The sequence below is a fragment of the Muscardinus avellanarius genome (assembly GCF_963383645.1).
Source record: "Muscardinus avellanarius genome assembly, chromosome: 9".
Classification (NCBI taxonomy): Eukaryota; Metazoa; Chordata; class Mammalia; order Rodentia; family Gliridae; genus Muscardinus; species Muscardinus avellanarius.
The window spans coordinates 73,309,803-73,381,891 of record NC_137795.1 but is presented as its reverse complement, the minus strand read 5'-3'; the positions used below and the strand labels follow the sequence as shown (position 1 = coordinate 73,381,891).

The following is a 72,089-nucleotide window of genomic DNA, read 5'->3' as shown; positions in this document are numbered from 1 at the left end:
CTAAGATAAAGTTCCACAATAATTTTTTAATACACTATGTTATGGGTTTCTACATAATAGGCACTTATCTATGCAGACTTCTTATTAGAAATTTAATCATTTTTCCATTTTATGCACAGATCAGTGCTTTGCTTACTATGGGAGAAAGAGAGCCACTTTGATATATGTTTTTTTTAAAGTGTGACTTTAGGAAAACTTCATAGTATGCATAATATTCCACAATCCTGCCTTAGTTTTTTGCATGGTAGAGTGAAAATATTATAAAGATATTCATGTGAACCAGCAATTTCATCTCACCTCTCTACAAAATCTTGCAACTAGAAAAGCCCTGTGGGCATGTTACATAATTCAGTTTAGCTTGTCCAAATAGAAAAGAAAGTAATACACAAGCCAACAGGCTGTAAAATAAGTTTCAGCCTTTGTAAGAATTAATAAATATTACAATAATAAAAACTTAGACAGGTGTGGTGGCACACACCTGTGATCTCAGTACTTTGGAAGCTGAGATAAGATGATCCAAGGTTTGAGACTGTTTTCAGCAACTTAAAGAGACTCTTAGCAACCTAGTGAGACCCTGTTTCAAAATAATTGTGTGTGTGTGTGTGTGTGTGTGTGTGTGTGTGTGTGTGTGTGTGTTACTGGAGATGAAGTACAGGGGTATTCTATCTTTGGCTACACCACAGCCTATTTTAGTTTTCATTTGGAAACAGGGTCTCACCGAGTTTCTGAAAACCTCATTAAGTTGCTGAGGCTGTCCTAGAACCTGTGATTCTCCTGTCTCATCTTCCCAAGTACTGAGATTAGAGGGGTGTGTCACCACATCCAGCAAAACAACAACAACAACAAAACTTTAAAACGTGCTGAGAGTGTAGCTCAGAGGTAGAATGCCCCTGGATTCAATTCCCAGTACCACACATACACAGAAAAGAAGAAAGATTTTAAAGACTTGGAAAGGAACAATAATATGAATGGCATAATTCCAAAGTTAATTTCATTCTTTGCCAAGAACATTGGGAAAAGACAGCATGAACAGAGAAGGGAAAATATTTCTTGGTGGCTTTGTGGTTTGTCTTTATAAGCCCCAGTCCAAGCCCAGAATCCTTGCCCTCCATCCTCACGTGGCAGCAGGCTCTGCCTCATGAATCCTTTTTTAAACACCCTGGAAGGAACCTGAGGCTGGAAGGCAGGCTGTACTTTAAAATGTTCAGACTCATTTCTGCAAGTGCTGACTGGGGAAGTGGGATGCATGTCTCTGGGTCTCCCCACTCCACTATTCACATCTCTTCTCCCTACCTCCCACCCAGCATCATCCTGCACTTGCTCTCTCTCCTGCCTGCTGTACCCCTCACACTCAAGATCCAAGGACATTTCTGCTAGCAGATGTTTCTCCTCCACCTCTAGCTATAGGGATGTGGGTACACATCACAGGCAAACCTGCAGAGACTTCCAGAAAGAGCCCTATGGGACTGGTTGAACCTCAGACAGCCATAGCATGGTGTAAAAGGTGGAGCACAGGTTCTGATGAGCTTATGCTCTTGACCTATGTGGGGAAAGTGGAAAAGTAAGGTTCTAGCACCTGGTGTGGTAGAGGACCCTCTTGTCTAGGTCATCACTGTATCTTCCTCCTCTTTTTCTTCTTCCTCCTCCTCTCCCTCCTCCTCCTTCTTACTCTCACCCCACCAAAGTAACTTGAGCTACACTCACAACCTTTTTAATTTTTATTTTGAAGCAGGGCATCTCTAAGTTGCTGAAGGTTTTGCTAAATTGCTGAGGCTAGCCTCAAACCCGCAATCCTCTTGTGAAAGCATGCACATGGCTCTCTTCTTTCTTTATTTTTATTTCTTGCAGATCGGGGGATTGAACCCAGGGGTGCTTTATTATAGACTACATCTTATCCCTTTTTTACTTTTAGACAGAGTCTCACTAAGTTGCTGAAGTTGACCTCGAACTTGAAACCCTCTTGCCTCAGCCTCCTGAGTAGCTAAGATTACAGACAACTGTCACCATCCCCTTGTTTCCAGGTCTAAGAACTGTATTGAACACAACGTTAGGCTGTTCAACACATAAAATTCAATAACTTTGCTCAAACGTTTAATGCTGTAACTAAAATCAGAATGCTGAGAATTCTCAGTGACTAGAAAATACAATCGTTGTTCTGGAGGCATAAGACTCTCATGTTGGCAATCACACTTCCTCCTGGGAAGCATGTGGCATTTGCACAGATGGCCTCTACCTCTCTTTTCTCTCAGGAAGTGAATTTGCTCAAAATTTAATGCAGAGTTTCTCTCCTCAAAATTACTCTCCTCACAAAGAAGTGACTTGATGATTTTTTTCTTTCCTTCACCCTTAGAAACTTCCTTTATAAACTCTCTTAAAATCTCTTATGCATGAAAATCCAAGTATTACAGTAAACTTGTTGAGAAGATTGGGCATTGCATTTTATTTTTAGCTGTCTCAGTGGAAATTCAAGACAGTATCACAATCCCAACAGTGCATTTTGGAAAATATGATGAAATATATAGGGCTATGAAAAGCTTTTGACCTAGGACTTAAAGAATACTATTATAGACGTGTAGTAGTCACATGCCTATAATCCTAGTACTTGAGAGGCTGAGATAGGAGGATCACGGGTTCAAGGCCAGTGCATGGTAGTATCACAAAACCCTGTGGTAGTGCCAAAATAAAAAGATAAAACAGCTTCAGGGTGTAACTCAGATGTAGAACTCTCCTGGGTTCAATCTCCAGTGCCCCCTTCACACTAACAAAAGAATACTAACATATTCCATGACAATGCTGGGGATGGAGAGTGGGTGGGAAGGCAGAATGCAATATATGTAAGAGCAATATATAAAATTTATATCATGACAAACAGTAAAGACACTATTACAATTTTTTTCTATATGAAGAAAAGCAATGGAAAATCTAGTTGTCTCCTCCATAAGAAGAAAAAATAGCAAGTATTTTTTCAAACTCTTTATAGACACTTATATCTTAAGTGTCTATTCCAGATTCTCATTTTCCTTCTTTACAACCTAGAAATGACTTTTTAGAGGGGAAATTAATGACTTCATTCTCATTCATTAATATGAGAATATAATTATCTCATTTGAAAGTAATACTATATATTATTTCACCTTTTATATCTTCTATAACCTTGTTCACATATTAGCCTTGTACAGTGCCTACCTTAAAAATATTACAAGAAATTAAAAAAAGAGATTTAATGCAGAAATAACAATAGTATATGAGTCCATCTTTATTCACTTATGCTTACATAACTTCAGAGGTACTCAAAAGGTTCCACAAATATTGAGTCATTAAAGCTTAGTACTCCTGTGAGGTACACTTGGTTATTATCATTATAATTTATTATTATTCAGACAGATCAAGTTTCCCCTGGAGTCCTGAATGCCTCTTGCTGAAAGTGCTGACTTTTTAATATTCTGCATCTGAGAATCACAATTCAGGTTTATAAAATTAACTCATTTTTCCTAGGACTGTCTCTGGTGAGTTACTGTGTTTCCCTCATTTCAGGTAACACAACAGAAATCGTGCTGACTTGACTCCTAGAAACCTCTAGCTGAAAGGCCATCTCAACTCCTACCAGATAGAGAGCAGAGACAAAATACTTAGGAATTAGTGGGGGAAATAAAAATTATTCATATATTTGGTATCATTTATTGAAAAATATATTATGGACCTGGGGAATGTAGCTCAGTGGTAGAGCATATGCCTAGCATGTACAAGGTCCTGGGTTTGATCCCCAGTATCAAGAGAAAAAAAATATCTATCTATATCTAAATATCTATCTATATCTATCTATGTATATATACACACACACACAAACTTTGTGCCTGGATTGTGCTATGTCCATTCCACGGACAAGGAAACTGAGGCTTTGAAAAGCTAAATACTTTGTGGCTTCCTCACCAGGAGAGCTAGTCTCAGAATTCTGATCATTTGACTTCTAGCCCAATGCTATAACCCTAATCTCTTGAATTTGTTCGAAGTACAATTCACTTGTTACCAGTGCCACAGAACTTGACTATTTTCTATACATAAATATATTTTAATTTAATAATTATGTATCTCAGTGTCTATTAAAATAATGTAATTTCCCCCCAAAACTTTTTTTTTTTGGTGGTACTTGGGTTTCTGGAAATCCTTCTACCTCCAGGCTACACTCCAAGACCTATTTTATATTTTTATTTGGAAACAGGGTTTCTTAAGCCAGAGAGGCTGCCTCCCAAGCATGAGGATTACAAGCGTGCACCACCACGCCTGTCTCTCCACCAAACTTTGAAAGTATTGGAATTAGCATTTAGTTCATAGGTAGAACCTGTGATTAGGGGATAAGTGGAAATGACAGGCACAAAGGTGGGGCACTAATACCTAAGTTTGAAAAACCTACTGTTTATTCTTTTACATACTTTCTTTGGCATGAGTGTGGTCATGTGAAAAGAATGCGGTTAGAATGAGAAGATGAAGAAGAGACCAGCAACTCCAGTTTTAGTTTCTGTTTGCTTTTGAGGAGAAAAAGCCATTGAAAAGTACTTGTTCTACTTCTAGATACTAAAAACTCCTAAGAAAACAAGTACCTTTAAAACAAGTAGCCTTTGTTGGGTGTGGTGGTGTATATTTGTAATTCCAGTACTTGGGAGGCTGAGACAGAAGGATCACAAGTTCGCAGCCAGCCTCAGCAACTTAGTGAGGCCCTCTGCAACTTAGTTGTTACGATTTAAACTGTTATGGTTTGGGGGGAGCTATTCCCGGGGGCCTCTGTTAGGCCCCTGGAAACTAGTTCCATAAACGCGGGTCTTTGTCCAGAATAGGATGAATATACACTAGTCTGGACTCTTGCTGGAAACTTAAACGAGTTTATTATTACAAAGATAGAAATAAAGAGGATAGTTACAGCCCTATACTATTGCCGGATAGTATAGGTGGTGGCCCGAAGCGAAGTCACCAGAGTTCAAAATATAAAACAGCTTTTATGGGTACAAAGTCCCCCATCTTACTCTACCACATAATCCTGTGACGTAGGTATAAGTCTGCCCCTTAATTCCTTGCAGACCTCTTTTGTTACAAGCCTAGGTTTTTTTTTTTTGTTGTTGTTAAGATCAGAATGATTTACCAGGTCAAGGGCCACTTGGTATCTGCTCCTCTTTCACAAAGGTCAATGCCCTTCACCCGTACTCTTGGGGAATCCTTATGGAAACCTGTTTTTAGAATGTGAAAGTCTTAGATCGCAACTCCTCTATCCACTTCCTAATTACTTTTAGTGAGGGTACTTTGCATTATAACAGCTACTTGAGTACCTGGCAGTAACCAGGCTCTACCTGCTTTTCTTTTTTACAGATCTGAACTCCACTTTCTATAAACCGATTTTTGAAATATATATATTAATAACCAAAACTTCTTTTTTGAATCTTTTTAGTCCATTTCCTAATACATTAGTGAGATCCTGTTTCAAAATAAAGAATAGGGCTAGGAGGTGTAGCTCAGAGGTAGAATGTCCTTCAGTTCTATTCCCAGTATCACAAAAAATAAAACAAGTAACCTGTCCTATCATGAGGCTTTAGATTCACACTAATTATTGTTAAAAATCCTACTACATTCACTTACAAGTTGTGTGATTTTAGAATGTTAACCTCTCTGAGCTCTGAAGGTTCTTTCCTTTCTTTCTTTCTTTCTTTCTTTCTTTCTTTCTTTCTTTCTTTCTTTCTTTCTTCTTTCTTTCCCTCTTTCATCTTTTTTCCTTTCTATCTTTCTTTCTTCTGTAGGGGTGCTGGAAAGCAGGCTGGAAGAAGTGCTTTCCCCCCCTATATAAGAAGTTAACTAGAGAAGTCTTCTCCCATATTAGGATTAGAAATAAGGTATTAAAATATAGTTAAGATAGAAGTAGGGTAGGATTGGAAATAAAATCAAGATCCATCCAAGGACAAGGGTAGGGGACCCACAAGGTCAAAGCCTCTAATCTCCAGCTTGCCGGCCAAGGTCTTTGTAAATGGGACCCCATCCCCATATCTCTGAGCTAGATCAGCAAACAAGGCCAGGCTAATCTGCTCTCCAGTGCAGAGATAATCTGTTCTTCAGTGCAGAGATAAGCCTGGCCCAGCCAAGGTGGGTGGGAAAGGCAGAGCAGGCTCTGACGTGTGTGGATGCATGTTTTAAAATTATTGGTTGTACTTGTTTGTCCTTGTATCTGATTGGTTGTATTCTAAGGTTGGCGGGCTCTGACTTGTGTAATCACTCCCTCGTGTGTAACCACTCCCTCTTGTGTAACCACTCCCTCCTAGGGTTATAAAATTCAGAGCGTGGAGTGGGGAGGGGTCGAACCTCGGCCATAGTGTCTTGGTCTCGACCCCTGGCTAGCCGGGACAATAAACCTCGCTTGCATTCTTACATCTCTTGTGAGTCCTTCGATATTTGGGTTGGTGGGCAATTCTTGGACCCTTCACTTCCTTCTGTAGGGGTGCTGGAAAGCAGGCTGGAAGAAGCGCTCCCCCCCCCCCCTTCCAGCATGAGAAGTTAACTAGAGAAGTCTTCTCCCATATTAGGATTAGAAATATGATATTAGAATATAGAGTTAAGATATAGAAGTAAGGTAGGATTAGAAACAGAATAAAGATCCATAAGCCCAGCTGCCCAGGTTGCAGGATTCAAGGACCAGGGCAGGGGACCCACCAGGTCAAAGCCTCTAATCTCCAGCTTGTCAGCCAAGGTCTTTGAACATGGGCCCTGATCCCCATATCTCTGAGCCAGATCAGCAAACAAGGCCATGCTAATCTGCTCTGCAGGCAGAGTCCTCAGTGCAGAGATAAGCCTGGCCCAGCCAAGGTGGGTGGGAAAGGCAGCCCTAGAGAACGAACACATACCATAAGGGAGATAAGCAGTCTTTAGCAGGCTCTGACATGTATGGATGCATGTTTTAAAATTATTGGTTGTACTTGTTTGTCCTTGTATCTGATTGGTTGTATTCTAAGGTTGGCGGGCTCAGACTTTTGGTGGTCTCTGACATTGTAACCACTCCCTCCTGGGGCTATAAATCCAGACTGTGGAGTGAGCCCTGGGTCGAAACTCGACCATAGTGTCTGGGTCTCGACCCCTGGCTAGCCGGGACAGAGCTGCAGTACAGTAAACCTCACTTGCATTTTACATCTCTTGTGAGTCCTTCGTTATTTGGGTTGGTTGACGATTCTAGGACCCTTCACTTCCTTCCTTGCTTGCTTGCTTTTTTTATTCTTGTGGTTTTGGGGATTGAACGCAGGGCCTTACACATACCAGGCAAGTGCTCTACCACTTAGAGATACCCTCAGCTCTGCAGCTGGATTCTTAATTTGTAAATGGTGATTAAAAACTACTTTTCAGTGCTGGGGAGAGGATTAACAAATACAGTGTATGTAGAGTACTTATACGAGAGCACTCATTGAAAGATTTCTATTGTTTTTATCATAATTGTTATTACCACTCCATTTTAAAACTTGCAGCTTTGAGTGTATGTATCATGGGTTGTGTCAAACACTATCATTTCTTAGCCCCTGACTCATTGTCAACTTCCTCCCACTCTAATCTTTGATAAATTCCTGTAAAATATGGGCCCTTTAGTTTCTTGAACTCATCTTTTCCCCTAAATTCTGTTCTACTTAATCCAGCCACTCATTCTCATAGCCTCATAATAGACATTGGCCTTGTCTGTATCTGGCACCCTACTCCAACATAATATCGAGTTTCCCCAATGCCCAAGTCTTAGCACCTTCCTTGAAGATTTTTTACCCACTCACACCTTGTTCTTCTGTTTTGTCCTGTGTCATCCAGCTTCGACTTCCATAAGCATACCATGTCGAGGTGGCTTAAATGATAGAAATTTATTTTCACAAAGTTCTGGTAGCTGGCAACTCCAATATCATGCTGCCATCTGATTTGATTCTGGCTTGCAGACTGAGGAGGACTTTCCGTTCTGTCCTCAAATGACTTCCTTGGTGGACAGAAAGGAAAGATACCTATCTCTCTCTCTCTCTCTCTCTCTCTCTCTCTCTCTCTCTCTCTCTCTCTCTCTTTCTCTTCTCTCTTTCTCTTCCTGTGAGGCTACTACCCTCATGAGAATCCACCCTCATGACCTCACTTAACCCTGATTATCTCTCAAAGAGCTAGCCTCCAAATGCAGCAGAGGAAGTTATGGCTTTTACATACATTTCAAGCACAAGCTTAACTGCAGTGTGTACAATCTCCTGTCGTGCGCAGTGACGACTCTTACACGATCTTCCTCAAGCAGTTTTATTACCCCAGTTTCAATGCTCTCTCAACGCCCTCTCAGGTAAAACAACATCAGTCTTCTATCTTCTCCCTCATCACTCCACCAACCCTCCTCCGTGGCACTCTACGTCTCTGCTGCAGCACACACCGGTCACAGTGGTGGCTTTGTGAACATGTCCGTCCCAGCTCGGAGCCCAGAGCAGTCCGCCAAGAAACTGCTCTTCCTGTCCACCAACCCTCTTCTCTTTCTCCTTCCTTCCCGCTAGGGCATGCGCGCTTCCCAACCCTCTCCTGGGCGGGCAGGTGGTAGCACGAGGCGTTGCGTCACTAATTATCCGTAAGGCGCCTGATAGGGCTCACTGCGCAGGCTCAGGGCACCGCCAGCCTCGTGAGCCTCGTGACTTGGCTGCAAGCCCAGGCGCCATCTTGAGTCCACGCTGGCAACAAGCCTGGGTGTCACCTCGGTCCTGCCGAGTGGGCCCCGACATCTCTCCCTTTTTGTTTTATTAAAATAAGGCTCGGGATCGTGCCTGTCTTAGGTTGCCGACCCTCAAGGACCATTCTTACCCGTCATTGGGAGAACAATAGCATGATTGTTTCCCTGTCTTAGGTTGAAAGGTCCCGGGGACGATCTTACCCGTCACTGACTACCGATCCAGCATACTGAGCCATACATGGGGAGATAAGCCAGCTTCTAGGGCTGCCAGAGCTTGCACCAATATGCGCTGTTGTTGCAGTGCGCGTTGTCGAGTTCGCCTGATATATCCAACCATGAAACATCATGCTACCACCAGCAAGAATGCCCAGAACGCCATGCCACCCCAGTCTTTTAAAAAACCCAATGTTCCGTGTATTAAGTCCATTCATTGTTGTACTGCGGCGACTTCCACGCGGGTAGAATTAATTGCAGCGATGGATGCTCATAGCTCAATCATGGTGTGTTCAAATTCACGGCTCCAAGTTCCTAGAAGCGTCTTGCTTAATTGACGAAACAAATTGCCTGCATGGGAGAAATTCTGATACTGCACATACGTTATACATATAGTCCAGATAATTGAGCTTGCTGAGCCATGCCAGCAGCCACATGTGAGGATAGAGCATTTATAGTGGTTGCGATAACTGCCACGGCCACAGAGGCCACAATTACAGCAATAAGAGCAGAAATTCCAAAGTCTCCAAGGATGCATAGAAGCATAGCAGAAAGTCAGAAAACAGGTATCAATAAAACAACCTAAACTATCATTAACCAAGGTAAAGGAAGAGGGAAAGTAGAAATAATTCCCCAAAGATCTTAAAGAAAACAACTCATCTCTATGGTACCGAGCAGCAGTTTACAACTCTTACGTTAGGAACTAATCTTCTGACCTATCCTTTACACATTAAGCGCCTTTTCCAACTAACCTCAGGTGTCTTCCATCTATGGTGGCGGATTAGGAGAGGGAGTCGAATCAGGACCAGCCCGATTCTCTAACTTGCTTACACTAAAAAATATCCTCCTTAATGGAGCCCCCTTTGATCGGGGAAAATATCCTCCTTAATGGAGCCCCCTTTGATCGGGGAAATAACTTGCTTACACTAAAAAATATCCTCCTTAATGGAGCCCCCTTTGATCGGGGAAAATACAGCGCTGTCCCTCGCTTTTCCGCGAGCCTCGCTTATCCGCGAGCCTTATTTACTAAATATCCTCCTTAATGGAGCCCCCTTTGATCGGGGAAAATATCCTCCTTAATGGAGCCCCCTTTGATCGGGGAAATAACTTGCTTACACTAAAAAATATCCTCCTTAATGGAGCCCCCTTTGATCGGGGAAAATACAGCGCTGTCCCTCGCTTTTCCGCGAGCCTCGCTTATCCGCGAGCCTTATTTACTAAATATCCTCCTTAATGGAGCCCCCTTTGATCGGGGAAAATACAGCGCTGTCCCTCGCTTTTCCGCGAGCCTCGCTTATCCGCGAGCCTTATTTACTAAATATCCTCCTTAATGGAGCCCCCTTTGATCGGGGAAAACACTAAAAAATATCCTCCTTAATGGAGCCTCCTCCTCCCTTTTCGGAGTCAAAGGAGTACTTACCAGCCAGCTGCCCTGGACTGCCGAGGTTCTGATCAAAGCGAAGTTCCCCGTACGGGCCACCATTTGTCGTGCGCAGTGACGACTCTTACACGATCTTCCTCAAGCAGTTTTATTACCCCAGTTTCAATGCTCTCTCAACGCCCTCTCAGGTAAAACAACATCAGTCTTCTATCTTCTCCCTCATCACTCCACCAACCCTCCTCCGTGGCACTCTACGTCTCTGCTGCAGCACACACCGGTCACAGTGGTGGCTTTGTGAACATGTCCGTCCCAGCTCGGAGCCCAGAGCAGTCCGCCAAGAAACTGCTCTTCCTGTCCACCAACCCTCTTCTCTTTCTCCTTCCTTCCCGCTAGGGCATGCGCGCTTCCCAACCCTCTCCTGGGCGGGCAGGTGGTAGCACGAGGCGTTGCGTCACTAATTATCCGTAAGGCGCCTGATAGGGCTCACTGCGCAGGCTCAGGGCACCGCCAGCCTCGTGAGCCTCGTGACTTGGCTGCAAGCCCAGGCGCCATCTTGAGTCCACGCTGGCAACAAGCCTGGGTGTCACCTCGGTCCTGCCGAGTGGGCCCCGACAATCTCCTTACCCTTGATTCTTAATTTTAATTTTAATCCTTCATCATTTTCACTTACAAAACCAAATTTATGATCAAATCCATTTTCCAACTACCCTTACCTTGAATACAGGGAGCTGAATGTGGCTAGAACAAGAGACACAGATATGTCGATTAGTTTCGTTTTTAATTAATGACAGTGAACTCAAGAAGATTCAAAGTAATGTAGCACTTGAACACACACACACACACACACACACACACACAGAAGTCTTCCCTGATTTATTCAACTTTCCCTAGAAACTTTCTTTTTCCCTAGAACTTTGCTACTCTAAATGTGATCCATGGTCCAGCAGCACTGGTAATAGCTAGACATTGGGAAAAATGAGGAATCTCAAACTCTCTACTAAGAATATGAGTTGTATCAAGATCTTAGGAGATTCTTTTTTTTGTTTTGTTTTTACTTTTTATCGTACTAGGTATTGAACCCAAGGGCATTCTATCTTTGAGCTACACCCCCATTTCTATTTTTTATACTTTATTTTGAAACAGGGTCTAAGTTGTGGAGAGCTGGAAATACAAGTATGCTCCACCAGGCCTGGCCTAGGATATTCTTACGTATATTTAAGTTTGAGCATAACTGTCTTAAAGGATTCCCTCTCCAAATCCCTAAACCTCTCCATTTATATATACTCTCACCAATGATGAGAAGCCTCCACCAAAGGAAGGCGTGGCATTATCTTTGTGGGAAGCTGTGCCACTAGAACCAAGAGAAAGTCCTAGTAGATAGATGGCTTCTGCATCAAAATGCCATTAACACAAAAAGCAGCTGATTTATTATTCCTTTAGCTGCTTTGTTCTTTGAGCTCCCATAAATCCAAACACTGTAATCACCTTCAAAGGGTCAGTACAATTCACCTATGTGACAATGTGTGTCTATAATTCAAAACTGACACCTACATTTCAACAAGCATACTTCATGTAAAGATTGAAAAGCAATGTCAAACTGTTTTTCCATAATCTTCAGTTGTCTAGCCAATAGATGTGCATAACATTCTTGGTCCATGAAAATCACTTACTAATAGGGAGTAAAAAACATTAAACTGTCTTCATCTATAAAATAGATTTTATAATAGGAATGTACATATGCTCTATTGCTTTGAATAAAAAAACTAATTGTAGAACTTGTGTTTGATTTATTATATACCTCTATATAAACATAGCCTGCCTATACAGCAAAATTTGATCACTTATCAATGTTATTATGAGCAATTATAAAATTTTAGTGACTATACTGTTTATACTGGGACTGAATAATATTATATAGTTGGACACACACATACACACACACACACACACACACACACCCATGCACGCTCATTTCTCAGTGCTGGGGATTCAACCTAGGACCTCAGGCATGCTAGGCAAGTACTCTGCCACTGAACTATATTCCTAGCCTTTAAGTACCTTTTTATAAACATCTTTGTAATGATTTGGATTTAGAATGTCTTCCTAGCCCTCATTGAAACCAGGCAGCCATGTTGGAGGTGGGACTTGGTTGCCAAGGAAGGGCCCCTGAGAGTGGGGCTTGTGATTATGTAAGGTTCCTTTTCCTCTTATTCCATCTCTTTCTTCTAATCTCCATATGTGAGAGCAGAGTCCTTGCTCTCTCCCACTCTGTGCACCCCACCCCTATAACCTGAGCTCTACAGACCTAGCCAGACATGAACTGAACATCTGAAATCTCCAGAACTGTGAACAAATAAATTTTCCTCTAAGTTGTGTGGTCAGGCTTATTGGGTCACCATAGTCGGGATATAGATCAAGACAATCCTCAAACTTCTTTCTCTGGAACAATTCCTATTCATACTGGAACAATTTCTATTAATACAATTTTGATATCAGTTCAGGATACTAATTATTTGAACTATATGTACCAGTAAAGTATAAAAAATTAAAACTATAATAATAATAAAATATAATTAAGGTCATGTATGTTTCCAACAGTTGACCTATCCATTGTTTCTAAATAGGTACTTGTCCACTCTGAAGTTTGCTACGACCTCTGTTTTTTCATGTTCTACCTGACTGGGTCTCGTCCTTCCTTACTGGGCTTGAAAACAAAAACTATCAGCTTAACATAGTAGCACTAGCCTATAATGAAAGTATTTGGGAAGCTGAAACAGGAGGATCATATATTTGAGGCCAGTCTCAGCAACTTAGCAAGACTGTTTCAAAATTAAAAAAATAAAATAGGGCTGGGAGTGTAGCTTAGAGGTAGAATGTCCCTGGGTTCAATCTTCAGTACCAAACAACAACAACAACAACAACAACAACAACAACAACAACAACCATATTATCACTATTTTCCATAACAAGAAAGGCAAGCTAGAGAGAGAAGTGAACACTGGATAAAGGGGTGACTTTATCTGCACTAAAGCACACACACCTGTCTCTATAACTTGCCCTTATAAATCTTATTCTAAAAAAGACTTTAAAAATGTTATTTGTTTTTAATATTTTCAGCTATCTGGGGGCCCTTTTAATCTGAAAACTTTTTCCTTTGGTCTAAAATTTGGACTATTATATTTAGATGTTTTTATCTATTATTTCTCTTTGGCAAGCTTTATTCTAGGTTTCTTCTCCACATGTCCTTCACTGCCCTACGACCACATCCTGCCCAGCTGGCACTTCTTCCTAGCACTGCCCCCGGCTCTGGTTGCTTCTCCAACCGTAGGTTTTGTTGAGCAAGAATAGCCATGGGATCTTGAGGTGAATAGCATGGGCAGCAGACAACTTTTCCACCTTCTTGGGCATATTCTAGATGTGACAGGATTGGGAGGATGTGAGATAAAATGTTGAATGCTAGTCTGGGAACATAACCTTAAAAATCTCTTACAAAACCCTTCATGTGCTCTTCTGCTTTTTAACTTTATCAGAAGCAAAGGATCTAGGGTAGGTCTTCCTGGTGCTAAGCGATAGATCTTGCCACTACATGCAGTAGAAGCAATGATCAGTTTAGAACTAGGAAAGAAGTAAACTTGTACTGGTGATAAACTACTGAGATAGTGAAACAATCTGATAGAGCAGCTAATATACCATAGCTAATGCAATTGTTGTATTCAAAAATCAAATATAAAACATCCACTCTAGTTATTCTCCATTTAAAAAAGTACATCCTTGTGCTGGGTGTGGTGGTGCACACCTGTAATTTCAGTACTTGGGAGACTGGGAGAGGAGGACCACAGGTTCAAAGTCAGCCTCAGCAACTTAATGAGGCAATCAGCAACTTGGGCAGATTCTGTTTCAAAATAAAAAATTAAAGGAGGGCTGGAGATGTAGCTCAGAGGTAGAATGGCCCTCGTTCAATCGGTAATCCCTTCTACCCCACAAGAAATGAAAGAATAACAATTCTTTCATTGTCGCGCGCAGTGACGACTCTTACACGATCTTCCTCAAGCAGTTTTATTACCCCAGGTTCTTGTACAGTTCCCGCAAATCTTCTTCCCGTAAATCTTCTCTTCTCTCTCTCTTTCCCCAGAAATCTTCCCCTTATATAGAGCCCAACAGCCAATCAGCAGACTGTTCACGTGCACAACTCATGGCAACAGCCAGTCCATTGGCTGTTGCCCTATGGCATGCGGTGTTCCCATGTATCTCATGCTCTTGTCGTCACTTCCTGAAAGCTGTTTACCACCTAAGTGCTCTGGGGAAGATTTCCGCTCAGCGCCATCTTAGCTCTCGGACTTACTGGCTGATGGGCGGGGCCCGTCACAGTTCCCCCTTTTTTGTTTTTTCAGACAGGAGAGGACAGAGGACTCAACCCCTGTATGTTTGGAAGGGGCTTCTAGGCCCACCACCTTTTGCCAGGGACGGGACAAGAATCAGTGGCAACCCGTATGCAGTTGAGCATGCCCTCCTCGGGATGCACCCTCCCGGGGTCCCGAGTGCAGTCCTAGCTGGCATCCTGTCATTAAGACTTTCCCATCGCCGCAAGCCATATTTGAGGGGATTGTCCCAACTCCATGGCTGCAAATGCCTGAGCTATGAGCACTTGATCTGTAGCGCGCTGACGGATTAGTTTTCTAAGACAGTAGAGACATAAGATACACAGTAAGACCAGACAAAGACCAAGAGCACCCAGTCCAGCCCACTCTTTTAAATGACGAGCTGCTTGTTGGATCCAGGACATCAAGGTGCGGGCCATCACCGGGTCAACTTGAGTAGTATTGGTTTTGATGATCTCCAACCGCAACCGTCTTGTCAAATTGTCAAATTTCGATGACCGGTTATCTGTAGGATATGCAGAAAGCTCGCAAGAAAGATTAGCGGCAATAAACGCATTATCATTAATCATGACAAGGGGAGCTAAATCCGTGCAACTGCCATTTATCCCACAAAGAAGCCACAGATCAAATAGGTTAGAATGAAAGGCCATGGTCAGGCTCTAATAAGTAAAATTATAACCTGCAAAAGTAGAATTTGCTCCTGTGCCAATTTTAAGGGGAAAAGGTAAAAGGATTAAGCGGGGAAGAACTTGAGCAGAATGACTCAAAGGCAATAGAAAAGAAAAAGCAGTCAAAAGCCCCCATTGTGGATCACTTCCTATCCTTGGAATTCCACAGTATCATGGTCCCCAAAAGAATCAGTCGATGGCTCATCATCCTTTTGTTTCACCAGACGAGTCAGCCGCTCTGGAACCCAGACAGGATCGGCGCCGTTCTGTGGAAACACACAAACAGAGCCTCTGGCCCATGTGAGCACTGGGTCAGGTCCCCTCCATTGCCCTGTGAGGGCATCCTTCCAACGCACGAAACCCTGGCTCGTACCCGAGGGGGCAAAATGACGATCGGCAGCAGTCTTGCCATTGACATCTAATTGCAAAAAATTCAAAGTAAAAAGGGCTAAGGATAGGCGCTGCTTCGGTTTCATATTGGTTCCAATTCCCTCTTTTTGTTTTATCAAGCATTCTTTAAGAGTACGATGGGCGCGTTCCACAATACCCTGTCCCTGAGGGTTGTACGGAAGGCCATGCTTTAGAGTTATTCCCATCTGTGAACAAAAGGATGTGAATTTTTGGGAAGTATAAGCCGGGCCATTATCAGTTTTTATTTCTTTAGGCATATTCCATGCTGCCCAGGCCTCAAGGCAATGATTGACGACGTCATGTGCCTTTTCCCCGGCATGAGCAGATGCATGAATAATTCCAGAGACAGTATCTATGGAAACATGGATATATTTCAATTTTCCAAATTCAGATATGTGAGTTACATCCATTTGCCAGAGATGTAGAGGGAGCAAGCCTCGTGGGCAAATGCCCACATGTGGGGGGTGTAAAAAAGGGGCACAGGCATTACAGGTTTTTACAATTTCCCGAGCCTGATGTCGAGGGATTTTAAATCGCTGTTGTAATGTTTTAGAATTTACATGATATTGACGGTGAAATGCCTGTGCCTGTTGCATTTGAGTAAGAGAAAAAATCATATGTATCTTGGTGAGTTTATCTACTAGATCATTTCCATATGTAATAGGGCCAGGTAATCCAGTATGTGCCCTAACGTGCTGGATAAAGAATGGTGTCTTTCTTAAATGTATATAAATCTGGATTTGGCTAGCCATAGAATGAATAGGAGTATGTAAAGAGAGTTGACCCGCGCATTCAAGCGATCTAACCAGATTAACCACATATTGTGAATCTGATAATAAATTGAAAGGAGAAGAAACTCTCTTAAAAATTTCTAAAACAATATTTAATTCAACCAGTTGTGGAGAGGTATGTGAATATTGGATGATAACAGGATCGCTTCCCTCTATTAGGTAGGCCCCCACACCAGTTTTGGATCCATCAGTAAAAATGTTAATTGCATTAGCTACAGGTTTGTTTTTAGTGACCAATGGGAAAATGAGAGGATGTTCCAGAACAAAATGTAACAATGGATCTTTGGGAAGATGATTGTCTATTTCACCACTGAAAGAGCACATAAGTATAGCCCAATCATCAATAGTGGCTACCAGCGTTTGTACTTGCAGAGCAGTGTACGGTACCACCAGCTTATCGGGCGTTCTGCCAAAGTGTTGGATGCACTGCTGAATGGCTTTAAGGGCAAGGCTTGCTACACTGGTGGGATAATATTCAACTACCTTTTGAGGGGAGACTTTGGGGTGAATCCAAAGAAGGGGTCCTTGTTGCCAAAGAACACTAGTAGGCTGTTTTTCAGTGGCCAGGATACAAGCCCATAATGGCTGTCCAGGGGTCACTCGACGGAGAGACGCTTTCGTAAGTGCTTGTTCTACTAATTGTAACGCATGGCGGGCCTCATCGGTAAGGACGCGAGGAGAATCTAATTGAGGATTGCCTACGAGCAGATTATATAAAGGTTTCAAGGCATGGTTAGGAATTTGTAAAAAGGGTCGAACCCAATTAATGTCTCCCAACAGTTTTTGGAAATCATTGAGGGTTTTTAATTGATCAGTGCGGATGATTAATTTTTGAGGCAGGACTGCATGGGGGAGAACAATGTTGCCAAGAAAGTGTATATTTTCTCCTCTTTGTACCTTTTCTGAGGCGATGAATAATTGATGAGTTTCCAAAATCTTTACAAGGTGACAATAAGCCTCCTCAAGTATGGAGGGATTTTTTGTGGTTAACAAAATGTCATCCATGTAATGAATACACCGAATTTCTGGAAATTTGATTTTTACGGGCTCAAGAGCACTATTTACATATAATTGACAGAGGGTAGGGCTATTGGCCATTCCTTGTGGGAGGACCACCCATTCATATCTACTGTCAATTTCCTCTTGATTAATAGAGGGAACAGTAAAAGCAAAACGAGGAGTATCCGCAGGATTTAAAGGGATGGAGAAAAAACAATCTTTTATATCTATGCTGATAAGTGGCCACTCCTTCGGAATAGCAGAGAGGAGTGGAAGCCCTCGTTGGACTGGCCCCATAATCTGCATTTGGCTATTTATGGCTCGGAGGTCGTGTAATAACCTCCATTTTCCAGATTTTTTCTTTATCACAAAAATCGGGGTATTCCAAGGAGAGGTGGATGGCCGGATATGGCCTAACTGTAATTGCTCTTGTACTAATTTCCTTATTACTTCAAGCTTTTCACGGGAGAGAGGCCACTGAGGAACCCATACTGGATCTCCCGTCTTCCAGGTAATGGGAATTGCCTCCTCAGTGGCTACTGCACAAAACCCAGTTCCTCGCGACCACTCTTTTCTTTAGTAGGAATTGGGCTTTTACGTCCCTGGAGGTGTTTTCCCAGCCCGTAGGAAGGGTGGTAGCCCTGGCGAAGGAGAATATTATGGGCTTGGGGGAAATAAGATGTATTTTGTAAGGAATATCCCATGTCCACTAATAAATCTCTTCCCCAGAGGGAAACTGGCAGCTCCAGCACATAGGGTTCAAACTGCCCCTTATGTCCCTCCTGATCTTTCCAATGTAAAGCCCTAGCACTGAGGTCAGGGGTTTTAGCATAACCCAAACCTCTAAGTTCTCCGGTAGCCTTTTGAGTGGGCCATGAAGATGACCAATCTTTACAGGCGATGACACTTTTATCTGCCCCAGTATCTAAAAGTCCTAGGATTTGCTTGCCTTCCACGTCCAAGGTTATCAAGGGACGAGTTCCCATATCAAAGGCAAGAGATATTAACTCATTTCCTGAAGAACCGAACCCACCAATACCGCGTCGTCCCTCTGCTGAAGGAAACATACCATGTAGACTGGGAAGCAAAAGTAACTGTGCCACTCTATCCCCAGGGGAAATGGCAACGATACCCCGGGGCGCTGAAACCATCACTTTGATGATACCGGTATAATCCTCATCTATAACCCCCGGATGGACTACAAGTCCTTTCATGGTAGAGGAAGACCTTCCAAAAAGTAAGCCAACAGAATTAGGTGGCAGAGGACCTTGAAAATCTGTTTCAATAATTTGAACCCCCATTTGTGGCGTTAATACCAGCCTGGAGGTGGCACAGAGGTCCAATCCTGCCGAACCTGGAGTGGCTCGCCGGACTGTTCCGGAGGCTGTAAATTGGGCCACTGAGGTGGCTGTGTCTCCATGGCCCCATACACCTGAGGGTTCCCATATTTTTGTGGGCCCTGGGAACGAGGGCCCGCCCTCCCGTTTTTTGTCTGAGTATTTGATGATTGCTTTCCAGTATAGGGCAAGGGGTTGCCATCGATATCTTTAACCGAACGGCACTCAAAAGTAGGATGCCTTCCTTTTCTACATCGACGACAATACTCAGGAGGAGAAGGATAAGATTGGGACGCCCTACACTTAGGACAATCTCGTTTTAAGTGTCCTGTCGCTCCACAGGAAAAACAATTGCCATTTTTGGTACTATTCTTACTTTGTTGTCCGGAGGCCTGTATAATGGCTGCAGCAAGTCCTGAATTGGTTAAGGGTCCTCCGAGTTCCCTGCACACCTTCATCCACACCTCTAGGCCTTTATGTTTGTAAGGAGTGATGGCCTGTCTGCATTCTTTAGTGCATTGCTCATAGACCAATTGTTTAATGAGCGGCATGGCCGCGTCAGAATCCCCAAAAATTCTTCCCGCAGCCTCTACTAGACGGGCAACGAAGTCTGAAAAGGGTTCAGTCAATCCTTGAGTAATCTTTGTAAGGTTACCAGATACCTCTCCTTTGTTAGGGAGGGCCTTCCAGGCCTGGGTAGCGAGTCTGTTGATTTGTTCATACACCTGTTGTGGATACCCAAGCTGTTGATTAGCAAATCGTCCTTGGCCCATCAGCATGTCTATATCCCAGGCTGAATTTCCTGCTGCTCGATTACGTGCAGCTTGTTCAGTGGCATATTCTATATAATAAGCTTTCCAATCCAAATATTGGCCAGGATTTAAGGTGGCCCTAACCAAATTTTGCCAGTCTCCTGGGGTCATGGCATAGCGATGTAAACTCTCTATTATTGCTATAGTGAAAGCAGCTGACGACCCATATGTGCGAACTGACTCTGCGAGATGCTTAACTATTTTAAAGTCCAAAGGCTCATGATAACGATTTCCCCCCTCCTGCAGCTGGAAAACTGGGAAAGCTTGATTTGCTAAAAAAATTCCCGCATCTCTCCACATCTGACTACTAAAAGAGACACCTTCTCCTGCTCTGGGCGCAGAAGGGTTATACGGAGGAGGCGAAATTTCCTCTTTAATCAGTTCAAAAGCTTTCACTTGTTTACAAATGGCCTCTAATTCCTCCTCAGATTCATCCTCCCCCTCTGACTCTGAATCCTCCTCACTGGCCACTTTAGAGGAAGTTGAACGTTCCTCTTTTACACCGTCTAAAGCTGCCTGGCCCTCCTGCACAAATCTTCTAAAGCGCCTTTCTTCCAAACAGGCACGAATCAGCCGACAAAGCGGCCGAGTCCCTCCTGTGACAATACCTTGTTCTTCGGCGCGTTCTACGTCTCTTCCCAATTTATCCCAGCTTGCTAAAGAAAGATTCCCTGATACTGTAAACCATGGCGCTACCCTATCTATTTGTTCGAGAAAATCTTGTATTGTCTTGTCCCTAAGCTTTAGGCCTCTACTTTTCAACAAAGCTTTCAATGCTTTATGCAATGGGTGAGATGGACTATTTCCCATCTTGTCGAATCAAGACCAGCCCGATTCTCTAACTTACTTACACTAAAAAATATCCTCCTTAATGGAGCCCCCTTTGATCGGGGAAAATACAGCGCTGTTCCTCGCTTTTCCGCGAGCCTCGCTTATCCGCGAGCCTTATTTACTAAATATCCTCCTTAATGGAGCCCCCTTTGATCGGGGAAAATAACCCTCCGTAAACGGAGCCTCCTCCTCCCTTTTCGGAGTCAAGGAGTACTTACCAGCCGGCTGCCCTGGACTGCCGAGGTTCTGATCAAAGCGAAGGTCCCCGTACGGGCCAACCACTTGTCGCGCGCAGTGACGACTCTTACACGATCTTCCTCAAGCAGTTTTATTACCCCAGGTTCTTGTACAGTTCCCGCAAATCTTCTTCCCGTAAATCTTCTCTTCTCTCTCTCTTTCCCCAGAAATCTTCCCCTTATATAGAGCCCAACAGCCAATCAGCAGACTGTTCACGTGCACAACTCATGGCAACAGCCAGTCCATTGGCTGTTGCCCTATGGCATGCGGTGTTCCCATGTATCTCATGCTCTTGTCGTCACTTCCTGAAAGCTGTTTACCACCTAAGTGCTCTGGGGAAGATTTCCGCTCAGCGCCATCTTAGCTCTCGGACTTACTGGCTGATGGGCGGGGCCCGTCACATTTCATGACTAGAGTAGGGGTCTCATTCTTTTCCTAGTTTCATGGGTTGGAAATAAAGTTGCTTCTTTTCAATCTTTCCCTTTTTTTCATTACATGCATTTTAGCCAATAATTTTTCCCTATTGTCACTGTGGCTAGATCTATAAAACAAAAAGCAAAAAAATAAAAAGTTTTGAAACAAAATGCTCTCAGAGGCATTCAAGATTAAATGACCTCCATTTTATTTTTCTCTTTGCCTTGGGTTATTGCTTAAAATTTCAGCTATATAAAATTGTATTTATTTTGTTGGTTCCCAGTTGTATTACATTCAGGTAAGTGAAAGTTAGGCTATGTAATAGTATATAGTAATATAGTATATATTAGTATAGATAGGTAATGTACATATATAATAGTAATATATTAAGAGTATTATTAAGAGTATATTAAGATAATGTTCTGAGAAAACTTTGTGTTTGAAAATAATGTGTACTTTCTGGATACTATGTCTTCATACATAACCATTAGGTCAAAGATTATTATATTTTTCACTCAAACGTTCAATAGTCTGAACTTTCAGAGGGAGAAGGCAGTCTCCCATTGCTCCCCTGTCAGTTTCCCTATGTGTAATATCATTGTTTTAGCGCGCTTCTCTTTCTGTATTTTGGGGTTACCTATTTTTAAAGCTCCTCCTATTGTACTCAGAGATGACCACACTAAATTTCCCTTGGGCTCTTCCCTGCTCCTGGTCCCATTCTTCCAAGCATGTTAGCCTCTTGACTCCATATTTTTTATTTTTATTATTTGGTAGTAGGATTGAGCCCAGGGTGTTCTACCTCTGAGCTATATCCTCAGACCCTTTTTGATTTTTCATTTTGAAGCACGGTCTCACAAAGTTACTGAGGGTCTTGCTAAGTTGCTGAGACTGTCCTGGAAACTGTGATCCTTCTTTTTCAGTCTCCCAACTACTGGGCTAACAGGCCTAAGCCACCATGCCAGCCTGTTGACATCGTTTAGAATGGTATCTGTGTAAAAATATTATGCTTTCCCTTAATATAATCTCATATTTTTTCTATACCATAGATTTATTCAGTTGCTCATCATAAATTCCTTTGTGAATAGAGGTACTCATTTTATTTTAAAATTAATTTGGGTTAAGAAATTATACAGTAGTGCATTCTCAATCTGTTAAAATTTGAAAACTTGACTATTTATTTAAATATTCCTCCAAAAAATTTAAATATAAACATTTCTCCTCCCTAAAAATATTTCCACAGGAATTGTTGAATTTAGGCAAATGTTAATTCAAAATTAAGAAATGATGTAATGAAACTATAGTTATGTCATTTCTGTTCTTTTTTATCAATAGTTAATATATATCTTTCTAATAATTTTTGGTGTTGAAGAAGATATATTTCCATTCTTCACTTGTAAGTTCAAGTGTAAATTCCCACTCATTTTTTAAAAAATTAAAGTCAACATCTGCAATAAATGGATATGCATTACAGACAGCAGCCTTGTGTTTTTCTTACCTTTTTTATTTAATCGTAAAATCACAAAGCTATGGATGGGTAAAAATCAAGCCCAATTAATCAGATGACTACATTACTTATGACATGAAGTTGAAAAGACTGCTAATAAAAAGAGTAAACAAGTTTGGTTATGAGGCTGCCTTAATGTTCCAACTTTCCGGTCACAAAGTAACTTAGCCTTGAAAAATAAATACAGATGAATACATCTGTTATTTGTACTACTCTGAGTTTCAATTAATTCTGGATACAGCCAACTGGCCTGGCTAAATGTCTCTGTAGCTTTTCTGGAATTCTATTACAGTGAAGTGTCTAAAACTTTTTTAAAATATTATTTAAATGTGGAACATATTGGAAATAGTATACATTTAGACTGTGCTTGGTGCCCTCTTCCCCCATTCCCCTTCCCACATCCCAACAATGAGTGTCCAGGTTAACCATGCTAGATTTATACTTTTATACATATTTGGATATAGCTCCTCCATTAATCAACCCCAGCCTTCTTCCTCTCCTCTCCTTCCATTCTAGCTGGTGAGGATGTGGAGAAAGAGGAACTCTTTTACTCTGTTGGTGGGAGTGCAAACTAGCTCAGCCACTATGGAGATTAGTGTGGAGATTCCTTAGAAAACTGGGAATAGATCCACCATATGATCCAGCTGTACCATTCTTGAGTATTTTTCCAAAGGGGTTAAAATCAGAGAACTACAGCAACATATGCATACCTATGTTCATAGCAGCACAATTTGTAATAGCCAAGATATGGAACCAACCCAGGTATCCATCAACAGATGAATGGATTGCAAAATTATGGGAAATACACACAATGGAATTCTATTCAGCTATAAAGAAGAACAAAATCATGTCATTTGCAAGAAGATGGAAAGACCTGGAGAACATTAATTTAAGTGAGATCAGCCAAACACAGAAAGAGAAGGTACATATGTTTTCTCTAATATACCCAAACTAGGGAGCATTGGGGATACCAGAGGGACTCCAGATAATGGAGGAGAAGTGTCTATAACTTTAAATAGAGAATTTGCAAAATGATTCAAAATGGCAGCTTGCTGCCAGTATTTTGTACATGGTTCTAGATAAACTAAATATAAATGCTCACCACAGAGAGCAGGTGTCCTTAAATATTGCATTTCTAGAGTTGAAAAGTAAGAGTATCTGAACAATGTTTCTAGCACTTAAAATCATGTTGCTTTACAAAGACAGTTCCAAATGACTCACCCCATGTAAAGTCATTTTTACATTCTTGTAAATCAACATGACTGTATATCTTAATTGGAATATAAGACAATATTCCAGGGAAGTCAGCTTTATTTAACTACTGCTTTGAATTTATATATACATTCATATATACATATATGCATACACATGTATACAACATAAATATATTTTAAGATAGATATTAAATATATATAATGTTTAAAATTATTTGCCTTATTAAGTCATAAAATGATAAATCAGATTTGATATAAGAGAAAAAAATTAGGTGTTTGTATAGCCTATTCTAAAGAAAGTTGGGAAATATACTACACATTTCCTATAAAATTAATAGAATTAACAAGAGGATATTATTTTGTTCATCATTGCTTTAGTTTCCCAATATTTTTCCTTTATAGCATTCACAGAAAAGTATCTTCTTAGCCCACTGGGACAAAGGAGGATTCTCACAGTCTGAAATGACCAGGTACCCAGGACTTGACTGGTCACCAAGGGCTGATGCACCTGTGACCACTTGCAATGCACCGCTTGGAAGCTCTGCTCAGACTCCCCATGCTCTTCTTTACCTTGGATGGCATTCACACAGCCCCTTAAAATACCAGTCATGCCCCAGTTCTATTTCCCATGGTAGTAACAAAATAAGTATGAAGTTTAGAGCATGTGTGTTAGTTACCGTTTTGTCACTGTGACAGAATACCTGAGAAAATAAAATTAAAAGGGGCAAAGGTTTATTTGGCTCAAGGTTTCAGTCCATGGTTACCTCGCCCCATTGCTTCTGAGCCCAAGGTGAGGCAGCACATCATGACAGGGATGGGGATAATACAGCAAAGGGGAGGGGCAGAAAACTATAAGGAACAAAGGAATGTCCCCAAGGACCCGCTTGCTCTAACTAGGATTCCTAAATTCCCACCACCTACCAAGAGCCCACTGATGAGCTTAGAGGCCTCGTGATCCCACCACTCCCACAGACTCACCTCCACCTCTGAACAGTGCTGCTGGGGGTCAAAGCCTGGGCTCTGGGGAGACATTTCAGACCCTAATGAGAACAGGAGGAGAACGTGTCCAAGGGATAAAAGTGATGCGCCTCTTCCTTTTAGCCAGAAAATGTTAATCGTTGCAGTTAGGACCCCAGGTAGATTTTGCTTCTGTTTACAATTTAAGCTACACTAAGGCTCTTTTCAAAGAATAGCTCATTTTGTTTGCTCAGATGTTTCTTCAGGTCTTATTTCCATTTTAAGAGACTGTACACCTTCATCTTTGTATCTCTATACTCAACAGCATGTTTTGTATCTGGTTGTTGCTCAAAGCTTACCGGATTGAAACTTTGGATACTTGCAACATATCCTTTTGAATTTTAAAAATTCTAAATACCATATTAGATCTTTAGATACGCCTTGAAAAATAGGATAACTAGTTTTCACAAGGAAGATTGTGGTACTACTTAAAAATACTTTTGCCTTTAATAAATCTTGAGATAAGAGCAGATCTAAATTTAAACCCAGAGTAACCTGCGTCAAAAGGGATACACCGTTTCCCTGAAATTGTCATTTTTTAGTTCAAGTTAAAATTAAAACCTTAAGTTGAACTAAGCCTCAGTTTTTGAAAATAAAAAAAATGAGAAAATAGCAACACTGGTCTAAATCTCATAAAGCTGTAAAATTACTCAAAATAATGCATAAAGAATGTTGAACATAGTGCCTGACATAGGACAAACTACTACTTTGACCATCAACTTTACTCCATTAAACACATTGACTCATGAAATAACTTTTCTAAGTTTGGTATTTTTCTTGGCAGGTATTAAATACAAAGGTGATGAAGTACCACTAATTTTTTGAAAAATGCATGTATATATATGGCTTTGTGAGTCAAACACATTCTTCTTGGTATAAATAGCAAAATACACTTTTCAGTAATTTTTCCTTTTCAGGAGAATCAAAAGCTTTCTCTGCAAATCTGAAATAGTATTAAAATATAGATTATATACAAGAATTAATAGTCTTTCATATAATATATATTAAGCGTGATGTATATTACTCATATGCGTGAAGTCTGAGTGCATTATATGTTTATATAATAGTGAGAATCATTGTTATATATTGGTACATGCACATAATTAGACCAACTTCATTTCACAGGACCCCTCCTTCTTCTCCCTGGTTTTCTTCCTTTATTCTATTGGTCTTCCTTCTATTTTCATGAGACCTCCTTCCCCCTTTCATTTCTTCTCTTTTGTGTCCACAGTTGAAAGAAAACATATGACCCTTGACTTTCTGAGTCAGGTTTATTTTGCTTAACAGAATGATCTCAAGTTTCATCCATTTCCATGCAAATGGCATAATTTCATTCTTCTTTATGGCTGAATAAAACATTGTGTGTATGCATCACATTTTCTTTACCCATTCACTTGTTGATGGACACATTAGTTGATTGCTTAGTGTGGTTATTATGAATTGCACTGCTATAAACACTGCTATAGTTACATGCACATATAACTATACAATTTTGGCTTTAATTTTTTTGGACAAATCCTGAGGAGTGGTATAGCTGGGCTTTATGGTGTTTCTACTCCTGATTTTTTGCAAAACCTCTATACTTATCTTCATAGTGGTTATGCTAATTTCTAATTCCACCAACAGTATATAAATGTTTCTTTTACTCCCCATTCTTGCTAACATGTATTACTTGTCTTCCTGATGATTGCTATTCTTAAGTGCAGTGACATGAAATCTCAGTATAGTGTTGTGTTTTTGAGTGCTCAAGGATGTTGAACATTTTTTCATTTGTATGAACGTTTTTTCATTATTGGTTGCCATTTGTATTTCTTTGAGAAGCATCTTTTTAGTTCATTTGCCTAGATTTTTATTGATTTGCTTTTTTGGGTGATAGTTTTTTAGATCTTTCTATGTTCTGGATATTAGCCCTCTCTTGGAAGAGTTGGGAGAAAAGATTTACTCCCCTTCTGTAGCTGTCTTTTCACATTCTTTTCCTCTGCTGTGCAGAAGCTTTTTCATTAGATGCCATTCCAGTTATTAATACTTGGTATTACTTTCTGAGCTTTAGAAGTTCTACTGTGGAAGTCATTACCTGTATATACATGTTGGAGTATTGACCCTAAGTTTTCTAGCAGTTGCAAAGTTTCTGGTTTATAGAATTCCTAGTTTTTTTCTTTGTTTGTTTTTGTATTGGGGGCTGAACGCAAGGGCATTCTATCTCCGAGCTCTATCTCCAGCCCTTTTTATTTTTTGTCTTGAAACAGGGTCTTGATAGGCTGCTGCTGACAATCTCAGTCTCATTACTTACTGAGGATCTTCTCAAACCTGCGATCCTCCTGTCTCAGTTTCCTAGGTACTGGGATTATAGGTGTGTACCACCATGCCCAGCTCATTTCTAGGTTTTTAATAAATTTCTAGTTGATTTTTGTGCAGGGTGAGAGATAGGGGTCTACAGGAGCTGAGTTTTTAATATGACAGCAATGTTCTGGTCTCTTCTCTTTAAATCATCATTACAAATGCCATTCATGAAATTACTACTGGTAGAATAATAATGAGGAAGCACCTAACATTTCTAAATTATATTCCATATTACAAATAAAAACCTCAAAAATATTAACTTTTTTAGATTCTGTAAAATCTAATGATGTTCTCTGCAGTTTTCCTTTTATTGAAAAATATTTTGATAGTAAGGAAATAAATGCAGACAACAAACAAGTGAATCAGCAGAAATGTATAACATCTTACCTAGCAATGGGTACTATGGAAAAGATAAAAGGCACAGAAGGAATAAGAAATTCCATGGTTCAGGGTGTTGAAAAGTATTGATTTCTGGGCTAGGATGTTACTCAATGGTAGAGGACTTGCCTAGCAAGAGTGAGGCCCTGCGTTCAATCCTCAGCACTGCAATTTGAATGAATGGATGGATGAATGAATAAGATAGATAAGAGAGAGCTTATATATCAAGATTAAAAGGTAAAAATAATTTAAATATAGTTCTTTTTTTTCCTTCTTTTTTGGCTAGACAGGCCTCTCAAATAAGCTATCTAGTTAGGTTAGAAAGGAAAACAGAAAAATAATAGACTGGTTGAAGATTATGCTTTTTTTAAATATTAGATTCTTTTATATTGGAGATTGAACCCAGAGGCACTCTACCTCCAAGCTCCAACCACAGTCCTTTTATGTTTTGTTTTGAAAGAGGGTCTCACTAGGTTGCTGATAGTGTTGCTAAGTTGCTAAGGATGATCTTGAATCTATGTCTTCTTCTCTCAGTCTACCAAGTACTGGGAGTATAGGACTGTGTCACTATGCCCAGCAAGGCTGTTTTAAAAGTGTGATAAATAATACACATAGTCTAATATAATTTTTGTTTATTTGGGAGCATCATTCAAATTTAAGACTCAAGTATCTGAAGATTTGGTGTAGAATTTTTATATTTCATTTGTTCTGGGTAACTTTTGTTTTCACAATACTGGGAGTTGAACACAGGGGAACTCTTTTATAAATACTGAGGCTATTAACCCCAGCCTTTTTTAATTTTTTGAGACACGGTCTATGATGCCCAGGTTGACCTCAATTTCCAATCCTCTGGCCTCAGCCTCCAGAGTTGCTGAGATTACAAGCATGTACCACCATACCCAGCTGTTCTGAGTAAATTTTTAAAAATGCTATGGACAATATATCCTATTCATGAATATGGAATTCATTATACTTTAAGATGATAAAATGCATTGTACAAAATTATTTTTTAAATTTCCCTTTGAGTACTACTTTTGAAATGTATGTACATATATGAATGGAAAATCATTTCTTAGAAAATGAAAAATTATATTTTCTTTTCATTGTATTTTCCCAGTGGTGAGATATGTTACAGCTCTAGGCCAAAGCTGCTTCCTTAGATGACAATTATCAATAGAGGCATGTTGTGTTCCACACCCAGGTGGAGCTCTGGGGCCATTGGAGTTGAGATGAACAGTCTGGAGTGACTGATTTCCCTCCCAAACCAAAGCAGCTATATTTTGCTACATACTAGGGTCCTATGTAAGATGCTGTTTTAATTCTGAATTCCAAAACTGAAAAAAATATTTTTTGAAAGAATATTGATCAAGGGAACAGAAATCCACCAGGAAAAAATCCTTTTATATCTGCTAATCATTTTTTTTTCTCCCTTGCAAAATGAACTAGGTGAAGTATGTTCAGGTAATATACCAATCAACTCTCTTTCTCTCCTTTTATTTATTCTCATTATTATACTAAGATATTTTGGAGAACATTTTATCTAATTTCAGTTGATGGTACTTGGTACATATTTTTAAAAGTTATTAAAACACAAACTTGAAGCTGGGCTTGGTAGCATGTGCCTTTAAGCCTAGCTACTCATACTGCTGCGGCAAGAGAATGACAAGTTCAAGGACAATCAGGATAACTTTGCAATACCCTGTCTCAAAATAAAAATAAAATAAATGAATTAATTAAAACTATTAAATAAGGGCTGGTGAAGTGGCTTAGTGTGTGTGTACCTTGAACAGGGTCCTGGGCTCCATCCTTAGCTCCACAAACCAAAGAAACAAAACAAGGAACAAAACACAAACTTTAAAATGACAACATTTGTTTGAATATTAATTAAACATTTTTTACGGCCAGGTGTGGTGGCACACACTTTTAATTCCAGCATTTGGGAGGCTGAGGCAGGAGGATTGTGGTTTGCGGACAGCCTCAGCTACTTCGTGAGGCCCTTTGCACCTCAGTGAGGCCCTGCTTCAAAATAAAAATAAAAAATAGGGCTGGGGGTGTAGCTCAGAGGTAGAACACCCCAGGTTCCATCCCCAGTACTGCAAAAATTTATAACTCAGGAGGCCAAAGTATGGGAATTGGAAGCTCAAGGCCACCCTGGGCTACTTAACAAGACCCTGTCTCAAAATAAAAAGGGCTAGGAATGTAGCACATTGGTAGAGCACCCTTGAGTTCAATCTCTACCCCCTCACATGTATAAAACAACTTTTAAGTTCAGTTCAAAACAAAAACAATTTTTGTGACTAGGCAATTTCATTAAAAGTACACATTTTGGAAAAAAAATCACCATATATAAAAGTAGAGAAGGAGGGTGGGATGAGAGCTGGACACTGAAAAAGACAGGGGCACAAATAAAAGGTCAAATAACTTCCTATGAAAAAAAGCACATAATGGGCAAAGAGATAGATAACTGTTTCCAAGGAATTGCAAATAACTCTTGGGACACAGGTGTGTCCCACCTGTCTTGGGAAACAGGTGAGAGACAACAAGAAGAGATAAGGTTCTCAATTTAGGTTGTGGGTAGATAATGTAAGGTTCCCAATACCAAAGTAATGGCTCGGGCTTTTTTGTTCCAATAAAAAATTAAGGAGTATTAATTAGTAAACTGAGATTTCAAGCATGAGATATTGCAGAAGTAGAAGAGACAGAATTTGATAAATGATTGGAAGTTAATAGGTGAAAGAAAGAAATCAAAGATGAAGGTAAGTGTAGTTCAGGTGGGAACTGTAAAACAATCAGTATCCACACTGATTTGTTTATGCAAAAGGAATTTCAAAAGCAGAACCAAGATATTTGACTGAAACAAATTTTATTTTTCATGCTAAAATTTTACAAATTTAATTTGGTCATACACAATTACAAGAGTAACAGTTACAACTGAGTTAAAAAAATAGGATTTGGGGGTATTTCTATGCATTTTCTATTATATGCATGTTTTATTACATGAACAGTAATAATAGCTATAAATACAGAACTGCTCAATTAGTATATTTAATAAATATGCCATGATAGAAGCAACTACCTAATATAAACGAAGAGTAAATGCCAAATATATTTTCATGTTTTGTATTCCACAATTAGAATTGAGGGTCAGAGTAGTACCATCTTTTCCATATCTCACCAGGTGGACTATGTGAATGGTGAAGCATTCCAAATCATTTTCCTAAATTGTTTTAGTACATAGAGCTGTGACTTGCTCTTATTTTAAGCTTAAAACCCATGATTACATAATGAAATTCTGCATCTTTTGCAGCTTGGCATTGTTCCACCTCATATAATAATAATAATCACAAGATGAACTGTACTTACAGCACTTAGAACCACCCAACTACAGCTGATACAGGGTCTCCCAGACTTCTAGTTTCTAAAATTCTGGGGGAAGTGGGACGATTTGAACTGTAATAGTCTACACGGTAGTAATATTACCTGTTGGCCATTGGCCCAATACTAATCCTTTTGTTTTTTAGTGTACAAAATATGCTGAAAACATTTCTCTTAAACACATTTCAATTAATGTAATTCAACAGAAGGTAATAACTTCCTTCTAGAACAGTTAGGTTTAGCTATGAAAAAGCTGCCATATATGTGTTAGGGTCCAATGCAGACTGTACTATAATTCAGAGTCTGTGTTAACCATGTGTAAAAAGAACTAGAAACATAACCACATTAGTAGTTTAAAAAAATGAAAACTACCATTTCTATTTCTATAATGACTTTATATGATTTGATTTTATCCAAACTAAGGAAAATCTGAAAAATCCACTATGAAATTTACTTTCTAAGCAAGCACAAAAATACGCATATGTTCATTTTAATCAGAAATTTCTGCTAAGTTAAAATTTTTACTTTGATATAAGCACATTTGGGATATGGAAGTTAAATTTTTGATCCAAGCACATCACAAATACATTGTTTTAATGTAAAATTAAAAAGATTAAGTCTTTTTATGCCACCATCTCAAACACATAATATTTTTTCTTTAAAGTAAAAGTTTAATATAAACATCTCATTTAAAATCTGATTTTAGAAAAAAGGGAGAGAAATAAAACTGATTACTTTTAGATGTACTTGAGCCAAGTTATTTCTGCTTCCCGATATTGTCAGCTAAAAATCGTTACCTGGTAACATTATGGTAAGCAACCTTTTGCTTATACACTAATAATGTGAAGATCAATTCATATTGCTTATCAAAGAAGACTAAAATGTATTTGAAAATTTAAAAACTTACATTTTTTTAAAAGTACCTAACTGAAACAATTTTCTTAAATAAAAAATAATCATCATATAAAGAATTGTTTATTCTAAGTACTTTAAAAAACAAACAAAGCTGGGCATGCTCACACATGCTTATAATCCTAGTACTTGGGAGGCTGAGACAGGAGGTTGAAGGCAAGCCTCAGCAATTTAGTGGGGTCCTCAGCAACTTAGTGTTTCAAAATAAACAATAAAATAGGGCTGGGGGTGTAGTTCAGAGGTAGAACACCCCTTGAGTTCAATCCCTAGTATCAAAAAAACATACACACACACAAAAAAAAAAAAAAATGTAGGAGAGTTAGTAACATGCCCTCCAAAGAACTATTGCAATAAGGCTAAGAACCACAAAAGACTCAGTAAGCTAAAGTTTCAAGTCTCCTAATAGGTTGGTTACTTTCATTGTGTTTTGATAATCATCTCCTATTTTTATTCTATACTGCGTCATTTTCAAATAACAAATTGGAAGATCTAAAGTGAGTTATATTTTCTCCTTGTATATTTTTAGAGAAAAACAATTACCTCATTAGCCTAAAGAAAAAAAAAAACTGCATACATATAAAACTACAGTCATTTAAATGTTACAAACACAGTAAAGATGGTCATTTAGCAATTTCAAGCCAATTTATCTGGTATCTGGTATTTGTTTTCACACTATTCTTATTCCAAATCTTAAATACAATAATCTCTATTATTTATATATAATTTACTCCGACACTATCAGTTTTATCTTTATTGGAATGATCAAGCACTAAACCTTAATGAAAAAAGTTAAACAGGAGAGTATGGTCTAAAATATTCCACAAATGTTCTTTCCCCATTTACTCTAGATAGCAACTTAAAGCTATCAAAATCTTAGTCCATGCATATTGTTTTGTCACTATTAACTATATAAACTTTTCCTCTAATTTTTATTCACACTGACCTGATTCTGCAGGGCTTTCCAGTGAATATTTTGAATGATGGGGCACAGAGATGGGAGATTAAGAAAGTAGGACTGGGCCCAACTAAACTACTTAATAAATATGTGGTCTTACGGTAAATTCCTCAATGGCTCCAACAGTTCCCCCCTTATATTTCTATAGATGAGGACCCGACTTATCGGTCCTCATCTATAGATTTGTCACCTGTTTTCTTACATAAAACAGGTGACAAAGCTCTAGAAAGGGCCAATCTGCTAAACACATAGTACTGACCCACAGAAGTTTGGCTGTAGTCTTGGGTTTGGTTAGAATGACCAGGATCGTACTTAAAAAAAAAAAAAAAAAAAGAATGACCAGGATCTTAAGGTGTAACTTAAGAGAAAGTTATTCCTGAAAGTATTAGGAAAATGTTGTAACATCTCTATCATGTTCCTGGGTAAGATTTGAGAGCAGCTATAAACATACCCATCCTATTTCCTATTTAAGAAACCACACTGGACACTGATCTAAGAAAATCTAGAAGCCTCACAAATTCTTCTTAGATTTTTTATGGTTATTCTTTTGCTTCTCTAATATATGTTATAGCTTTACTACTTTGTTATGTTTCAGGTTTATTCTTGTAGATACTCGATTGTATCTACTGTCATAGGCAATCTTTATTTCTCTTCTATTCTACTAGGCTATTTGTTTTAAAATTTTTGTTTTTCTGACTCAACTCCATTGAAACTAGGTTTTAATAAAGAGCTTTCAATTTAAAGAGTAAAGGAAAGTAAATCACTAAAAACAAGTGTTTTTTTTTCCACTGTCTCGTCTCTTCAGGAGATACTATCCATGTATTCTAATAGGATATCTGTTTAATTTATATTATGTAATCTTCCAACGTTAAAATACACAGAACCAGAAGATATGAACTGATGATCAAATGAGGCGTGTGTGTGTGTGTGTTATTTTATATATGATTTTAAAGAAATGAGTTGGTGATTTTGATTTAAATGAGGTATGGAGACAGGTTGGGAACAAAATAGACACAATAAAAGTTAACTTTTGTTTTTTTCACATAAAAGACCAATAAAATAATATGTATCTAGTTTACTAGATAAATGTCAGGTTACAAAGGTGACACACAAGTGATACACAGGTATAGAAAAACAGATTTGGAAGCCCTATTACAGATGCTAGAGATTTGTTGAAATTAAGAGTTAGAAAGTTTCGGATAAAAGGGAAACTGGATCATTTGTAGACACAGATCATGTTGAAATGAGGGAATGTGGAAAAGTGAAATGAAAATCATTTCAAAAACAGAATCGACATTTTAGAGAAGTATATATTTTCCAGGAGAATAGGAATAGCCAGAAAAGATGGTAAAATAAAAAATGAAAATAAAGATTAGAAAGTCTCAATATACTGAAAGGGATAATCTGGCTGGAGAGTACGAATGACTGAGTTAGCAACAGATTAAGAAAAAACAAGTAAAAAAAAAAAGGAAGAAAGAGGGAAGGAAGAAGGAAGGGAAGGAGGGAGGGAGGAAGGGCGAGAGGCTGGTTTTAGCAGTCTATACATTTAAAATGCTCATTCAGAGAACATTTGAGAAAATTATATGAAACTATGAGGAGTCCTGAGTGGGTTTAAAGGTCAGAATTAAACCACTGAAATTTGTTTTATAGCTGAGAGAGCAGGCTATGTTTCAGACCTGTTAGGCACTTGGGGGTGGGGGAAGGGAAACCTGATTTCTGTCACTAGAGAACAGAAAAAAATTAACCTTAACCCACTTACTTTTTTTTGGTATTATACTCAGCTCTTAGCTTAGTGGTATGTATTTAAAAGTCCTTAGAACTTGGCAAGTGAAAAGGCAAAAAGGCCAAATGGAAAATGATACTGAAAATATAAAACAGTGGCGTGAATAATTCAATAATTTATACCTGAACAGAATTTCAAATAAAAGTAAAGATTCAAAATCTTTAAAAATGTAATTGCTAAAGGCATCATATCCTTGTGATGTGCAAAGTGATTAAATTTTAAAAGTATAATATAGGTTTTATTGTGAGACAGCCAACAGTTATTTAATGGCAAAATTTCTTTAACAATTTCTAGCAAAGAAATAATTTCCTCCTCTAAAACATTCATAAAATTGATGACTGGGCACCTAATAGTTGTGAAAAGTGTCTATACCATGTATTAGGATAAAAGCAACATAAAAAAGTGAAGCATCAAAATATTTTATTTCAAATCTATTTTATACCAGATCCAACATGTGCTAGAACCTATTTCTACTTTGTAGGTTTCTGAATTTTCATTTCCTATTTTAATTATTTTTATGAGCAACTTGCTTTAATCTGAATCTGTACCACTTTGACATTTATCAAAGCTGTATAAAAGCCATGCACTGTTTATTTACAATATTGTACTTTGAAGGACTATGTTTAAAGATCACATTAAAATTTCACAAAACTATAACTAATACGGAAAGACATGTGAAACACTAGAGGTTTATAAAAATTGCAGGTACAGAATTTTGTAAAGATTATTTTTTGTTGGTAAGCATTATGCAATCACTAGCTTGAAATAAGACAAGAACATGCAGATGAGTAATATTTCAACAAATTAAAAGCTACAACATTTAGCTAAAAGCCTAAATATTGGGTAGTTAAAATACTGTCATGTAACAATGGGAATTTATAAAAGACAAAAAAATGTTAATTTTTAAAAGTCTTTCATGAATAACAGGTCTCAGTAATTTTCTATAAAACCATTCATAAAGTATGTTTCTCAAATCATGTTCATCACAAAATTTCGTTGTCAGTAAAGCTATGGATCAGAGCTATGACTTTTGAATAATTATTTCTTATATATAGGGAAAGTCTCAGTTTTTCCCTTTGAGGCCCATGGGCTGGGGAAAGAAAAATAAATGAGTAAATTTATATTCAAGTAACAGATCCTGATACAAATGTACCATTGACACAGAATGAAGAGCTAGAATAATTACAAGTCTACATACTTAGAAGTGTAAACTTTAGGTTTGTTCAATTTAAGATCTCCTATCAGGAAATACCTCCTTGAATGTTGGGAAAATATCTTTAATTATCCTGTCTTCTCTAGATGTACCTCCTTCAGCTTTTACTGCTGTGGCTGAAGGACATTTAGATATTCAGACTGGCCCAGCTGGTAAGTTGTGTTCCTCCCACAGTCAACATACTGGTATCTCTCCTGGGATATCTGTTCAGGGTGGCCAAAGTATGTTGTTGTCACAGTAACTCTAAAAATAAAGTAAATGGAGAGAAATGCTCAATAGTTATATTAAATGTTTTTCTATGGTGAAAATACTTTTACTCATAAACATGTATAAAATCTCTCCCTTTCTCTAAAGAGATTATTTGACTAATGATAACAGCACTAGGGACACAGGCTTCTTAGGGGACATTTCTCTGACAGACACAAAAAAATGCAGCTGGGTAGGCCTTATTAAGTATACACAACAAACTTTTTTTTTTATAAAATAGTTATCTTTAGTTAAAAATATAAAATTCATTACAGGCTTAAAAATAATCATACACTTCCTCCATCAAAGAAAATGGGCTAAACAAATGTCAACTAATGGCCAAGATACCAAACCTGTAACCAGTGTTTCATTGACCTGTAATATTACTGGTTTATAAATGTAGACAACATCCAATCTATAAACTAGTAACTTTACTTTTCCTCACTACTGTTAATTACTTACTAGAGTAGCAAAGAACTGGATGCTCAACTCAGCCCTGTCCGGCCCAGTCTCTGCTTTTCTGGGCCCTTCAGGTGCGCACTCTCGCGGCTGAGTGACTATGCGCCTCCCTCTACCGAGCAACTGTTTCCTAAGTGTTAAGGGTGCTGATGTTTACTCAACCACACAGCACTCTTCTAGAGCTTAAAACACAACTGGGATGGCATTGGCAAAGACGTCCTGTATACTGCAAGCCTCTGTGATAAATCTAACATTTTTATAAGAAATATCTTTTTCCAAAAACATTCATACTTACTGCATCATGAGGACTATGTTATGTACTTTGATGGAGATCAGCTTACAGAAATCACTGTGAAAGAAATTAGAATGTGAATAAATACAAGTTGTTACTGAGAAATTTTAAGTTCTTGTATGTTAAAGCTAATATACTACTAAAATATATAATAAAGAAGCATTTATTGATTGGGCCTTTTCTGTGCTCTACATGACTGACTTATTCATGACTTCTTATTCCAAGATATTTATGCACGCATACCACTTCATAGTGTTGTTTTAATGTGCACTATAAATTATTTTACTTTGTTCACCTTTTAAAGATTTAGAAACCAGTTTATTATTTTATTTTGAAATTTTATATCTAGGCTTATATCAAAAGATGATGAAAATTTATAATTATATGTACTTAGGAAGAGGTAATCATTAACAATTTAAAGGTTTCAGAATTTCAAGTCAAAAACAAGGTAATATTCATCAGTTGTAGTTTTAGTCCTCCTATACAAATATAAAGAATATTTTAAACTATGCTATTTACAACATAGTAACTAAAAATAAAAAGTGAAGCCGAGCATGGTGGCATATAACTATAATCTCAATACTTGGCAGGCTGAGACAGGAGGATAGCAAGTTTGAGGCCAGCCTCAGAAACTTAGCAAGACCCTGTTTCAAAATAAAAATAAATAAATAAATAAATAAAAGAGCCAGAGGTAGCAGGTAGTAAAATGGCCCTGGTTTAATTACCCAAACCAAATAAATTATATGTTACATGCTGTATATAGTCCTAATACTGAAAAAATAAAAAGCTAATCTTGTGTGTGGGGGGAGTGGGTACTGGGATGGAACCCAGGGACATTCTCTCCGTGAGCTACACCCCCAGCTCTATTTTTTAAATTTTTTTTTTTTTATTTTTGAAACAGGGTCTCACTGAGTTGCAAAGGGCCTCACTAAGTAGCTGAGGCTGTCTGAGAAATGCAATCCTCCTGTCTCTGCCTTCCAAATGCTGGGATTACAAATGTGCGCCACCACCCCTGGCATAAAAAACTAATTTTATGTGCCTAGGTACTCACAGATAAATGTTACATATGTACAGAAAAACAGGAGAGAAAAAAAGAGATGATGAAAAACCAGAAGGAATATTCTAAAACATGATCTTTTAACAGATAAGACTATAGGAATTAAAAAATAAAAAGGTTCTTTATACTTTATTAATAATAGTTATTAAAATCAGAACTTACAACATATAACTCATTTCCTCTGCTATAACAGTAGGTACTGTATAATCAATCTGAAAGAAAATAAATAAATAAATAAAATCAATAGAGAACAACATCAAGACATCAAATATTTCAATTATACATCAGAACTTCCAACAGAAATCTCTTCTTTGAGGTATTTGATTCTAAGGACACACTTCAACGTAAAGTTTTTGGGGAACCCCTCCCTTCTCTCTCCAAGGCTGAGACCCATGAACTTGTCCGAAGCATCTCATGGCCAGGGCTTACTTGTTTCATGTCAAGTGGACCGATACTGGTTATGTTGTTTAAGCGGGCCTTCCCAATCACGGTTTTTGAAAACTGGACTTGAGCAGTGATGTTTTCAACTTCAACAGAATAATAGTTATTGTTTGTTATATTTAGTGTGCTCTGCAGAAGAAAGGAGGCAGACAGTGTACATGTTATCTGATAATAAACATCCCAATAGTATTCAAGTTAATAAAAATGACAAGAGGAAAAGTATTTATAAGAAGGTCAAGAACATTAAATGAACTAATTATTTGGATTTACACATGAGTACTATTACCGATAATAACACACAATTTAAAATTTAAAAGAAAGAAAGTGTGTAGTACAGGAATATGGTACAATGGATGTTTTAAAAATGTATCTGCGGTCTTAGCAAACCCTCAATAAAAATATCTAAAAATTTCATCTGACTTTTTTACTAATTCTTAATATAAACATCTCTCCGATAACATTAGCATTTCATATTGTGTTAAATACAAAGATGACCATTTAAGATGATAAACAGTACTTACACTTTTTTTGTTAAAAGGAAATTTATATTTTAACTTTAATACTGGTAGAGATTTATACCAGCTCATTAGACTCAAGCATGGCTGGTTGGTCAGAAATGTGGTTCCATCTTTCCTATCCTAATAGCTGGGGTCAGTTTCAGCATTTCTAATTCACAGACATGATCTCAAATTACTTTAGAAAACAGTCAATAAAAATAAATAAGATATCAAAACAAAATGTAATAAATAAAAAATTTCTAAAAGTCATAAAAAGATACCATAAACAAAGTAAATGGATACCAAATAATAAATATAGAAAAACAATTTTTAAGGTAAATAGCAATAGTTATTAACATTTACTATACAAAGACCCCTTATAATTTGAAAAAAAATAGATCAAATAGAAAACAAAAAATCTCCACAAAAGATATGCATTTGGTCTGTTAAATAAAAAAGTACAAATCTAAATGCTCAAAAAACATTGTAAATTTCTCAACTCATCTACAGTCAGGAAAAGTTGGATTTTAAGTAAAAATCAAATATTGTTTTATAACCCTCAAGTTAGTAAAATTTATAGAAAGTGACAAATTCTATTCCTAACAGGATATGGTCAAAAGTATATTTTTTACATTATTAAAAAAGTCAAAAGTTATAGCTTTTGTGATAATTTAGCAATATCCAATAAAATAAAAATTATGTATATCCTTTGACCAAGAAATTCTACTTCTGAGCACCTATTTTACAGAATAGCATATTAAGGACAGTGTTCTTAAAAATAAAATTTAAAAGTCCCCAAAAGAGCCAGGCGTGGTGGTGCACACTTGTAATCATAGCATTTGGGAGGCTGAGACAGGAGGATCACGGTTCATGGACAGCTTCAGCTAACTACTTAGTGAGGCCCTTTGCAACTCAGTGAGACCTTGTTTCAAAATAAAGAATAAAATAATAGGGCTGGGGGTGTAGCTCAGAGGTAGAATGACCCTGCGTTCCATCCCCAGTGCCACAAAAAAAAGCACCCAAAATAAAAACCTAAAAAGACTCTGAAAATAAATGTCCAGAAAAGAATGACTAAATAAATATTAAATCCTTATGAGGAAATATATATAGTATTAAAAATAGGATTACCTCTAAGCCAGATAATTATAAATTATTTCCATAACATATTAATAACTTAGAAAACCAATATGTACAATGTACTATTATTAAAAATTGATTTTTAAAAACAGAACATGTGACTAAATATAGAATATGAATATGGACAAAGGTATAGATGCAATATAGGATAAGTGAAAAAGATAAAAATCTTAGCAAAAATGGGTTAAAAAGTCATATGATTAAATTTACACATTCATTTAAATTAGTGGTTATAAACACAAAATTTGTTAATTACATGATATGGCACATGATATGGCTTTATCTAAATACAACATATATTTTATTTGTCATGTTAATTTCCTTTCTAGACCACAATAGGAAAGGGGTTGCTAACTTGAGGTCAATCTTCCGATGCAGGCTAAGGAAAGGGATTTAGGAGAACACTGGAACTCTCTCTATATGCAAAATAATGCTGTCATATGTCTTTTTATTTTGAAGTATCAATAATTTTCATTAGAATATTAAAGAAAATAATGTTACAAAACAGGTTGAGACTAAAAGTACTTATATGAGGATTAGGAAAAGATACATTCAGAGAAGAAAACACACAGATAAATATTAAAAAAGCAAAATAAAAACATGGGAGGAGTGGAATTTAGTACTATTGGACAGACTTTTGTTGCTGAAAGCAGTGAGAACCCATTAATTTATAAGTCAAGAAGATACCACAATCATCAGCGTTAAAATAATGATTTATCATCAACAGCCTTAAACCACCTATGATCTTGAATTGGCAAATTTATGTTCAGAAATTTATGCTAAAGAAATCACCTAAGATAGAAAAAAATTTAAACACAAGTATTTCTTTGAATAAATATTCGTAATAATGAAACTAAACTATCCTTGAAGAAAAGGGTAGAGTACTGTAAATGTCATATAAAGGCCCATGTGACTATTTAAAATGGGGCGTGTAGTATGATCTCAGTTAAAATGTACACGGGTGTGCATCCTTTATGTGTATATATACATGTAAATATATAAGAATGTTTGATTACAATTATAAATTTAAATGTGTGAATGTATGCATTGTTAGCACATACATGTAAATGTTAACAGTTAAGTCTACATGGTAGGAGTGAAAATCTTTACATGTCACAAGTGTTTTTAGTGCCTTAATAATGACAATTAAATATTTTCATAAGCATAAAGAAAATATTACTGTGATAGGATGATAAGCACTATTCGGTTTCAACCAGGGTGCCAGGCTCATAAATACCACAGTCCTTGTTATTTCCTAAATGCTAGGCTACAGTCTTCGCCTTTTATCTCTGCTTCCTGAAGCAGCTTTGGAAAAGCTATGTTGCTTGCTAAAGCAATGAAAGTGGAAGGCAAAAGACGTTTGTTATAATGTTGGGCCACTTTAGGCCTCAGAACCAGGCTTCAGAAAGTAAACTTCCTCTCTGACCTTCTCCTGCCTTTCTTCACCTGCCCCTTTTTCTCCTCAGGGAAGACCACCAAAACTAGAATTTCTTTCCCCAAGGTGGATCATAAATGCTAAAAATATACTCTAACATCCTTCTGCCTTTTTGCCTTGGAGCAGGCCATAAAGCAATCTCTGACCCACCTAGTCTGGTGGGAGATCCTAAGAGCCCAGTTGGGCAGGGGCCTGCCCCACCTGGGAGGAAGGAATGCTGCCCAGGAGGCCAAGAGAATCTGAGCAGCGGGCCTTGCTGGGTTCTCCACTTCACTCCCTTTTTGTCTAATCACAGTTGTCCATCCTTCACTCATGTTTATGCAATGAAGTCTCCTTAAATGCCCAGAAGGACAGGGCTCAGGCACTCTTGCACAGAGGAACACACGGAAACTCACGGAAAGGCACCCAAGAACTCATCCTTGTGCCCGGAGGGTGGTGAACCCCACGCCCGAGGACTGAAGCTCCTGCTCTCTGCACCCTCTCAGACCTCCCCTGCATAGCTCCTCATATAGCCATTGACTTGTGTGCTTTAAAGAATCCTTTATAATGAAACAATAAACATGAGTTCTGTGAGCTGCTCCAGCAATTTAACAGAACCTGAGGAGGGGGTCAGGGGAATCCCAGCTCAGAGTCAGCCTCAGAAGCTGTGCAAGCCAGGACTCCAGACTGGTAGCTGAAGTGGGGGTGGGATGGCAGGACTGGACCTGGGTGCAGTGAGAGCTGAGGCCACTGCCAGTGGAGCCGGAACTGAGTCCACCTAAAGGACGCCCAGCTGCTATCCGTCAGCACTGGCTGCTTGCTGCTGGGGAAAAGCCCCAGGCATCTGGGATCACAGACGCCATCTATGCTATCTGTACAGTAGGAGAAACCATAATTTTTCCCCTTACATCCTCAGTTACTATTAAAATAAAACTAGTATTGATATATTCTGTTTAAGAAATAAAGGCATTACAATTATGTTTTTCAAAATACTGCAAAAGAACCTGTCAACCTATCTATAACCCTGCTAGTCTCTCACTTTAATACTCTCTATGAAGTCTAACGATCATCAAAACAGTAATCCTATTTTTTACTTAATGTTCAGTTTTTCTTATTATGAGGTAGTATTCCAAACTGTGTGAATTCCTACTTAACTATTTAAAATAATGAGCTGGGTATGGTGGCACACGCTTGTAATCCCCGTGCTTGGGAGGCAGAGACAGGAGGATCACGCAGGTTTGAAGCCAGTCTTGCTGGCTTAAGAGACCCTGTTTCCAAATAAAAATATAAAAATAGGTCTGGGAGTGTAGCCCAGAGGTAGAAGGGTTTCCAGGAACCCCATTACCACCAAATAATAATAATAATAATAATAATAATAATAATAATAATAATATTCACATTTAAATTTATTACCTGGTATTTGAGAGGAATTGTCACATGGCTTCTTATTATTTATTATTACACATTTAAAGTACTTGATACTAAATCAGACTTTGAGATGGACCCAAAAAACCTGGCCACTGTTTTAAATTTTGGACAGAAAGGAAAATATCTTCCTTGTTCCAAAGGGCTGTTAACGTGGGAAAATGCTCAAAAATAATTTCCTTGTCGTACAAAATGTCTTACATTTAACATTGTGTTATGATGTTTTATTTACATATATTTTTCCATAGATGTAGTTGTTTTAAGCACTTAGATTATCAGCTTTTGACAGCAAGCAATGAGGACAAAGGGATTCATGGGAGTGCTTTTTCCTGTAACTAGGCAGCCATTACGCTTATAACATATCATTTTCCTTTACTCTCTGCTCTGTCCTTTCAAAATTCCCTCTTGGACCACTATCACACTATCAGAATCATCCCTACCTCAAGCTTAACCACACCACCTATGTCCACTGTCAGGCTGCCAAACCCATCATCACCACTGACACTCCTGAAGACATGCATGACTGTGAATGGCATCACATACACACCCTTCTAATGCAGCAGTTAGCAAGCCATGCTTCTTTTAAACAAATGTTACTGTGTAAGACACAGAAGACCTTTTCTGAGGTTTCCATCTGTTGTTTTTTAGGAGTTGGGAGGCTGCATGGTCCTTCTAAAACATACTGTCCTAGGAAACAGAACATTTTCACACATACTAATTTGCAACAGAGAATTCAGTCATTTGTATCTCATCTTTAAACAGAATAAAGAAATGGTCTGTTAAAGATAGCAAAAACTGCATTTTACAAAATGCAAGGAAAAGATAATGCTACATTTATAATGTCTATTGGATCAACTATGTTAACACCTTGTTTGGAGCTATTCTGAGTCAAATGCTTTAAAGTAAATTGACTTTTATAACTTTTTTCTTTGCCAGAAACTCCTTGGTTTATTCTACCCTTCCACAGACATCTTCAAATGTTAAATGATTCTATATACACAGAAATGTCAGTATTTATTATGTCACTTTCAGCAAAACTAGAAATGATGGAGAAGAGTCACAGACATCAGCAAACAAACCAGCCAGTGTCAACATTTAGCCCATATTCTCTCAGCTGGACTGAGGAGCTGCTTACCAGAATAAAGGAAAAAGTGGCATGTTTTCCACATAAATGCGTACTTACTGTGATATTTAAATATATTGTTCGCTTTTGCTCATCGTAACTGACATATGCTGATTTGACACCAATGTATTTCACATCGATAGAGCGAGGGAAAAGGAAAAACACAGCCAATCCAGAAAGGAGCAGGCAGACAAACACAGATGCCATCACATACAGCTTTCTGAAAAGGAAAAGAGAGACGTTATGTGCATCAAGAATTACATAATCTAACATTTAGAGAATATATTTCCATTTGAATTTTTCTACCACAAAGCATTCCAGAAAAAAAAAAAAAACGTATAATTTTACCAATTTTTCACATTCTAAAAGAATTGGGTAAGGATGGGTCTGAGTCCATTAAGTGTTAAAATGTTCTCCTTAGGAGGTGAATCCACCTTTTGGAAGAGTGGGATTTTAGGTTCAGAATACAACATTTAATGAAGTGATTCACCAGATAGGCCTTATATTAGAATCAAGCTAAGAGCTTGATACATACACATTTCAAGACTTCCTTCCACATTCACTTAAGCAGACTTTTCACATGTTGAGTTTCACCAACAGGAAGTGACAGCTGAACAGAACCACCTTGAAGAACCACCATGACAACTACATGCCCCATCAGTTTCACTATGATCAGACTTGCTGTGTCTCCTCATTCCAAAGTATTTACGGACTGTTTAAAAATAAAGTGTTTTCTTTGATAAATTTAACTTTGAAGATGTTGTTATATTGCCTTTGTAATAAAAATCAATTAGAAAGATAATAGTATGCAGTGTAAGAAAAAAAAAAAACCTATGTGCCATTTATGGGAGGGTGAGAAGGTTTCTGGCTAAAGCAAGAAAGCTTGGTGGACAAATTCTAAAAGCTCTCCAACACTTTTATTTTTTTAATCCTTCTAACTGTTTGGAAACGCTTCTCCCAGTTTCCTTTCCAATGACCATAAAAGAAATCTTTATTTTGCAAGGCTACTCTCATGACCAGCTTCACATTTTCCAATCTTCATAATATAGAGAGCGCTCTGCTGAAAGCCTGTTCTATTCTAAGCCATACATGTCGCCTTTTTCATCTTTCTTTTTAGTCTATCATACTAAGAAACTTCGTTTTGTATTTTCCTTTACTCTCTCCTCCTCATCAAATGTCTAGGCTTTGATGAAGCTCATCTTTGTAGGCATCACAAGAGCTACTAAAGAGCCTCCTGATGATGGCTTCTAAATTATCTGAGTATTTTAAGTTGCCTAGGCTGAAAAAGAGAGGGCCAAACAATTCATTAAAAAAAGAAAACAAGTAAACAAAAGTTGTTAGACATTTCTACTAAGCCTATGTTACAGTACTGAGCAAACAAAGCCAATTCTTGCTCCGTTCTTACCCAAGGAGGGTAATGCTAACAGCTGGGGTAGTAGTAAGTACTTTCAACCTGTGTTTATGGTACTTACAATACACACAAACACCTAAAAAGAATTTAAGGTCAATGCCGTAAGACATATGAACTTGTTGAAATTTCCATACTTAACAGTGTGATTTTAATTGCTTATGGATGGAAAAAAATACATCTCAGGGCCTGTACATCAGACTTAGCTACAAGTAAATGAATGTGTTCTGAATTACTTTGCTAACCCAGCTTTAGTCATAGCAACTACCTGAAAAGATAATAAAAAATGTGGCTAGTTCAGTAACAAGGTACATAGTTCTTTTCTTTTTTCTTTTGTGGTACTGGGGGTTGAATACAGGAGTGTTCTACCTCTGAACTACACCCCCAAACTATTTTATTTTTTTGGTCTAAAACAGGGTCTTCCTAAGATGCTTTCTTTCACTTTAAAATCTATATGTTATATGATATGGATTAAATGACATAGCTAAAGTATATAGAAACAGCAACTAATAAGTATAATTTTCTAACTGTCCCATCATATCTCCTACTTATAAACAAAGACCCAGAGTTGTTCCTAAAATAATATGATTTTACTGTGAACTGAGGGAAAATATCTCTAGTCTTGTGTGAGCTCTGTAGATTCTTCCCTCTGCCTGTCCTGGGCGGTCTCCGCAGCCTCAGCTCCCTGGGCACACACAATGCAGAGCGTGCAGGCTGAGAGCACTTGCTCTACAGCTCTGTCTCCCAGTCTTCTGCTATGCTAGCCCCGTAGTTCTGGCTTCCTGAACTCCCAGCTCCGCCTCCTCACCCCAGAGAGACTCGCAGCTCGGTTGGCTTCCTTCCCTGCGTTGCACTCTGCAACTTGTCTCTAAGAATAAACTGGTATAAGGGTAGGGCTTTCTCATGTTTTCCCCTTTTCAGGGATAACTGTCCTGTGCTGCCTGACATCCACTTTCTGAAAATACTATTTCATTTATTTGTCCACTTTCTTTGTTATTCAGATGGAAGAGTAAATTCAGTCTGCTATTTTATCTTCATCAGATGTAGAAAAATTCAATTTATTTTTGTATCTCTTGCCTTTTGGCTGAAAACTCTTGTTCTCTAATGGCATTTACATATTTATTTACTTTATGTATAAAAAATTGAAAATTATATCAATAATACTCCTGACAATGCAACTATTGAATACGGTTTAAAACTTGTTGTAGTTCTCTACTGTTTAAAACATATCTCGGTAGACACTGACAATCAAAATACAATTTCAAGTCACCTTAAAATAATCTTTCCAACGTGACATAGTTAGAATTATTTCCTTTTGTTTTAAATTTAGAAGTTACTTTAACGTTTAATCTTAATATCTATACATACACACACATTTACTTACTTACTTATTCCCTCTTCTAAGTTTCCTCCCAAATTCTGAGAGTTTGGGAGTTACTAGTTTGGGGTTTATCATTCTAATTTTTTGCACACACGCATGTGTGTGTTTGAGTGTGTGTGTTTTCAAATAAAAACGTACACTGTATTAACATACAGTTCTTCCTCATTCCATTTTACCACTGTGTACAGGTAGTATAACTTAGTCTACTAGTCCTCTATTAGTAGTTACTCCCATTGTTTCTACATATTTACTATTACACATCAGAAGAGTGAGTAATTTGAACAAATGTCATTTACTATACTTGACCATTCTTCTTTGAATAGATTTTTCAAAGTAGAATTCCTGAGCCAACAAGTAAATGCATTTGTAATTTTACTAGATAATGACAAATTCCCATTCACTAGTGAGGCATAAGTATGTTTGTTTTCACTCAGTATTGCCAACAAAATATGTGGACAATATTTTGGGCTTTTGCCAACCTGATACACCGGAATGTTATCTCTGTAGTTTATATTTCAATTTATTTTATGCGCAAGACTGAGCCTCTTTTCATATGATTAAAGGCCATTTGCATTTATTTCTTATGAATTAGCTATTCATAGCTTCTATTCTTTTTGCTATTGGTAACTGGCCATTTTCTTCGCAAATTTTAAGCTCTGTAGGGAAAGGATATTGGCTTCGTGTCAGTGACATTATTTGGAAACCATTACTTCTCAATTTGCCATTTGTGTTTTGACTTCAATTAGTTTTCTTTTCAACCTGTAAAAGTTTACCTATCTAAGCTATAGCAAATGTATTTATCTTTTCTGCTCTCATCTCTTCTGGATTCTAAATCATAGTTAGAAAAGTTCTGCCACTCTCAAGTTATAAAGGTTTAGCCTTTTTTATTTTGATAATACTATATATTTGATAATAAAGAGATGGACTATTTATAAAATCCTTGGTTCACTTTATTTCTATGATCACTAAATGTTACTCTACAACTTATTTATTTGAAGCACTGTGGTTAGAAGTAATGTGTCAATGTGATTTTTATAAGTTAACTGATCCTTTTGCCTGAATGTTCAAGGAGTTTTTCTCTTTTTAAATCTTCAACTTCTAGAAATTTCACTAGATTGAGTTCTTTGCAGGATCTTTTTCATATGTAAGGTCACATCTTCATTTACTTCAAGGATGTTTTCTTGAATTAAAGGGTTAATATTTGTTCTTTTTTACTCTTCAGATTGTCCTTTTCTTCTATATTTTTCTCAATTTTTTTTCATCACTATGTCTGTGAGCATATTTTTATTGTTCCTCTTTCCCTTACTAGTTGACTTTCCAGGCTGTATCCGCTTGCACTGTGTTCTTTCAGTTTTGTAGGAAAAAGTTTTTTCTAACTCTTTTAAGGGTTTGTAGACTCTCTTCAAATCCTCCCACTTCTTGTCTCTTTCCTGAGCTTTTCAATTTCTAATAAAGCTTCTATAGTTTCCTTAATTTTCTTAGTACATTTTATATTGTTTTCATCTTTTTTTCTTATGCTTTTACCATCTTCCATTATTTTACTGAGTTTCATTCCTATTGCTCAACATAAAGAGATTTGTACTTTTAAAAAAAGTATTTATTGAGTGATGGCAATGAATCAGGGTTGGTTTCCTAGTTTTACTGCTCAAGGGCTTCATTATACATGAAAACGGATAGCTTCTATCAATATTTACCTCCACAGTTTGAAATTTACTCCCTAGGACCTGAAGTTTTTCATTTGTAGTACCTGCTCGGCACATATTGGTTCTTACCTGAAATCCTTTTTTTCCCCTTAGGATGTGTGTCTGTCCTCTCATAAGAGTTTTTCTTGTTGTTGTTGAGGTTTTCGAGAATTTTTTTCTATCTTTTCAAGGCCTCTATAGCCAAGCTAGAGGATGCAGTCTTCTCACTTTAACAAGTTATTTGTAGGGAGCACTCTGCATGGAGTCCTCTTCTTTGAGGGAATATTTGCTTGGTGCTTCAGAGCTCTTAGGAAATCAGTTTTTTGTTTTTTTTTTAAATTTCTATGCAGCTGCTAGGCATGTCTGGGTCTCTGCTGTCCTCATGGTTTGAATACTCATTTTTATTCTGGGATTTGTGGGAATACCTCATCAACCATTTTTAACAAAAATGGTATATATGTTTCCCTACTGTTATTCTTGATCTATTTTAGTAAACAGATTTGAAAAGATGCAAATACCATGCTACTTTTAGGATCTAAAATAAAAGGATCTAAAATCCTTTTATGTGTAATGACACGAAACACATGATGGTTAAACTTAACAATTTAGTAAAGTTGTTAACAATTTTCCTTTCAATAGTTGTAGCTGGAGTAATTATTTTTTTCAGAAGTTGAAAAGAAAAAACAATATTAAAAAATAAAACAGAAAACATTGCCATTTTCTTATAACCACTTACGTTCTTCTTGGCCTTAATCTCTGATCACTATATGGAATCAATGCCACCAGCTGGTTTTCTTGACCTAAGAGTAAAAGTAGGTTTAGAAATGTATTAACATGATTGATTAAAAATATAATGGTGTCCCATCATAATCTTGTTTGGGAAGACCAAAATACCATCCAGCCAATAGGCTCTTATCTCATTCCTTCAGTAAACTATTCTCCAAGTCTTCAAAAACTATGCAGCGGAAGTTGAGTTCTAGAGAAGATATGATGTATTTTTCATACCCATATTTCTGGCTAATAAAAAATAGTATAACAAGGGCTCCATTACTTTTCTATTTATCCATTGAAAAAAATTTAAAAAGACTCAGCTATCAGAATATTAGAATTTACCAGGCCTTCCTTCAATTCTGTTGTTTTCCATTGAAGACTCACATTTTGTGGTCTGGATGACAGCAAATGAAATATATTGCTGCTACCTTCCTTTCTACAAACTTCTTTGCAGCAGAAGTTATTATACTATCCCCCTGAATTCTAAATCCCAAGCTTTAAGAGCTAACTGGTTTTATCACTAATCTCAAGTAGTCCCCAGTGATGCCTGTGATCATACTGTATTTCCCTAACTCATACTGTCAATCCAAGTCTCCAAGACCATAATTTCATAACTTCGACTCTCTTTGAACCTCCAGCATCTTATCCTGTATCCTCATTCTTGGTTCATGATGTGTAAACAGAAAAGGTCTTCTAGAAGTCCATACTACCAAATAACAAAATGAAAAAATAAAAATCAAGCTCCTGATTGCTCTCTTGATCTCTGATTGCCAAATTTTCTGTTCTCTATCTTAATAAACTGCTACTCCAGTCTCAGTTAAAAACAAAGACACACCAAAATCTTTATTCATCATTGATTTCTTGCATTTTAATCTATATCCAAGCTGCCAAAAAAAAAAAAGCCCTTGGTCATACTCAAAAATATGTAAATGAAGGACTTCCGGGAAGATGGCGACCAAGAAAAGAGGGGCTTAAGAGCCCCGCTAACAACTAATCTCCATTACAACAAAATCAGCGCCTTTCATAGCCAGAAAACACCATCACCAGAAAAACAAAAAAATCACCAGGCTCCAGAGAGAAAGCGGACTGAGAACAGAGCTCAGAGCCACTGAGGAGATACACCGGCCTCACGCCCGAGGCCACGGCAGCAGCGCCATACTGCCGGCAGCAGCAGCGACTTCACCGGACGGCTACAGCAAGCCGAGGTGAGCCGCTGCGGAACAGCCAGGCGGGATTTCTTGCCGCAGGTAAAATCTAAAGCTCCCAGTGGCTGAGCTCAGCACACGCTGGAGGGATTCAGAGTGGAAATCAAAACCAAGAAGAAATACGCCAGCCTCACAGCCGAGGGTGTAGCAGCGGCTCCATATTGCCACCGGCGGCAGCAGCAGAGAATTCACCGAATCCAGTACAGCTACATCTGCGTACTCAAGAACAGTGAGTCAAATTGCGGGCCACAGAGGAGAAATCCCAGTACTGTACTCCCTGGGACTTGACCCAGTGGGGGAGGGGCGGTGGCAGAGATATCACACCATAGGAGAAAGTGCAACTTGGCACCCCCCAAAGTCTAAAGCAGCCTCTATCGACTCTCTGGGTCGGAGACTCTGTGATACAACACAGTAAAGGAGTAGTGGGGTCTGTGATACTATAGACTCGAGATCCAGAACACCTTAAGTGAAGTCATAGTGACCCAAGGGAAGAACCCAGAGAAGGCACAAACTTCCTAAATCATGGGAAAGAGGAATAATACTGGAGCAATGAATGCCCACAACCCCACAACATCAGAACCCGATAAAACTGAAAATCAGAGATTTCTAGAAGATCAAATCAGGAAAATAACTGTAGAAATAATAGAGGTGTTTCGAAAAGAACTCAGAGAGAGCCAAAAAGAGATAAAGGATGCAATTAATGAAGTAAAGGCCTCAATTCAAAGCACAAACAACCGATTAGACCACATGGAGAACAGAATCTCACTCTTAGAAGATGATCATTCCAAAAATGAACGCATAGTTTCTAATCTAGGAAAAAATATCCGACAGCAGGAATCTGATATTGAAGAAATATTGGCCCATTTTAAGAGAGCTAACCTAAGAATAATTGGAATAGAGGAGGGAAAAGAAAGTGAAACCAAAGGGATCAACAATCTCTTCAAGGAAGTAATAGCAGAAAATTTTCCAAACATAGAGCAAGAGGTTGATACACAGGTCCAGGAAACTTATAGAACTCCCTTTAGACAGGATCGGAGAAGAGGATCCCCACGCCACATAATTGTCAAAATGACCAATGTGGAAGCCAAACAGAGAATCTTAAAGGCAACAAAAACAAAGGGCCAAGTGACATTCAGAGGCAAACCAATTAGAATCACTCCAGACTTCCCAAACCAAGTCATGAGAGCCAGAAGGGCTTGGAGTAACATATTCCAAACTCTGAAAGAAAACAACTTCCAGCCAAAAATTTCCTACCCAGCAAAACTTTCTATCAAATTAGATGGAGAAATAAGAAGCTTCCATGACAAACAGAAACTGAAGGAATTTATGTCTTCAAAACCAGCACTAGAGAAAATACTCAAAGAGATTAACTACAAAGAAGAAATAGGTAACACACACCAGAACCAGAGAAACAAGAGTTTCCATCCAACAGACAACTAAGACTGGTTATCTGTGGAGATTCATTATTTATGTTAGTCTTTTACCTATCTCTAAATGGTATTGCCTTTATTGTTGTTAATTTTTAGGATTTCTAGTTGGAATATTAATATACCTTCAGATATAGCATTTGGAAATATTTTCTCCCATTCTATTAGTAACTGTTAACTCTGTTTACATTGTCTTTGGATATACAATATTTTTTTTTATTTTTTAGGGAGTTTGTATACTCTTCTGTTGCCTGTGCCATTGAAATCATATCCAAGAAATGACTGCCAATTTCAATGTTGTGAGGTTTAATGACCCAGATTTTCTCCTAAAAGTTTATAGTCTTAAGATTTATATTTAGGTCTTTTATCTATTTTGAGTTAATATTTGTATATGGGATTAGGTAAGGGTCCAACTTTATTCTTTTCCATGTAATTATTATGTTTCAACAATATTTAGTTAAAAGATTATTATTTCCACCACCAAATGATCGTGGAAACCTTGTCAAAAATAACTTGACAATATAGGGAAGAATTTAGCTCTAGGCTTTTATTTAACTCCAATGGTTTATATATCTGCCTTTATAATAGTACTACACTGTTTCAATTATTGTAGCTTTATATGGTTTGAAATCAGAAAATATATATCTTCTAGCTTTGTTCTTTTTCAAGATCGTTTTGGGTATCTAGAGTCCATATTCCATATTAGGATAGATTTTTTTTCTGAAAAATAAATATATAAATATATGATAGTTTCACCTAAAAAAATAGGAAAAAAAATATTCTCTGGTAAGAAAGAAAGTAAAAAGAAATATTGAAATGTTATCTTTAAGTCATCAAAAGCTTGGTATCAGACAAATGAAACTGTTATGTGAGATTATCATTTTTAATTTTGGATAAATTGCTATAATAATAGATGTCAACCACTAAGCCAAGCATGGGAGGGAGGGAATGGGGAGAGAATGGGGTGGGGATCGGGTGGGGGCTGACTGGGCATTGTGTGCATATATGTCTACAAAAGTTTGTATCCCACTATGATGTATGAATACAGTGCACCAATAAAAAAAAATAATTGTACATTTTTTCAATGCCAAAAAAAAATTATGTAAATGGGATGGTTAAAACAGTTTCCATTCCCATACTCTGGGCATTAATATCTTCTATAATAATTATTTTATTCTCATATAGATGCTACCCACAAAGATAAAATCATCACATTCAACAGCCAATGCCAATGTGAACTTCCCCATCTCTAGACCAAAGCATTTCTCAGACTCTGGTGTTGGTTATACTGTTACTTTGTTTTTCCTTCAGGGTTTCTCCAGAGTCACACATCACCATGTACCAGGCAACACAAGGTGCTTTTATTTTTTTTTGTATTTATTAACTAACATAGCCTACAAACAGCATACAGGCGATTATTTCCTTCTAACTTCCACTATTATTTATCACAAACTAAGTTGTTTTTTTCCTAGTTGGCTCGTGTTCATAGACTATGGAGTTCCTTTTAGAAAACTAATTAGGAATGAGCAACTTATTATTCTTTAGACAATGAATTACAACCGTCAGATTACCAAATTTCTTAAATTGCTTCTAAGAGCCAATATAGCAAAGTGACTATAATATCACCCCTAAAGATGTCAAATATAACTTAATTTTTTTCAAATGGCAGTGCATATTGGCTATAACATAGCAGGTAAGAAAGAAAAACTACTTGACTCAGTGAAGTCATTTTCATTACTTCTTTAGGAACCTTAATTAATGTTTATATTTTGTTTTTTTGTGTGTATCCTTTTGACTGAAAAAAAAAACTGATAGGAAATTTTAAGTTTAATTCTATGAGCTTTTACAAATAGAGCAGCTTCACTTTTATATTTGAGCAAACGCCTGGAATCATTCTTTAAAGGAAAAACAATGTGGTAACACATACCCCTTGGAATTCTTCCTGTTCCTTGACAAGTGGGGCAGGTGACACTATCTCTCCCTGTAAATTCCACATATGGGAACTGAGAGACATCTCCATTTCTTCCATCCTCATTATGGACTTCATTATTTACCAATCCATTCCTCATGTTTTCATTTGATGTAACTCCATCATAAGCGTCTTCTTTATTTGAATGCAAAGGCAAATGAGAAAGAGATTTTCCCATTTCTAATTAAAAAAATAAAAATAAAGTTAAATTCAGGGGAGAAAAGTACACTTAATTTCATCAATCCACCAAATTAGGTTTTGTGCATCTACAAAATGTGTAACATCTAAACCCCACTATGATATATAATTATAATGCACCAATAAACTGTTTTTAAGTACAAACTAGGGGCTATTTGGACTTTAAATTTAGAACAAACTTCATGAGCATGTTCAATCTACTTCTGAGGTTAGAATCATTTGCAGTTGGGTTTTAGCTCAGTAGTAGAGAGTTTGCATAGCATGTGTAAGGCCCTGACTTCAATCCCTAATAACACACACACACACACACACACACACACACACACACACACACACTTTTGGAATTTAACAAATGGGTCCCTTGCTTCAGACATTATTTTGATCGATAGAATATAATAATAAGAGTTTTTGGAAGGGTGCTGGGGATTGAACTCAGGGCCTTGTGGATTCTAGGCAAGTGCCCTGACAAGAACTATATTCCCAGCCCTCAGAAGTACTCTTCTAACTATTCTGAAATATCTTATGAGACCTGTGCTGAGAATGGGCTTTCAAATGCTAACACTTGACCAAACCCTCCATTCTTAGGATTCTCTGAAAAGAAAGATGCAGGATTCATTTTTCTTAGAATAAAACAAACATGCAGACTATCTTTACAAAGCAGTTGACACCAAAGGCAAAAGCTCCTTTGGGCAATTACAACTAGGTTTTATGTGTACCACTAAGTCATTTCAAAATAGTACTTGTCAATCATTTAAAATTCACACACCTTTGTGTGTGAGAAATCTTCAATTAGGTTTCTTGCTTTAAACATTTAAACATTTGGGGGAAAAAATCCCAAACTCCAACGTTTGCAAATTTCTTTTGTCCAACAACTGGCAGTTAAAGTAATGAAGCCAATATTTCAAAATAGCAAATATAACTTACCAATACAAAGTGGCAAAATTTGGAACACTAACTTCAAAATTTGAGAATGAAAACAGCATGTGGAAATAAGATATAAATTTAAAACCCAAGTAAGTACTTTATACTAGTACCCATATTAAAAAAATTAAAAACTTTTTTGAAAAAACTTAAAAAGTCATATAATACAACCTGCTGGTATTTTGAGAAAAAAATAATAAAAGGGGACAGCAAAACTTAAAAATATTCCAATCTTCCTAAATTTGATATTATTTATGTTACTAAATAATGTCTATTATTATAGACATTACTGATATTTCCCTTAAAATTCTCATTGATTTAAATAAGGAAAACTGACATTGAGTAATTCAAATCATCCCATAGGTTGCAAAGTGCTTTTAAAATTTGCATGGCATACATTTATGGAAACCATTCACAGTATAAACAGCAGGATAAAAAATAACTGTACTAATTGTATAGAGGCTTAAAACTGTAAAAGGAGAAATAAAAATATTTTTCACTACTTAAAAAAAAAACCTTTGTACACATTGTCCATGTAAGTCTCAAAACAGAGATGACTTGTGACTTCTAAAAAAGCATTTCCTTTGATTGGCTTGATGACATAATATTCTAGCCAAACCAGCCCTTGCCAGTCACAGGTGGTTCAGGGGTGAATGTTAATCATCACTGTTCCCACACACTGTGACCTTGGACTCCATGTGGAAAGTACAGGAACTGGGATGGCGGGTCCCAGCAGCAAGCTGTCAGGGTCACCCTTTCTGGGCTCCCTGTCAACACATAAAGGGTTGAAGATGCATTCTATTGGAAAGGCTTAGGGGAAAGGATGCAAGGCTAGCCGGGCGGCCTGTTTTATTTTCTAGCAGCCACCTTGAAGGATTCTACCCTAGGGAGGTGGTTGGACAAGCACAAGACTTTGCCAGGTATTAGGAATTCCGGATTTCCCTATTAGATTTTCTTCAGAGCACTGACGTACATAAACACTTCTATTCTTGAGGACGTATTGGCTTAGAGAGGAGTGCTGGATTCCTTTCCCCTCCTCCTCGTGCTCAATGTTTTGAACGCAGTCTTTTAATTTACTTAAACACCAACACGCTTCTCAGATTCTGTCTAGAGGAGGAAAAAAATAAACACTGCACACGATCCAATTTAAATGGCTCGTGATCGTTCTGTACACTCTACTTTTTAGTTCTGCAAAGAGCCTGAGAACGAAAGCAGCCGGCGCCTTTCCGAAAGCTCCATAAACAAAACCCAGCACACAGCCTCCTCCACAAAGGTCAATAAGAAGATTCTGGCACCCGAGCAAAAAAAAAAAAAAAAAAAAAAAAAAATCGAGTAAAACCAAGGGCCACCTGGCCACCGCAGGTGTAGGGGCCCGGGGTCCTGCCCCGAGCTCCAGGCTCGGCGGGACTGGGCGCCCTGCAGGAGGCGAATGCGGGAGGAGGTGAAGGCGGCCTCCGCCGCGGCCCGCGCGCCCTCCCCTCCTCCACCGCCAGGCCCGGCTCCTCCCGGCGCCGCCGCTGGGCCCCACTGTGCGCGGGGCCCCCGGGGCCGCGTCCAGGGTCGCTCACCGGCACGCGGGGCGCTGCGCGGTCCCGGGCTGCTCCGGCACGCACCGCCCGAGCACGGGTCACGGCGTCCGCAGTCCCGGGCGCAGGGTCCGGAGCCCGCGGCCTGGAGCGCGGGGCTGCGGGCGAGCAGGGAGGGGCGGGGCGGGGCGGGGCGAGCGGCGCATCAGCTGAGCCGGAGCTGCCGCAAGCTGCGCCTACGCCTGCGCAGACCGCCGGAGGCGGGGCCTAGGGGCGGAGCTCCATTGGCAGAGCGCCGGGGGCGGGGACTTGGGCGGGGCTCCAGGACGGCGATCCATTGGCAGAGCTCTGAAGGCGGGGCTCCGAGGGCTCAGGTGGCAAGGCACCCAGCGCCCCTGAGCCGAGCATCCTCGAGCAGCTCACCTGGAAGTTGGGAGCACAGCGGCTGGGGAACTCTGCAGGTTCTGCTGTTCTTATTTGAAAAGTGAAGTTTGGCGGCTCTAGTTCTGGTCCTCCCAAACACCTCCCCCCACATACCCACACTGGCCATTTCCTTTCGCAAAAAGGGAAAAGGTGCTCCTTCACCCAGCTTTTCCACTGAGCAGCCCCCTCGCGCCTGCTTCACCAGTGGCTGCGACTGAACTTCAGGTTCTTGGTAAAGGCTACACCTCTGGTAGCCGAGAAGTTACGCATATTTTAATTTAGAAACACTTGATCACTAGAAGGACGCTGCAAGCTGCCCGGACTCCTAGACTGGGGGAGAGGAATAATCTCCCAATTTATTCTGCCATTGTACCTATGCAGGTATGACCTTGTCCTTAGAATAACTGGGTTACTGAAATTATGGGATAGCTGTGCTGAGATCTTACAAAGTTAGTAAAAGTCATTCAACAGAATCACTATGTAACAGATAAGATAGGAAGTATTGTATATAAAATGCAACATATTCACATATATAATATATGCATATAAATGCATATTATATATATCTGCCTTAAAAGAAAACAACTAAACAGCCACCTGTAACTTGAAACTAAATATTTTTATTATATGTGTTTCTGAATTAGAATATATTTCTATAATGATAATAATTTGACTTAAATCAAATTTGTTGTAGAGCACAGCCCCTATCCAAGTTACTGAAGTTCACATAGTAGTGAATCTTTCTATGAGAAAATCCCTGTAAGAATCAGTTTTAGTGGTACAGTTAGGAACTCTGCCTGAGGAGCCAAATTGCTTGAGAATAAGCCACACCTGTTAGGAATACTCAACGTCTTTGTAGGGGTGGGCAAATCACTTACCCTTCTTTATACCTAGTTTTTATTATCTACAAAAAGAACACATCAATAATGTCTACCTCAAAGGGCTATATCTAGGAGTTAATATCTTCAGAACACTCAGGAAGTATTAGAAATTATTATGACAAACTATGTCCATAAACAATGAAGTAGTTTAAATATAGATATTAGACATTTAATCTATTTCCTTCTTAGTGAATTTTCATCATTAAAGCATATTTTGAAAGGGAGTTTTTCTGAAAAGCTTCTAGTTATTCGATTTACAATGATTTTCTGAGTTCTGATATTAATAGCAGTCTATTGCTATCTGATATTGAGGCCAAAGGTTTTAATCAGCCAGGATAACTTTTAATAGAAGACCATTCTTCCTCAGTGATATTTGGTTACATTTGGCACTGAGGCTGAAGAGAAAGGATTTATCTTTGATAAATCTTGAAAAGTTTGCATTGTTTCTTTCGAATTCTTTCTGTAATCTTTAGTGGTGAATCAGCTGAATCTTAATAGCAATATTGCAAAAGTGACTTTCTCATACATTTGCTGTTAAAATTAATAGCAGAGAAGTAACTCACAATTGTCCTGAAAATAATCAGGTTGTCAGGTATAGATATGTTAAGTCTCTCAGTCCAACCCCATTTCACTTGCAGGCAGGCTGGGATTCATTAGAAAATTGGGATTTAAGGGACTGAAGGTGTTTTAGCTGGATTTCTGTGGTAGCTCTCTGGACACATAACAGAAGTATCGTTTTCTGTAACCATTTGATCTATTCTGACTAGTGGTAAGCTCCTGGTTCTAGTCATACAATTTTATTTCCTCTCTTAAAAGTCAGTGTTAAATTCTACAAATAATTCACCTCTCTTAACCTCTTGCTTATGCCTCTGAACTCTTTTTTTTCTTGCTGTAGATTCTTCTTATACTGCCCCAGTTTCACCCATGTCACCTCATAACTATGTAGGGCTAATCTTTATGTGTTAAAATTTTCTTTCTTAAATATGAATTTAAAGCTAAATAGTGGCTAAGTTCATTTACATCTCTTATAGTCTTTGTCCCAATCATAATTTCAAGCATTTGATATTTACTGAATGCATGAATTTGTTGTACCAGGCATTGTGTGAAATGTCTTACATCATCTCATTTAATATTTTTAGAAATTCTATGCATTAGATTCCATTATCATCCCACTCTGTGTGTGTGTGTGTGTGTGTGTGTGTGTGTGTGTATGTGTGTGGTACTGGGAATTGAACTCATGGGCATCTACTTTTGAAGTACATCCCCAGCCCCATTTTTTATTCTTTTATTTCAAACAGGGTCTTACTAAGTTGCAGAGGGCCTCAAAAGTAGCTGAAAAATTATATATATATTAGGTCACAAATGATTTTTAATATTCTGAAATATCATATGGAACTCTGTTTTCTAACAAAATAAACAAGAGCCCTGACATCATCATCATCATAATTAGTATACATTTTCAAAGGGTTCACAAAAGTTGTGAGGGTTCACAGAAGTTGAAGTTGCCTATCAAGACCAGATGACACACCTGGCTGTAAAAAAAAGCTAAGGCTTAATATGGCAAGAAAATGGATTATAACACCAGAGTAGATAGAGAAGTTATGTTTATACCTTAATCAATATGAAAATATTTCTATGCTATCTATTATTTCTTTTGTTTTGGAAGTTGACTTTTAATAATAAAGCACAATAAGAGGGAGAGGACAGAGGAAGCTGAGCCATGCTGGCTAGTGGGCTGTGGCAATAGCAGAGGCACAAACTACTGTTGTTGCTGCTGCTGCTTGATGGCAGCCTTGCTGGCCAGGTCCTTGGCCTCTCCATAGCCTCCAGTGCTGTCTCCCTCACCTTCTCCTTGGCTTCCTTGGCTGTCTCAACAAGTGTTTTGGAAGGGGCCTCACCTTGCAGCTTGGCCAAGATGTATTCAAACCCCTTCATAGTCTTAAGCCACATTGATTTTGAACCGGGGAAAACAAAATTCTTGGGCAGCTCTGGAGACACCAAACAAACTAGAGGAGACCGAGGCTTCCTGGTGGATTTCAGTCCAGCTGCTGTTGTTGGAGTTCACACAGTAAATACATCATATCTCCATCATCATCAGCCAGGAGTGGTTGATGTTCCAGGTGAAGGTGGTCGTGGTCTGATTCTGTGGGTCTGCAATAGAGTTCTCCAGATGTACACTGAGTGGCAGGAAACAGTCACTCTGCACAGTGGGGCATCCTGTTGGCCTTGATCAGGAGTCTCCAGGACAGGGACTTCAAGTCAGGGGTCATCTCCTGGTGAACTATGTCTTCCATCAAGACATGTTTATTCTAGAGATTCAGGGAGGCAGTGAACAGTTGGTCACAGGAACTTCGGAGCACGCCCTGGCCCAGGGAGTACTTCATCATTGTCCTGGCCCCAGTGGGCTCAGTACCTGCCCAGCCTCAGGGTTGCAGACCCTGGGAGATGCGGAGGCCAGGATAGCAGCTCAGTCTCCACTGCGTTGCTCCCATGCAGCCATCGCCACTACGAGGGGTTGTACAGCCACCATTTCTCCTCATTTTGAAATGTGACATTGGAAGCTGTAATTAGGAAGTGGACCCAGAGAGGGGTCAGTTGAGTCAGATCACTAACAGGTAATCCCATATTTCTTTTCAGAAATCCCTGAGAAGTGTGTGTGTGTGTGTGTGTGTGTGTGTGTGTGTCCCATTTCCTTTCTGTTAAAAGAACTATAGTTACTTAACTTGGAGTTTTTTATTTCAAGAAAAAAGAGGACATATCTTATACACAAGACTAGGGTATAATCAAATTCTCCTCAATAGCCACTACTATAAGGAATAGTGCTGAGATATCTAAATGGTTTTATCTTTATATGGATTGTCATTTAAAAATATCAGCACCCTAATCATACGAGCAATTTTCTAAGTAAAATAAAGTAAATTTAAGTTAGTTAACTAAAGTCCCAAGGAAGCTTCTATATATAGTCATTTTCACACTTTCAACCCTGAATTCAAAATGTTTTTAAGCATCTAATTAGAGCCCATAATTAGAGCCCATAATTAAATGCATGTACTCTTTCTCATTAAATATTAAATTTGAAATTGGGCAGTAAGTGAGAAAATATCTGCATGCCAAAACCATATGCTGAATAAAAGACAGACTTTTCAACAAATTGTGTTGGAAAAACTGTTTATCTACATATAGAAAAATGGAATTAAACCTCAACCTCTCACCCTGCACAAGAGTCAACACCATATGTATCAAAAACATCTGATAAGAAACTTAGAAATTACTAGAAAAGAGCATAAGACTGATGCTCCAACATATAGGCGCTGGTAGAAAGTTCCTCAATTAAACCCCCAAAATGCAGGAAATTTAAATGAATATTAATAAATGGCATTTAGAGATTTCTGGACAAGAAAGGAAATCAAGAGTCTAAAGAGAGAGCCTACAGAATGGGAGATGATCTTTGCCAGCTACTTCTCTGAAAGAGGATGGATTATCTACAATATACAAAGAACTTTAGTCAGAGAGATGCAAATTAAAGCTACACCGAGATTCCATCTAATATCAATTAGAATGTCAAATATCAAGAAGTCAAACAATAAATGCTGGTGACAATGTGGGTAAGTAAAAAATCTCTTACACACTGTTGGTGGGATTGTAAATTAGTGCAACTATTATGGAGATCACAGTGGAGATCAAAGTGAGAATAGATCTACCATATTATCCAGTATGCCACTCCTCAGTATCTTTCTAAAGGACTTGAAATCAGAATATTATAGTGATACATATATATCTATGTTCATAATTCAGTAGATCAATGGACTACAAATTATGAGATATATACACAATGGAGTTCTGCTCAACAATAAAGAAAAACAAAAATCACTTCATTTGAAGGAAAATGGAAGGATCTGGAGAACATTATGTTAAGTGAGATAAGCCAGTCAAAGAAAGTGAAGGGTCATATGTTTTTCCTGTTATGTGGAAGCTAGGGAATAATCAGGATACAAGAAGGACGTCAGATAATGAAGGAGAAATCCTAGTGGAGTGATGGAGCGATTCTAGGAGAGGGTAGGGGAGAGGTAGAATTTATGAAGGAATTACTCCCTTGGACATTATATGCATATTTGAAACTATCAATGCCAATCTCAATACCTTTTATGGCTAATGGGGAGGGTTATGGTGGGGTGGAGGGAGAAGTTCACCGAAAGTTGTATTACATTTCTGTCCCTGTCACACTGAACTACATTATGATGTGAGACTGCAGTGTACCAATAAAAAAATACATTAAAAAAGAATTATCCAATATGTATGTGTAACAGATCATTACAAAAGGCATTTAGATAATAAGTAATTTAAGCACAGGAAAGGAAGCAACTTGAAACTCAATATCAGATATTAAATACTTTTAAAGTCAATGTTTATTTTCTGCTAAGAATAATATTGTAGTGGTCCCCTTCCTCCTGAGTCAAGTCTGTCATTAGCTTGCCAGGGGCTGGTTCTGACTATTTAGTATTTTTCTCCACTGCTTGTTTTGAATTCTGGAGCCCAAACTACCTTTTTCTCAAGCTGCTGCAGGTGAAAACTAAAAATTCCTTTTATACATACAGATTGGCTTTGTCTTTTTCTTAAATTCTATCTTGTTTGACCAGCTTAAAAACTGTTCTTTAATAAGCAAAGTGTCCTTTCATGTTCATTCCCAAACACAGCATTCTATTTGTAACACTTTAGAATGCAGTGCCATTTGTCATTAAAAATTAGTAATAGTTTCTTATTTTGTTCTTCTATTAAAAATATAATAATTAGAATAGAAAATACTAACCTCTGAATAAAGAAAATCTTCCTGAGAGGAATGCCAGTTATAAGATTGGCAGTAGATATAATTGCCATGTCTATATCAGTACTCCCCAACAAAAATATAAATTTTCAACAAATGTAAGCCTTCAGGTAATTTAAAATTCTCTGGTATCCATGTTAGAAAAAATAAAAAGAAATGGGTGAAATTCATAACTCAATTATGTTCATGATGTTATAATTCCAACATGTAAACAATATAAAATTACTTTTATAATATTATACTATTTTTCCTTTTATATTGCTTAAAATCTATTAAAGTATCAATCATATAAGTCAATCAGAACAATGAATAACAAGATAGGTGAGTGGCTGAAGAATTTTAATCTATTTGTGACTAAAAGATTGAAGATTTTTTGGAAAAGGTGAAAAATGGGATTTATTTTTTATATTTTTATGAGTTAGAAATGATTTAAACTGCACACGTTTAGAGTGTTTAATTTCACAAGCTGTAAATATGATATACATGTAAAATCATAGCTGTAATCAAAATAATGAACATATTCACATCCACAGAAATATTTTTTTTGTGTTTTTGCAATCTTGTCCTTTTGCTACTCCTCTGCTAATTTACTTTCTTTCAATATATATATATATATATATATATATATATATATATATATATATATATATTATCTTCTAGAATTGTATGTTAATGAAACCAAGCACTATATATTCTCATCTGGCATCTCCAGTCTACTTAGAGAGTTAACTACCTTGTGTAAATACCAATGGTCCAATGGTCCATCCCTTTGTTATTGCTGAATACTATTCTCTAATAAGTATATATCACAAAATGTTTATTCATTTACCTCTTGCTGGACATTTGGGTTGCATCCACTTTCTGCCAAAGCTGCTTTGAACATTAATGTACAAATCTCTCCAAAGACATATTGCTTTCATTTATTTGAAGAACATATCTTGGAGTAGAATGGCTGGATCACATGGTAGATACATATATGTTCAAAATTTTAAGAAACTGCTAAACTACACTCCAAAATGGCTATTGTTAGAAAAAAAAGGACAGCAAGGGACACGGCTGGATAGCATAGAGAAAAAGTGTTAATGCAAGCCTGGAAGAGACTCCTTCTTGGCAGGATAGACAGAGACGACCTTACAGTCTAGGGTGGACATCTTATGGGATGAGGGTAGGGGAGAAGGTCAGTCTATACAGGACCTAATTGAGGATTAGTACGGGTAGATGCTATTTGGGTAAAACTGCTAAAATTGTTTAATCCTTTATTAGTATATCAAGTTATCAATTGCCAGTTTGTGGTCAGAACAGTGCAAAGAACAAGTGTTAGGTGCCTTGCTGGTAGGGGTCTGATAGAAAATGCTTTTACAGGTACAGAAGTGTGTGTTCCTTATGGTTTTCCTGTTGCACTAGATCAGAGGGAAAAAAAAAGTTCTAGTAGGCTGCTTCTTATAGCTATACCATTTACATCCCCTTCAGCAGAGTTAGGAGTTCCCATTGACCCACACATTTGCTGACACTTGATATGGTCATTTTATCTAATGTTAGCCCTTTAGTACATTTGTGTGCTTTCTTATTGTGCCTTTAGTACGCATTTCCCTAATGGTTAATGATTTCAAACTTCTCTTCATATGTTGTTTCCCATCCTCACGTCATTTTTAGTGACATGTCTGTTCAAAATTTTGCCTATTAGTTTTTTTTTTAATTTTGCTTTCTTTTTGCTGAGTCATGAGAGTCCTTCATATATTCTGGATACTACCATGTATAAGACATGTGATATGCAAATAGTCTGTCCCACTCTGTGGCTGTCATTTCATTCTTTTTACTGTTTCTTTCAAAGTGCAAGAGTTCTTAAATGTAGATAAGACCATTCATTAAGCCTATCGTGGTGACGCATACTTAGAGTCCCAGCTACTCCAGAGCTGGGGTAGAAAGATCAGTTAGGCCTGTTAGTTCTAGACTAGTAGGGGCTACCTAAGGAGACTCCATCTCAAATAAGAAAACACAGAAGTCAATCAAATTCATCAATATAACTTAGTCTAGTGGGGAAGAAACTTAAGCAAATCGATTATTTCAATGATAGGTACTGTCATAGGAATTTACTCAGAAAACATGGAGAAATTGAATATGTTTCAGATTAAGGGATGAAAGAGGACATTTTAGAAGAGGAGATACTCGAGGAGGAGCAGGCTGAGGAAAGCCAGAAATGGAGTTGTGGGCAAGAAAAGACATGTGCGCATGTCCTGTGCTGTGAAAGACTGTGGTGGTTTAACTGTGGACATCTGTAAGACTAGAGCAGAGTCAGTGTATGAGGAATCATTGGAATTCTGGAATCATTGCTGGAATTTAATAGAAGGTAATAGAGGAAGACGATTAAAAGCAGAGAGACCAGAGGAGAGGTATGACAAGATCCAGGACAAAAGAAATAATGCCTGAAGGACAAAGAAGATAAATACATAGGAGAAAGTGGGAGATAGAATCAGTGATTTTGGTTGCCATTGAATATGGTTACCATTGAGAGGCTATGGAAGGAGCTTAAATATTGAGCAAAGTCATTGATTTAGCTAAAGAAGAGGGTCATGTAATTTGTAATATCATCATTTGTTTTATATACTTTGGTCTCAGAAAAAAAGCAAAGAATAATGTGACATCTGAGAGACAAGATAATCCTTAGACTAGTAATAGCCAGTGGTAGTTAAAGAATATAACAAACCCACAATGTTAAAAACATATATATTTGCCGGGCGTGGCTTATGCTTGTAATCTCTGTGCTTGGGAGGCGGAGACAGGACGATCGCGCAGGTTCGAAGTCAGGTGCGCTGGCTTAAGAGACCCTGTTTGCAAATAAAAAGTATAAATAGGTCTGGGAGTGTGGCCTGTAGGTAGAAGGGCTTCCAGGAACTCCAGTACCACCAAACAAACAAACAAACAACAACAAAAAAATAACAGAAAAAATATTTTATAAATGGAAGATTGTTTAGAATTCAAATTCTTGGAAGTATTCTAAGAAAATAATGTATTTTTTCTGGTATTAGCATCTTTTGTGTTAGTATCTTTTTTTGGTGGAGGGGGTTCCTGGAGATTGAATCCAGGGGCATTCTACGTCTAACCTACAGCCCCCCCAACCCTAATTTATTTTGAAACAGGGTTTTGCTAAGTTGCTGAAAGACCTCACTAAGTTGCTGAAGCTGGCCTTGAACCCGTGATTTTCCTGTCTCAGCTTCCCAACTTCTGGATTACAGGTGTGTGCCACCATGCCCACCTTATCTTAGTATTTTAAGATATGTAGTAAATCGTATGAGGAGATCAGGCAGCAGACCTAATAAGTAACTTGAGAAATACTAGCACTACAATCATGTGTTATTTAATGATGGGGATATGTTCTAGTGCTATTAGATGACTTGTCCTTGTGTAAGCATAATAGTATGTACTTATACAGACCTAGAAGTCATAGCCTATTACACACCTGGTCTAGGTGATATATCCTATTGCTCCTAGGCTACCTATCTGTAGAAAATGTTACTGTACTAGTGCTATATGCAACAATAACACAGTGGTGTTTATGCTTGTAAATATATCTAAATGCAGACAAAGTAAAAATATCAGGCAATAGGAATGTTTCAGCTTTATTATATTCTTATGATACCACTATAGTGTACATGGTTTTATCTTAACTAAAATGTTGTTATATGATGCTTAATTATATTTAAGTTGGAATTCTAGTAAGTGGAGGGAAGGAGAAAGGTAACTGATATATCTTCCCCAGATAGTTAAGATTAGCATGTATGTATATTTGAGAAGTTATGATAGACAAGTTTATGTGTTCATCTGGACAGTTAGTCAAATCTAAAACACCAGCCCAGCCAGGCGTGGTGGTGCACGCTTGTAATCCCCGCGCTTGGGAGGCTGAGACAGGAGGATTGCATGGGTTTGAAGCCAGCCTCAGCTACTTAGTGAGGCTTTCAGCTACTTAGTGAGACCCTGTTTCCAAATGAAATATAAAAAAGGTCTGGGAGTATAGCCCAGAGGTAGAAAGCCTCTGGGATCCACCCCCCCCCCGCCCCCGTACCACCAAAAAAAAAAAAAAAAAAAAAACCATACACACACACACACACACACACACACACACACACAAACACACACACACAAAAAAAAAAACAAAAACAAAAAAACACCAGCCCAGCTTGAAGGTAGTACTCTCAAGATTCAGGCTTAGGCAAGATGGTGCATATTAAAGGAACAAGAGGTGTCAGACAGAGGCATTCTTTTTAAACAAAGGCAGAAACCCTGAACAAAGAGCCTACATAATGAAAGTTAAGAATCTGGGCAGAAATGTCAACAGGACATCTGAGGTAGGAACCAATCCAAAAATGGAGTATAAAAACGAATCAAATGTTTTTAATACTTGTATATTTCCTGCTCAAGATCAGAATTGTTCCCAGAATACAAAGAATCTCAACTGTGCAGAGACAAGGGAGAATGGGACTGGAGTAAGAGACTTGGGGAATGAGAAACAAGGCCAGACATACAAGTTAGGAGGAGACCCAGGAGCTTTCTCTTGCATGAATGCCCGAGAAGAGAATGAGTGCAGTTAAGTGATTAGGGGACAAAGGAAGGAAGTATTTACACTCTTTATGTAAGTGATTGTTATTACTTCAGAAAAGAGAAGAACTGGGTTCACATGTCCTTAGTGAGGTGTTCTAAAACTATTATAAAATAAGAAAAAGAGTCCAATTAGACATGATAAGTTACAAGAGACTTTTCCTCCACAACTAACACCAATGTGAAAAGATTTCTATTTTTAAGAAATTAGTTTAAAAATTGAGAGATAAGGGCATAAACTTAAACTTAAATTCAAAAGGTAATGAGAACTTAAGAGTGAAGAGAATTAGAGCTGTTTTCATCTCTTAGAAAACAGTGAGAGAAGGAAGAATGTACCATAAACAGGAGAAGGGGAGCCCAGCCAAATATTTATTGACTGTGTGTGGGTGGGCTGGAATGGCAGATTGTAATCTCACAGAACTCTACTCATAGAGGGAATCTACACCCACCCTCCAAAGGCTCCCAAGGAGTGCTCAACTGAAGTCATTTAAAGGCAGAGGGTTGAGCAGGGTGGCTGAGAATAGTCCCTTTGCAGGTCCCAGGCCTTCCTCTACTGCACTGCATCTTCTCTCTGAAGGCTGGAGGCTGGCCAGCAGGTAGACAGAATTCTCCTAGGGCACAGAAATATATGAAAGACTGAAGATTAAGACAGCACCCCATAAATAGGCTAAAAATTGGGCTTTGACCATATATGCCTCTACCATCTTGTACTCCATTAAGATGTATGACTACAATTCACCAATACAATTAGAATTTTATTAAATTTTAATTTAAAAATAAAGAAACTGGGCTTCAGAGCTAAGAAGATACCAGTTTCATAGAATGAATGGCTCTAAGGTACAAAGTGATCTCCAGAGTTTTGCCAGTGCTATGCACACATGTATGTTGAAAGAGCAAACAATTAAATTAAAGGCTTAACAAATCAAGACTCAGAATTTTTTTAAAAATTAAGGTGGACATCTTGTCTTTTTAAATTTATTGGTGCATTGTAATTCTAGATCTTCATGAGGTACATTATAGTAGAGACATACATGTACACATCACTCATTTAGCCCTGCCCCAATTATTTAAAGATTTGGTTGACTCAGCCTTCCAGACAAGAATCATTACAGAAAATGGGAGAGATTATTTTTAAATATATGTATTATGTACAGTACCTGTATGTGTACAGCATACAATAAAGTTTATGATACATGTTAATGAACAAGGAAATGTGAGTCATGATCAAGAGAACAGTTAATGGGGCCAGCATAGAAAAGGCATCAATTTGGAATTACCTGATAGTCCTTAAACTTTCTGTGATAAGAATATGATAGGGTCTGTAGAAATAGTGGAAATCATCTATAGATAGATCAGGTATTTTAGCAAAGAGATAGCAATTGCTCAAAAAAGAAAGGAAATGTTAGGAATAAAATATCAAACATGAAAAATTCATTTCAAAAGTTTATCATGAATTGGACACAGCAGCAGAAGAAATCTGTACAGTAGAGACAGTTCAGTAGATATTGGACAAACTGAGGATAATGTATAAAAACAGAGACACATGAAAACCCGTTATTTGCTACAACATCAACGAGCCTTTAGGACATTAGGTGGCACCAGAAAAATCTACATGGTCTCATATAAGGAATCTAAAAAAGTTGACCTAGGCTGGGTATGATGGTGCACACCTGTAATCCTAGTACTTGGGAGGCTGAGAGAGGAGGATCACAGATTCAAGGACAGCTTCAGAAAGTAGTGAGACTCTCATAAACTTAGTGAGACCCTGTTTCCAAATAAAAATAAAATGGGTTTGGGGGTGTAGCTCTGAGGTATATTCCCCTGGGTTCAATCCTCAGTCATACACACACACACACACACACACACACACACACACACACACACACCTCATAGAAGTTGAGAGAAGGGAAGTAATTACCAGAGGTTGAGAAGAGTAGGGGGGAAAAGGAAAGATGGGAGAGATTAGTTAATAGGAAAAAGCTTTAAATGTTCTCACCAGGAAGAAATGATAAATGTTTAAGGTGATGTTATGTTAATTACTTTGATGTGATTATTATACAATGTATGTATATTGAAACATTACATGCTATCCCGTTGAGATCTACAATTATTATGAGTCAATCAAAAATGAAAATAAAACAAGAAAAAATGTGACTACAAAAATGTACAGGAATATTCATAACATCTTTTTATTTACTTACATAACTTGAAAAAAACACCAAATGTTAATCAACCGAATAAGCAAAGTGATTCAACAAAATAATGTGATATACATTTGTATATTTATATAGGAGAACATTACTCAGCAATAAGAAGAAACTATTAGCACAGGCAAAATGAATGGTTCTCAAAAAGATTTGCTGTGAAAAATCAATCTAGATGTCAAAAAATAATGTGGTTTGATTTACATAAATTCTAAGAAAAGGCAAAACAAATACATGGTTACAGAAGTCAGAAAGTGGCTGCCTCAAGTAAAAATTGACAGGAAAAGGGGACAGAGGTAACTTTATGAATTGTGTAAATATTTTTTCTTGTTTTGGGTGATAATTATGGAATTGTGTGCAACTGCCCAAATTCATTGAGCTGAATATTCAAGATCTGCAGTTTATTATTTATTACTTATACCTCAATAAAAATCTTATTAACATTAAAAAGCATTAGAATTTATTTCTTTATTTTTATTTTTTGGTGGTACTGGGGATAAAACCCAGGGGCCTTCTATCTCTGTGCTACACTCCCAGACCTATTTTATATTTTATTTGGAAACGGGGTCTCACTAAGTTGCTGAAAGCCTCACTAAGTAGCTGAGGCTGGCTTTGAACCTACGCAATCTTCCTGTCTCAGCCTCCCAAGCGTGGGGATTACAAACGTGTGCCACCACGCTCGGCATGAGAATTTTTCACTTTACATCATCTTACAGCCTAGATTTTCTGATTCCTCTTGACCTTCCACTCCACCTTTTTCCCCTTCAATACTGGACCTCATGCATGCTAGAGAAGTGCTCTATCACTGAGCTACATCCCAGCTCTTTTTATTTTATGGTGAGACAGAGTGTTCCTAAGTTGCTGAGAGCCTAAGTAGCTGAGGCTGGCCTTGAACCTGTGTGATCCTCCTGTTTTAGCCTCTCAAGTACTGGGATTACAAGCGTGTGCCACCACGCCAGGCTTGGCAAAACTTTTAAATTCAGTTAATATAGTAAATGTAATGAAAATGATTGTTACCAACCTTAAATTCTCTTGTGATTACTTTTTATTGTTTTTCAGTGCGTGTGTGTGTATGTGTGTGTGTGTGTGTGCGCGCATTTGTGTGTGAAAGAGAGGGGTAGAGATGATTGGAGGTCAATCTCTGAGCTATAGCTGTGTCTTTATTTATTTACTTACTTACCAACATACTTACTTACTTACTTACTTACTTACTTATTTATTGGTACTAGAACTAGAACCTCAGGGGTATTCTACCTCCAAGCTACATCCCTAGTCTTCCTAAGTTGCTGAAGCTCTTCCTAATTAATTACTGAGGCTGCCCTCAAACCTGTGATACTCCTCTTTCAGCCTCCCAAGTATGGAGATTACAGATGAGTGCCCTCACACCTGGTTTAATTTTTTATATTGAAGCATCGTCTCGCTAAGTTACCACACACTGGCCCTGACTTATTTTTTAGATCTGGTGGAACAAAGAGACTAAGAAGAGAGAAAATAGACATTTGTGCTGCCTAGAATTTTAAAACAGAAAATAAATAATATAGGCCAAATTCTGTGAACCAAGGGAAAAATTTACCAGTAGCTTTAAAGAGCTGATACTAGATAATAATAGCAACTTGCCATTTGTTCCTTAATCTGAACGTGTTAGAGAATATTGTGTGATGTTAGAAAAAATAAATGAGATTTGTATCCTGCAGAGTTGCTGGATTAATTGCACAAAAGTGTGCCCTTCTGTCCAGCTGATCACGGTTGTTCCAGTCTTAGTCCCAGTGTCTGAGCCTGGTTATATGTACCACAGTGTTTGCCAGGATCTTTTTGCTCCTGTTGCCTTCTGCAAGAGAATCCAGATGTAGACATTCTGCCAGGATTCTGCCATCCTTCTACTTCTGCCAGTCCTGGGTTCTTCATCCAGCCAACATGGTTCACTCCCATTCAGCTATCTGCTTGAAATATTTTTATCACCTTTCTATTACTTTTTTCTATGTTTTTACTGCTTAATCACCCCCCCCCCGGCTAATGTTAAATACATAGTGTATCATCAGTTCCTTACTTTTATTATCATCACTACCAAGAACTAATTATCTAGCCAGGTATGGTGGCACATGGCTGTCATTACAGTATTTGGGAGGCTGAGACAGGTTTTGTGTCCAGACTCAGCAACTTAGTGGGGCTCTTAGTAACTTACTTAACAAGACCCTGTTTCAAAATAAAAAATGAGACAGTGCTGGGGGGTAGAATGCCACTGAGTTCAATTTCTAGTACAAAGTACACACGTACACACATAATTCTACTTGGAAGTTCTCCTTAATATAGTCATTACTATGAGAGCCAACCTATTTCCATTGGAACACTTTAGAGAGCTCCTGTACAGTTTGGCACCAGTACACACAGGAAACATTTAACAGACTTTGGCACCAGGCAAATAAATCGTTAAAAGACAATCTAGTGTTTGAATCTACTAACCATGACTAATGGAAAATTACAGAGCCTCACTACTAACCTTGGCATTCCTGTAAGACTTTTGTTTCACAAGAGATTAGGCATGCATATGTAATAAGTAGAGCACCCAAACAAAAATAAGCCTTGGGAAAAACAATCCTCTGTGTAAAGGTTCTACTTATTTTGGTTTCCTAAGCCTGGTACCTGGTACCAGAATTTGCTTAGAATAACTATTTATGGGTAATTATTGAAAATATGCTTGGAAAGATTCATTTGTCCAGAACTGTATAAAGAC

The 72,089-nt window shown here is 38.0% G+C and overlaps 1 protein-coding gene and 1 pseudogene across 2 annotated transcripts; both read right to left on the bottom strand.

The window, feature by feature from the left end:
• Positions 1-35,960: 35,960 nt before the first annotated feature.
• Positions 35,961-53,968, bottom strand: TMEM106B (transmembrane protein 106B; the record flags this gene model as incomplete). The annotated part of the gene is made up of 7 exons (XM_080701893.1): positions 35,961-36,099; positions 36,857-36,910; positions 38,073-38,122; positions 38,340-38,480; positions 44,008-44,167; positions 49,155-49,218; positions 53,749-53,968. The coding sequence occupies 7 exons, from the start codon at positions 53,966-53,968 to the stop codon at positions 35,961-35,963; spliced, it is 828 nt and encodes a 275-aa protein (XP_080558019.1).
• Positions 53,969-59,498: 5,530 nt separating this feature from the next.
• LOC308267101 (PRELI domain-containing protein 1, mitochondrial-like) lies at positions 59,499-60,126 on the bottom strand (annotated as a pseudogene). The gene has a single exon. The product of its transcript is annotated as a PRELI domain-containing protein 1, mitochondrial-like (transcript).
• Between the last annotated feature and the right edge of the window lie 11,963 nt (positions 60,127-72,089).